The sequence below is a fragment of the Grampus griseus genome, assembly GCF_964374135.1.
Source record: "Grampus griseus genome assembly, chromosome: 11".
In the NCBI taxonomy this organism is placed as follows: Eukaryota; Metazoa; Chordata; class Mammalia; order Artiodactyla; family Delphinidae; genus Grampus; species Grampus griseus.
The window spans coordinates 91,826,010-91,897,279 of record NC_139005.1 but is presented as its reverse complement, the minus strand read 5'-3'; the positions used below and the strand labels follow the sequence as shown (position 1 = coordinate 91,897,279).

The 71,270-nt window shown below is 48.2% G+C and overlaps 2 protein-coding genes across 2 annotated transcripts in view; both read right to left on the bottom strand.

Moving 5' to 3' along the window:
• Positions 1-15,596: 15,596 nt before the first annotated feature.
• On the bottom strand, positions 15,597-39,123 carry CSF2RB (colony stimulating factor 2 receptor subunit beta). Its single transcript, XM_082666415.1, has 14 exons — positions 39,080-39,123; positions 31,499-31,748; positions 30,403-30,526; positions 28,412-28,602; positions 25,028-25,179; positions 24,777-24,945; positions 24,088-24,223; positions 23,770-23,927; positions 22,481-22,620; positions 21,372-21,534; positions 20,211-20,301; positions 19,933-19,990; positions 18,987-19,090; positions 15,597-18,322 (listed from the first exon to the last, which is right to left on the bottom strand). Exons 2-14 carry the CDS (start codon positions 31,647-31,649, stop codon positions 17,194-17,196), a joined length of 2,766 nt encoding a protein of 921 aa, XP_082522541.1. The 5' UTR covers positions 31,650-31,748; positions 39,080-39,123; the 3' UTR covers positions 15,597-17,193.
• A 31,204-nt stretch (positions 39,124-70,327) lies between these two features.
• Positions 70,328-71,270, bottom strand: part of NCF4 (neutrophil cytosolic factor 4) — an 18,541-nt gene continuing 17,598 nt past the window's right edge. Inside the window, exon 10 of the mRNA XM_082666846.1 lies at positions 70,328-71,096. Within this exon, the coding sequence (XP_082522972.1) occupies positions 70,901-71,096 (196 nt within the window). The 3' untranslated portion in view covers positions 70,328-70,900. The remainder of the gene's footprint in view (positions 71,097-71,270) is intronic.

The following is a 71,270-nucleotide window of genomic DNA, read 5'->3' as shown; positions in this document are numbered from 1 at the left end:
ATATTCCCTAGGTTTTTGCTTTCCTTTCAGTTCTGTCTATTTACCCCTTTGCCCAGGGTAACTCCCCACTCCTCAACCTCCTTGGAAAAGTCTACCACAGAAAAGATGAGTCACTGGGGAGAGCCTGTATGTCTTCGAACTTAAGGGACTAGAAACCCAGGGTGACCCCATTTAGAAAATAGCACTGAGAGCTTTACGTGCATCAAGTCAATCACAACACCCCTACCAGGTAGGTTCCTTATTGTCCCCATTTTACAGATCTGGAAATGGAGGCACAGAGAGGTCCAGTGACTTGTCCAAGGTCACACAGCTGGTAAGTGATGGAGCTGGGATTTGAATTCCAAGGGTCCAACTCTGCAGTCCTCACCCTTAACCACAGGTTACATTGCTCTGAGGAAATGTAAACGGTGGTTTTCTCAGGAATTAGTGAGGACAGGAGTGAGGCTTCTGGAATGTTCGTATCAGAGTCCAGAGGAGGAAGTTCACACAGAGATTTTTGTGTTTGCTGCTAGTCCTTAAATTCTTCCTGATAATGTAATGCCAGTGATCTTTTAAAGCTGGATGAAGGAGGAGGAGAGCTATAAAGTATTTGATCTGAATAAGAGCCAGACGACATCCACAAAGAAAATTAACCTGGGTTATGTTTACAGGCTACCAGGCAGGCAGGGCATCTTGGACTGTGGCCTGAGGTCATCAGACCATGTGCTCCATCCCTAAAAAGGAGCATGAGGGCAAAGACTGGAGGGACTTTAGGTAACCCTTGGACCCCCTTAATTAACAGATGGGGAAACTGAGGCATACAAAATCAAGTGAAGCGATGACCTCTCGGTGACCTTCCTTACCTTTGCTAACTCAGCTCACGGTGGTGGGCAGAGCTGGGACTTGGGTCTCAGGATTCTTCCTCGGGATGCCCAGCTCAGCCGCCAAACAGGTGTGAGCCCCTGGGCAGGTTACTTAAGGCTGCTCTGAGCCCCGGGGTCCTCATCTGTAACAGGAAAGTCAGAGAACAAACCTCCTAGGGCAGCTGTTGCAGGGGAGGGGGGCGTCAAAGATAAACAGAGCCTGACATTAGTTAAAGGGGTGAAAACAGATTTTACGCAGTGACTACTGACAGTAGGGAAAGAGCTGATTTCTGCAGAGGCAACTGGGCGTTTTAAGGAAGAATGAGGGGGTGCGGAGGGGGGATATGGAGCTCAAGTGAAAAGTTGCAAAGGTTTGGGTCAGGTAAATGGGATGAGACGGGGGTGTCTGGAGGTGGGCAGTCGTACAGGCTGAGATTCTGTCCTCCTACAGATACTGGGAGACAGGGCTAGCCTCCCTGGTGATTGCTTTTCAAAGGGATGGTTTTCATTCCGGTCCTTGAGGAAGATACTCCTGGGCTGTAGGAGAAGAGACATCTCAAAGGGACAGAGGAGGGATTTGTCATGGTGAGCGCTTTCCAGCAACCTCTCTAAGAAACAGAGGACAGGGACCTACGGTTGGGTGTTGGCTGCAAAGGACAGTACATTCTCCGGGCAGCATGAACTTTCTCAGGCAGGCCTTTCAATGGGAGGCCTGGGGTCATCCTAGGGGCACAGCCTTACTCTGCCAGAAGCCATGGTAGAGTTTGGTCAGCTCTCTTAGTGCAGGGGTTTGCACAAGTCTTTATGCGCTAAGAGTTCTGCAGTTTTGAGCGGCAGCCCGGCTGCCCCTGTTGTGTGTGGTACCCAAGAAGCCAACCACCCCATTTACCGTTCCCCAGCAGCCCGAGTCAGAGACCTGAGGCTCTCGTGTCCTGGAATACAGAAACCTGCTCTCTCTCACGCACAAACACACACAAATACACCATCATGGACATACACAGTCACTGGAGCAAATGTGTATTCACAGATGGCTGAACATGGTCACGACGCTTACACACATATACACGTGTTTGTACACACGTACACATATGCGAGGCATAGAAAGGCATCGCAGACACGCACACATCCAGACTCAAGTGTGCAAGCAGGGATGGCTTCATGCAGTCGCACAGGGCGTCACGCTCACAGGGACCCCACCCTCGGTTTAATGATCTACTGTCGTGCTTTTGAAATGCTTCATAATGTTTGAACACACGCACACACACAGGTGTTCTCTATCTCATTCTGCCTTGCTCTTTCCTCCCGTCTTCTCTTCACACTGGAAGTTCCCACAAGTCTCCATCTTCAGCTCTGAAACCTAAGGACTTGGAATGAAAACTGCCGGCTGGAGGGGCTGCCCCTAGATAGCGGTTGAAGTTATGCCTGACGCTGACCTCCAGGTGGCAGCACTAAGCCGAGCCAAGCCTCAGCTCAGGCCGGGAAGGAAGAAGGGCGGGGCAGGCGGAGGAAGTGGGTGACCTGAGAGCCACCAGGCATCTACCCTATTCCAGAAAGTTTGGAGATTTCCCAAAGCAACAGATCTTCCAAGGGTTTATCTCTTCCATTCTTCTGTGCCTATATTTTCATCCAATTCATTTTTTCCTGTTCACTTTTTTTTTAATAAAGAGATTTAAAAAAAAATTATTTATTTATTTAGGTTACGTTGAGTCTTCGTTGCTGCACCTGGGCTTTCTTTCGTTGCCTCGAGCGGGGGCTACTCTTCGTTGGGTGCGCGGGCTTTTCATTGCAGTGGCTTCTCTTGGTGCGGAGCACGGGCTGTAGGCACGTGGGCTTCAGTAGTTGTGGCTCGTGGGCTCAGAGGTTGTGGTGCATGGGCTTAGTTGCTCCGCGGCATGTGGGATCTTCCCGGACCAGGGCTCGAACCCGTGTCTCCTGCATGGCAGACAGATTCTTAACCAGTGCACCACCAGGGAAGTCCTCCCGTTCACTTTTAATATTTTTCTTCTTTTGTTTCTTAAAATTTTCTGATTACAAATTCAACACATTTTATTATAGAAAATCACATGCAAAAGAAAGTAAAAATCATCCATAACTTGACACTTTTTTTTTTTAGCCGCGCTGCGAAGCATGCGAGATCTTACTTCCCCGACCAGGGATGGAACCTGTGCCCCCTGCAATGGAAGCACGGAGTCTTAAACACTGGACCGCCAGGGAAGTCCTTGGCATTTTTTTTAAGGCTGTAAAAGAAAGTGACAGTATCTCCCCTCCCCCAATGACATACTCCTGCAGACATTTTTATCTACTCCAACACAATTTCTTCTGTATACATGTAAACACACATACAAGTGTTTTATTCCACCCCCCAAATACACTCATATTCTACACACATTCTCCAACTTACTTTTTCACTTAATATGACTTCGTCCTGTTTTCAAGTCATCATGTATAGATAGATCTGCCTCAGCTTTTAAACATTCAGAATCTAATATTCCTAAGTCTGATTTTTGCATAAGTTAGGTATGAAAAGGCCACCTACAAAACGGAGAAAATATTTGCAAACCATATATCTGATGAGGGGTTAGTATCTGAAATATATAAGGAAATCTTACAACTCAACAGCAAAAAAACAAATGGCCTGATTAAAAAGTGGGCAAAGGACCTGAACAGACATTTTTCCAAAGAAGACATACAAATGGCCAACAAGTACCTAAAAAGGTGCTCAACATCACTAATCATCAGAGAAATGCAAATCAAAACCACAGTGAGATATTACTTCACACCTGTCAGGATAACTTTTCTCAAAAGGACAAGAGCTAACGAGGGTTAATGAGGGTATGGGCTAAAGGGACCCCTTGTGCACTGTTGGTGAGAATGTAAATTGCTGCAGCCACTATGGAAAATAGTATGGAGGTTCCTCAAATTAAAAGTAGAGGCACCATATGATCTAGCAAGCCCACTGCTGGGTATATATCCAAAGGAAACGAAATCAGTATTTTGAAGAGATAATTGCCCTTCCGCGTTCATTGTAGCATTATTCACAATAGCAAAGATATGGAAACGACCCAAGCACCCATCAGTGGATGAATGGATAAAGAAAATGTAGTATATATACATAGTGAAACATTATTCAGCTATAGAAAGAAAGAAGTCCTGCTATCTGTGGCAACATGGATGAATCTGGAGGACATTATGCTAAGTGACATAAACCAGACACAGAAAGACAAATAACGTATGATCTCACTTATACGTGGGATCTAAAAAGTAGGTCTCATAGAAATGAAGAGTAGAGTAGTGGTTGCCAGGAACTGGGGGTGGGGGAAATGGGGAGAGGCTGGTCAAAGGGTACAAATTTTCAGTTTTAAGATGAATAGGTTCTCAGGTGTAATGTACAGCATGGTGACTGTAGTGACTAATACTTTATTGTATGCTTGAAACTTGCTAAGAGAGTAGATCTCAAAAAATGGTCACCATGGGAGCTGATGGATGTATTAATTAACTTGATCGTGGTGATCATTTCACAATGTATATGTATATTAAATCATCACGTTGTATGAGAAAAGCACACTGTACCACCTAAATATGTACAATTTTTATCTGTCAATCATAGGTCAATAAAGCTGAGGAAAAATGCTTTGGGGTGGTAAGATGTGGCAAAGCCTACTGAGGATGGGGAAGCCTCATTCCCATCAGTCATCCAGGGACACGGAGCTGCACCGCAGTACAGATGTTCAGCCGCACGAGACAAAAATATCCAATGAGCGTGTAGAGCGTCTGCTCAGAATGCTTCGTTGTTAGGACAAGTTCATAGCAGGACATAATTCGTGATGTGCAAGCACTTGGTAACTGATCAGACTAGCTGGATCTTTCAGGTGTGATCTCCCCACTCCCTGCAACCTCTGTAGCGACACTAAGGGAAGGTGTAACTTACTGTTGGACGATAGGAGAAACCAAATGCTTGACTGAAGGATGTTAGCATCACCGTAACACCTTTTTCTCTTTAGTCTCTTTGCTTCACTTTCTATCAAACAAACCACATGCTCCTAGAGACCTTTGGAAGTGTAATAATCGCTGCTTCAGTGGTGAGAGGAACACAAGCCTTCTTAAAAGGCTCTGCAGTGGTTTTCTTTGCAGACCAGGGACAATGGTGGGAGATGCCACCTTTGCAATGGGCTCCCGGAATTCAGTGGGGCTTGATGGGATCCAGGTGGAGTGGAGTCTAGGAGGAAGTACTTGAAAGGTGGGTGTGCTTGGCATCATGGGAAGCAGAGCTGAAATAGTCAAAGGATAGTACGACCTGAGAGGGCTTTAGCAGAAGTTAATTGGTCACGGGGTACTTAGGACTGATGTAGTGGGGCAGCCTATGAAAGTCTTAATCTGTACAAGTGAAAACACTCTTAATGGACAGAGATGTGATTTGAATCACCACACTAGGGAGATTTACCCCCTCGTCTGGGCCAGTTCACATACCCGGAGCCCCTTGATTGAAGGGAAGGGTGGGTCCCCTCAAGGAAGGACCCTGCTACACTGCCAAATATGTATATAGCAAATGTTCTAGCCTTCTCCAAAGGGACTGTGCATCGGGGAAAGGAGAAGATCCAGACTTTTGGAAAATACTGGTCCAGGAACAAGGGCCAGAACTGGGACTGGCCTTTCTTAATGGTCCACTGGCAAAAATTTTGTTCCTGTCTCTGCCACGTTGGGTTTTAGTGGTTTAGAGATCTTACTTCCCAAGGGAGAAATGCTTCTAACAGGGGACATCACACAAGTGTTCTGGAAGCTGGGGCTGCCACCTAGCCAGTGAGGGTTTCTCACATCACTAAACCAACAGGCAAGAAGGGAGTCACCGTCCTGTAGGGGTGATTAGTTTTGACTCTCAAGGGAGAAGAGGATTGTTATTTCACAAAGTAGAAGGAAGAGAGCCTCTGGAGCCCAGGGCCTTTGTGCAATGCCTCTTAATATTACATGGTCAATGGTAAAAGTTAGAACAAAACTACAGCAACCCAAGAGAGGCAGAACCACCTTCAAGGATGCTGTGAGTTGCCCCACCGGGTAAAGAACCAGGAGCGTGGGAGTGCTGGCGGAGGGCAAGGAAAACACAGAATGGGTGGTGGAAGGAAAGTTATTAACACTAGTTATGTCCACGTGGCCAGTTGCAGAAATGAGCACTGTGTAAGTGCTATTCAGTTTTTTCTCCCCCTTTTTTTTTAAAGAAAAAACTCTATACTTCATTTTATTATTTATTGACTGAATTGCTAAGTGTATCCTGAAGCTTCAACATCCACAAACTAAAGTCAGTTTTATCTGTGCTCTGATACTTGACTGATGTAAATGTCTTTTAAGAAATTCCTCAGAGACATCTTTGGTTTCAAATACATTTTCAGTAAGTTCGTACGCATCATTTTTTAGATTCTGCATATAAGCAATATCACGTCATGTGTGTCTTTCTCTGTCTGACTTCCTTCACTTAGTATGATAATCTCTAGGTCCATCCATGTTGCTGCAAGTGGCATTATTTCATTCTTTTTTATGGCTGAGTAATATTCCATTGTGTGTGTGTGTGTATGTATATATATATACATACCACAGCTTCCTTACCCATTCATCTGTCAGTGGACATTTAGGTTGCTTCCATGTCTTGGCTGCTGTAAATAGTGCAATGAACATTGGGGTGCATGTATCTTTTCGAATTATAGTCTTCTTCAGATATACGCCCAGCAGTGGGATGGCTGGATCATGTGGCATCTCTATTTTTAGTTTTTTAAGGAACTTCCATACTGCTTTCCATAGTGACTGCATATGGTTTTGTTTTTGACTTTACTTTTAGTGTTCACCACCACATACACCTTTAAAAATTGTATATAGTCAAATCTGTCAGTGTTTTCTGTTAGGGCTTTTGGGTTTCATGCCTTCAGTCATTTTTCAAGTATTACTTAAGCATTTGTAACATGCCAAGTACAGTTTCTAGTCCTGGGAATACAACAATCAGAACAACACCAGGGAGCTTCTTTCTCTCATGAATTGTTCCCACTAATCAGGTTTAGAGGACATTCTTATCTGCAGATCATAAAAACCGTTGCCTGTATTTTCTTCTACTATTTTTATGGTATTCTATTGTTTTATTTTTCATAAATTTATTTATTTATTTATTTTTGGGTGTGTTGGGTCTTCGTTGCTGCGTGCAGGCTTTCTCTAGTTGCGGCGAGCGGGGGCTACTCTTCATTGCGGTGCGCGGGCTTCTCATTGCGGTGGCTTCTCTTGTTGCGGAGCATGGGCTCTAGGTGTATGGGCTTCAGTAGTTGTGGCACGTGGGCTCAGTAGTTGTGGCTCGTGGGCTCTAGAGCACAGGCTCAGTAGTTGTAGTGCACAGGCTTAGTTGCTCCGCGGCATGTGGGATCTTCCCGGTCCAGGGCTCGAACCCGTGTCCCCTGCATTGGCAGGTGGATTCTTGACCACTGCGCCACCAGGGAAGTCCCTATTGTTTTATTTTTAGATTTTTAGTCCATTTGGAAATTATATTTGTGAATAGTATGAGGTAGGGAACCTAACTTCCAAACGAGAGTTGATTATCTCAACTATTTTGGGGTGAGTCATCCACCCTTTCACCAGGATGTGAAATGATACCTTGTCTGATAGTGAATTCCCACACGTATGTGGTTTTGTTTCAGACTCCTGTGGTTGGCAGCCTTCTCAAACGATTCCCAATGATCCCAGCCTTCTGGAAGTCATGCCCTTATGTCTCCTCCCCGGGAGTATGGGATGGACCTAGTGACTTGCTTCTAATCAGCAGAGCACCACACAAGCAATGGGACCTCACTTCTGAGATTAGGTTGTAAAAGGCCGTGGCTTCCTCCTCCTGGTACTCTCTTGGTCTGTCCTGCTAACTTTGGTGAAGCCAGCTGCCATGGTGCAAATTGCTTGAGGAACAGCTCACGTGTTACGAAACCGAGCACGTCAGGCTCTGGTCAATAGTCAGAAAGGAGGGCTTCCCTGGTGGCGCGGTGGTTGGGAGTCCGCCTGCCGATGCAGGGAACACGGGTTCGTGCCGCGGAGTGGCTGGGTCCGTGAGCCATGGTCGCTGAGCCTGCGCGTCCGGAGCTGTGCTCCGCAACGGGAGAGGCCACAGCAGTGAGAGGCCCGCGTACCGCAAAAAAAAAAAAAAGTCAGAAAGGAACCGAGGCTCCTATTCCTTCAGTACACGAGACACTGAATCCCTCCAACAATCACTGAGTGAACTTGGCAGCAAATCCTGGCTCAGTCAAACCTTGAGATGACTGTGGCCCCAGCTGACACCTTGACTGTGCCCTTGCCAGAGACCCTGAGCTGGACCATCCAGCTAAGCCACATCTGGTCTGACCCAGAGACCATGAGATAATGCGTGGTGTTGCTTTAAGCCAGGCACCCTGGCCCTGTTCCCAGCCCTCTGCTCGAAGGCGGGGTTCTTCAACCTCTGGGGCAGTCTTAGAATCTGGCTTTCTACCAGTTTTCTTTCCAATGGTGGCAACACCAGTGGGGTTTGCCTGTGGCCAAGAGACCCCCTGCAATGGCCAGATGAAGTTACCAGGGCCCATGTGACATTCAATCACACGTTCCTTTCATCTCATTTGGGATAATGATGCAATCACGCACTTTTCTCTAATTTTTAAGAGAAGCATATACGTACAGAGACAGCGAGCAAGTGGAATTCCAACCGCAACTCTGAATTATTTTTAAACATAATTTTGAGAAGGCAATTTAGAATGAAGAATTTGCAGACATGGTGTAATTCCTTCTTTTTAGAGATAAGCTAACTTTACCTGGAGGGCCATGAGGCCCTTGGCATAGCCACTTAAGAAAAAGAGGCAAGAGCTAACAAGAAGGCAGGATGGAAGGAAGGAAGGAAAGAAGGGAGGGAGAGATGAAAGGAGGAAGAAGGAAGAATAATTCCCCTCTTTCTTCCCACCAGAAAAAGAAAGTCCTGATGTTTTGGTATCGTGAGGTCTTAGGTTCCATGTAAAGAATTTTCTTGAAGGAACCTGATAACGACCCGTCGAAGGTGAAATGTTAATACTGATGAAGTTGTCACTAGGACTTTTTCTGCTTCTGGGTTAGAAAACATTTTGCACTGAGGGCATTAATGATCTTATCTAGCATATGTAGATTATATCACTAATTTTATTCTGAGTATTTGAGAAGACTTAATGCTGCCCTGGCCTAGATCTAATTTTTAAAAGAGAAAACAAAAGCATGTAATGTTTAAATGAGAAAAGTAGATATTGTCATAGAGATAGAGAAAATTAATAGAAGTATAGGAAAATATTATGTGCAACTTTGTGTCGATAATTTGGAAGAGCTGGATGAAATGCCCAATTATCCTGTAAACTATAATACACCAAAACCAATTCAAAAAGAAGCAGAAACACTAATGAGAGAAAAAAAAGATGAGAATCTTTCTGATGTTGGTTTTAATCTGATGCTCAGTTTAATAATATGCCACATTGCCATGGGGGAGGGGTGGGGGGAGAGGGAAGGACTGGGAGTTTGGGATTAGCCGATGCGAACTATTATATATAGGATGGATAAAAAACAAGGCTCTACTGTGTAGCACAGAGAACTGTACTCAATACCCTGTGATAAACCATAACGGAAAAGAATATGAAAAAATATATATGTATAACTGAGTCACTTTGCTGTACAGCAGAAATTAAACACAACATTGTAAATCAACTATACTTCAATACTTCAATAAAAGTTTTAAAAAGTTGGGCTTCCCTGGTGGTGCAGTGGTTGAGAGTCCGCCTGCCGATGCAGGGGACATGGGTTCGTGCCCCGGTCCGGGAAGATCCCACATGCCGCGGAGCGGCTGGGCCCGTGAGCCATGGCCGCTAAGGCTGTGCGTCTGGAGCCTGTGCTCCGCAACGGGAGAGGCCACAACAGTGAGAGGCCCGCGTACTGCTAAAAAAAAAAAAAAAAAAAAGTAAGTATGCCACAGAAGCATATTAAATTAATACTATGCTACAAAAGACAGACATAGCTCTTACAGGGGCTTCTGCTTTGGACACAGATCCTTGAGAGGTGAATGTAGAGTGTTTTTCAGACACCAAGTCTCCTTTTAAGTTTTAAAATACCAAAAAACAATAATCATAGAAACAAATGGAAAAGCATATTTAATAATTAAACACTTATAAATGTATCAGGTCTAGACAGTTTAACAAGCAAGTTCTTTTAAATTTTTAAATTCATTTAAGTTTTTAAGTTCTTTTAAGACAAGTTACTTTTTAGCAACAGATAGTCCTTGTGTTATTTAAATGATCCCAGAGGAAAGGTAAAGATGGAAAGAAAACTTCCTAATTAGTTCAATGCAGCTGTCACATCCCTAAACTGTGGGGAGAAAGCACATAAGCCCCTCTTTATTTATTTATTTTTTTTTTTTTTGCGGTTCGCGGGCCTCTCACTGTTGCGGCCTCTCCCATTGCGGAGCACAGGCTCTGGATGCGCAGGCTCAGCGGCCATGGCTCACGGGCCCAGCCGCTCCGCAACATGTGGGATCTTCCCGGACCGGGGCACGAACCCGTGTCCCCTGCATCGGCAGGCGGACTCTCAACCACTGTGCCACCAGGGAAGCCCCATAAGTCCCTCTTTAGAAAGAAAACCTAAGATCAGGAAAACGAATGGAGGTCGGCCAGCTGCTAAGCAGAAACAGGCTTGCAGGCTAGAGTTTAAAACTAAAGAAAAAGCCTCCAAAGCAATGCAGTTCTGCTTTACCTGCTTTTCCTAAACTCGAACTCACCTCCCAGAGAAAAATGAATTCCTCTGATGCTAATAAACGTGTTCATTTACTTTTTATTGCTCATATTAAGAATCTTTGAATAATTCAGTTGTTTCAAAGGCTTCTGAAACATTGTTCAGGGTAAATTATATCATTCATGAAAACTGATGATGGTTCAAAAATTATGTCAGAATACATAAATGACGCAACAGCAAGCTTAGTAAATTTCTTAAAGCAACGTGATATTCAGAGAACATGCTACCTCAATGCATATTGCAGCGTTAAGAGAGACAGCCTTCTGTTTTCTTTTTTACTGTAACAGAATTTTAAAATACTTGAGATTTGACAGTTTTTTTCTCCTGAAATCCAGACGTGAAAGCAATGTTTTTTAACTTATCGTACTTCTTAACTTTTTCTTTCATGTTCCCAAAATTTGCTAAAGCTAACGTAAAAAGAGATCTATAGATTAACCTGACTTACAAATGCAGGTGCAAAATCATCAATAAAATATTGGCAAATCAGATCCAGCAGTGTTTTAAAGGGATATCTGACTGAATAGAATTCGATCCCACAAGGCAGTGATAGTGCCAACTTAGGAAATCAATCAGCACAATAAATTAAAGGAGGGACCCTACCAGTAGGTCCCATAACATTAGAAATCTCTCCATAAGCCATAATCCCTGGTGGGTTTGGGACTCCAAGGGACTGTCCCACCGCTGTGGCTTCCATTGCCAAAGCGAACTGTACCCGGCAAAATAAAACAAGGAAGACTTTATTTAAGATCACTGCAACAGTAGAGAAAGATTAGAACCAAGTTTAAACTCAACTTTCCTGAAACAGAAAGAGCAGGGTTTTTTTTAAGAGCTTACCAGAGAGGAAGCTCACGGGCTGTCTGTGTTTGCCAACTGGCTTTAGCCAAAGAAGAAGTAAACTTCATCTTATCTCATGTCAGGAGGTAGTTTTACAACTTGGAGTGAGGTACCCACCGGGGTTAGGCACCTACCTCTGTGCAGTAACCGGGAGAGAGAGACACATATTCTTTGCTGATGAGACTTCAAAGGGATGGAAGCCAGGTCCTTGAGAAAGACAGTTCTGGGTTGTAAAACTGGAAAGGGGCTTTTAAAAATGATGTGATATCTCAAAGGGGCAGAGAAAGAGTTTACAAGTTTTCTAAAGAAAAGGCTCTAAGAAAAGGGACGTCAGAGCCTAGGGTCAAGAAGCTGGTCTAAGGTTTAGTAAATGATGGTTTCTTTCTTCTTTTCTTTTTCCTTTTTTTTTTTTTTTTTAAAGGGAACGCTATTTATTTATTTATTTTCGGCTGTGTTGGGTCTTCGTTTCTGTGCGAGGGCTTTCTTTAGTTGCGGTGAGCGGGAGCCACTCTTCATCGCGGTGCGCGGGCTTCTCACTATCGCGGTCTCTCTTGTTGCGGAGCACAAGCTCCAGATGTGCAGGCTCAGTAGTTGTGGCTCACGGGCCTAGTTGCTCCGCGGCATGTGGCATCTTCCCAGACCAGGACTTGAACCCATGTCCCCTGCATTGGCAGGCAGATTCTCAACCACAGCGCCACCAGGGAAGCCCTTCTTCTTCCTTTTTCTTTGCACGGCATGTGGGATCTTAGTTCCCCAACTAGGGATGGAACCCTCGCCCCCTGCAGTGGAAGCACAGAGTTTTAACCACTGGACAGCCAGGGAAGTCCCAAACGATGGTTTCTTTCTTTCTTTCTTTTTTTTTAATATTTATTTATTTGGTTGTGCCAGGTCTTAGTTACAGCAGGCGGGCTCCTCAGTTGTGGCATGCATGTGGGATCTAGTTCCCTGACCAGGGATCGAACCCGGGCCCCCTGCATTGGGAGTGCGGAGTCTTATCCACTGCGCCACCAGGGAGGTCCCTGATGGTTTCTTTTTAATTGGTCTGATTAAAAAAAATAAAAGTTGGGGGCTTCCAACTTCCAACATGGGAAGCCTGTGGCTGTGGGCCTGGTCACGGGGAGCTGGCTCGTTTCCTGTCCTGGGAATCTCCCACGTCACCAATCACCACTGGCAGGCACCTGCCCAGGTTTCAGGGGTGCCCAGGTCTGCATCCCAAGTTCCTAGCTTCAAACGCACAGACCTTGGGGGTCAGCGTTCGAGCCTGCCTTTCTCTGGACTACGGTTATTCCAGACCTTTCCATTGCTCCCTCTCCAATGTATAATTTAATTCTTTTGAAGTAATAGCTTTGAATGAGACAGAGGAAGTGGTCAGCTTGTGCCTTGAGAGATTAGGACAGAGGTCGCGTAGACACAGGGCTGACTCACACAAGAAGGGTCCCAAGGAGATAAGGGGTCGGGGCTTGGGGGTGACTTGGGGAGTCAAGTGGATCTAGGCTGCATGAGACCATCAGGTCCTGGACTGTCCCTTCTCCACAATCAAGGTAATGAACATACCCATCACCCCATCCTGATGGAAGGACTGCCAGGCCTCCTCAAGGTACCCCAAGGTGGCAGGGGCTCGGGTTGGGGGCTGTGGCTGATACGCAGTAAAAAGCATCAGTCTGACTCTGGGACCACTTCCTCGGGTGGGATCGACTTGCAGGGCCTTTGCCTCCGTGCTACAGATGACATTTTTGTTTTCCCGCCTCTGATCCTCCACTGAATGTTGATGAATCTTAAAGGAGGACAAAATCCTGCAGATTTAAAATTAACACAAGTTAAAGATTTCATTTAATTCATTATTAACGAGAAGACCAAGTAGACATTACATCCAGTTCAAAGGAGAGTCCAAAGAACAGACATATTTACACTTACAGATTGAGAACGTTGAAATAAACCAAGTGTGTGTGTGTGTGTGTGTGTGTTGAGGTTGGGTGTCCCTCTGCTGAACAGAATTTATTTGCATGTCTATAGGCAAGGATTATTTTATATTGCTTTCGGTTATGTACCATTTATAGAGTTTAAAATAGCTCAAAGTCAGTAAAAGGCTAGGATCATATCTCCCCTCTTCCTACGCGGGTGTGCTCTAGACAAGGTGTCATTTTCCCTTGGAGAAAACTTTTTTTTGTTTATTCCAACTTTCCTTAAGAGACAAGAGGAAATTTTAAGTATCTGGTTAAAGGTGATGTGAGTTTCTAGCCAGCCAGGGGCAAGATACAAATTTACTGCAGCCATTATTCATAAGTCAGATGTGTCATGGTGTTCAATTTACCTCATGGGCACTCTTTATCTTTGACTTTAGTGATTATACAAATATGTGTCTAAGGACTTTCAGAGCCTTCCTGGCAATCTCTACCACCCAACGCTGTTTAAAGATTTTGCAGAAGTGGTGGTGTGGCTCTCTCCCCTCTATTCCCAGCTCAGGATAGAGGGGACTTGGAGAGGGGCACCTCTACCTGGCCCATAGGGTGGGTGCTGCTGGTCGATTTGGAGCTTATACATATCCTGAGTGTTGTAGGGAGGCAGTGATCCCACTTGGGAACTGAACCATCACCGTGGAAGCTTCCAGGCACAGGTGGCATGTGGAGCCCTCTCAGCTCAGGCTGAGCTCCCAGGGTCCTGGGAGGCCTGCCCCTTGGAGGGTTCTGGAGTGGTCCCTGACCCAGCATGGCTCCTGGGCGCTGGCCCAAGGGAAGTATAATCACCCACCTCCAGCCCCTGGCACCCTTCAAATCATCACATTCAAGGTGTGAAATAAAATTCATATTTTATGGCAAGAGAAGAAAATGTAAACATAAACTTTTTCCTCTGCCCTTCGGCCTCCTCTCTCCCCCGCACTGTGCACTGTATACCTGCATTGTGTGTCCATCAGCAGCGATACCTGCTCAACTACAAAGCGCAACGTTCTCCCAGCATTGACAAGACAACAAAAGATAACATTCCTTCTTGATCTTGTAAGGACGCTTAACTCTAGATTGTGTAAACTGTCAATGATACGTCATTCTGTAACAGGGAAGAGCCAATTCTGACTCCATGTTGGATCTGTTTCTTTTACTTTAACCCTTGCTTTTTGCTGCTTTTGTTATTACAATCATTGTCTATAGCTGTTAGCATACATAATGGCCTGCCACAGGGAACCCTGCCTCTCTGCCTGACTGTTAAAGTGCCTTTGTTCAACTCACAGAGAGACACTCTTTTTGTTTCTTTTTTAGATTTTTTTCCTATGTATTTATTTATTTTTGGCTGCGTTGGGTCTTCATTGCTGCAGGCCGGCTTTCTCTAGTTGCAGCGAGAGGGGATTACTCTTCATTGTGATGCACGGGCTTCTCATCGTAGTCGCTTCTCTTGCTGCAGAGCACGTGCTCTAGGTGCGCGGGCTTCAGTAGTTGTGGCACACGGGCTCAGTAGTTGTGGCTTGCGGCCTCTAGATCGCAGGCTCAGTAGTTGTGGTGCACGGGCTTAGTTGCTCTGTGGCACGTGGGATCTTCCCGGACCAGGGCTCGAACCCGTATCCTCTGCATTGGCAGGTGGATTCTTAACCACTGCACCACCAGGGAAGTCCCCCACCTCATTCATTTTGAACACAGGATTCCACCTTAGAATGGACTCAAATGTTGTGATTAATTTCACTATTGGTGAGGATTTAAATTATTTATCATTTTCTTCGACCACAGACAATGCTGTAATGAACAGGGATTTGTGGACAAAAGGAACAAGAACATTTGCTCTGCCACCTATTAAAACATATTATAAAGCTAGAACAGTTAGAATGGTGGGGTGCCATGGAGGGGACAACTTAATAAAAAGGAAAGCCTAGAAAATGACAATACACATGGATTTTCTATATCATAAATGTGACCTTTCAGATACATGGACGAAGAATGGGCAATTCAATCCATGATGCCGGAACACCCAGGTGACTCGTTTAGGGGAAACATAAAACCGGCTTTCCGTTTCACGTGCATATATTCCAAAATCACTATAACTTCACATGAAAAGCTTGAAACACAAAAAGAACCAGAAAAAAATATAACTTTGGACAAATGCAATTTTGAAGCGGGGAAGGGCTTTGTCAATTTGACACCCAAAGTGGAAGCGTGAAGAAGTTCACCCGTAGATCTATCCGATCACTCAGACAAGTCTACGTTGAATACATCCGAAAGCGTCACATACAAAATTAAGAGACAAACCACAAACGAGGAAAACAAATTTACACCATCTATGAAAGGCAGGAGCTAAATAGCTTTTAAAGCTTAATCAGAAAAAAGTGGACATCCAACACAATGAAGACCTTAACGGGCTTAGATCAGTAAAAAAAATACACACGCCCAAGAACTATGAAAATATGTGCAAACATGATCGTTCTCAAATAATGCAAATTAAAACAATTTAATGCTATTTTTTTTTGCATATCAGAAAGGCAAAGATTTAAAAGAACCATGATTCCCAGCGTAAGTCAGGCCATAGACCAAAAGCCCCTTGTACATGGCCGGTGGACATGGCATTTGTAAGGTCTTTCTGGAGGAAGGGAAACTGGGAGATTTGGACTATAAGCCCAAGTGTACATGCCCTTGGGTCATTTTCCTTTTTCCCTTGTTGAGCAGTTCTCTCCAACTTTTCTGCAGTCGATGTGGGTTCTGGACTCCCCTCCCCTCCTGAATTTCTCCAGGCCCCACCAGCCTGGGTGTAGGAAGGACATCACTTCAACCAGGAGCTGGCAACTGTCCACTGCTCAGGTCAGTGGCCTGTACAGGATGCAGGGCCTGGGGTCCCTGAGGCTCCCCAGTCACCTCTGTGAGACTAGCAGGGCTTCCTATGAGCTCAGAACAGTGATTCTCACACCATGCCCATTTCTTGGAGTGACAATGGAGGCTGCTGCTTTGCTACCACGTCTGGGGCTGCAGCGCCCGACAGAAGCATGCTGAGTCCAGGGCTGCTCTTCCAAGCCTGAAACCCCCAAGCCCTCACCCCACGCCTTCTGCCTCCTGCCTCAGGGCTGGAATCTCTTCCCCTCCCTGCACTGGGCCACACCACAGGGTATGGCATGTGGGATCTTTGTTCCCTGAGCAGAGATCGAACCTGCGCCCCCTGCATTGGAAGGGCGGAGTCTTAATCACTGGACCGCCGGGGAAGTCCCTGGGCTGGAATCTTGTCGTGTGCGTTCATGCCCGCCAGGGACAGACAGAAGTCCTCCATGAAACCAGACATGTCAGAATCTGAATAGGCTCTGACTGAGACATGGCATCTCAGAATAGGCTTAGCCCAGACCTCAAACTCACTCTAATGATAAATCAGTGGAAAGAGAAGACAATAGGAAAAGCAGGGAAACTGGGAAAAAAGGAAAATGGGGGCAAATGAAATGAGTATGTGTATAAATCTCTAATAATTCAGAACCTAAAAGAAGTGAATTTGAAAGAACAGTGTGTGTGTGTGTGTGTGTGTGTGCGCGCGCGCGCGCGCGTGCGCCTGTGTGTCAGAGAGGGAGGGAGAGAAAGAGGAGGTTGACCTTGCTGAAGGTCAAGGGAGGAGGTAGATGGTTGACTTGTTTTTCTGGTCTCCACGTTACAACATGGAAACTTCTCCTTGGCTTTGCGGAAAGGACCATGGAAGGGACCAGGGGCTGGCAGGAGGGAAAGGCAGGGCGGGAGGAAAGGCAGACCCTGTCCTTCTATGCCCCTCCCTCAACGTCTACAGGGTCTCAGCGCACCTCCCCAGGCCTGCTGACATCCCAAGGGGGCAGTGACAAGTAATCCTGCTGCTTCAGGGCTTTGAAGAGCTGAATGGCCGGCACCTGGGGAGTGGCCTGAGACGGGGGCTTCTTGGCCTGGAACACCTGGTTGAGGTCCTTGATCTCAGGACAGGGTCCTGGGGAGGTGGGCTTACTCTGGGGTGAGAGAGGGCCAGACCCTGGGCCAGGGAGGAAACAGTAGTCACCCACCTGCTGCAGCACGAGGAGCCCCTCAGGGGTTGGGGAGACTGAGAACACATCTGCCCGGGGCGGTCCTGGGCCCAGGACAGGACTGCTGGCTGCAGGAGGGGCAGGGCTGGCCAGAGGGGACTGGGGAAACTGGCCTGCGGTTGGAGGGAGATCCACATAGCCCTCGAACTCTGGCTTCAGTGGGGCTAGGGGTCCAGGGGGACCATCAGCCAGTCCAGGACAGAGGCTGGGGTTCCGGTCTGAGGGGAGGCTCAGAGGGGGAGCCTGGGAAGGAGATGGGGCCCCCGTGGGTGGGGTGAATGTCAGCTCTGCAGTGGTGACGTAACCAGTGGCCACAGTGCCTTCCTCAGGACCCCGAGAGCCAGTGGGCAGACCTGGGGGGGCCCTGTCCTTCGGACCTTGACCGCCCACCATCACCCCAGGCTCAGGAGGGGCAGGGCCTGCCCCTGGCTCCAGGGAAGGGCTCCCTTCGGTGCCTGGGCTGGACCTCAGGTCCGCATCCCTGGCTTTGCCCGGCCCCATCACCTGGGCCAGTGGGACCAGCTGCACCTGCCCCCCTGTGGGCAGACACAGGTACTCCAGGGGCCCCGGGGGCTGCGGCTTCCTGCTCGTGCCTGTCCGTAGGGGCCCCTGCTGGCCCACGATGTCCGGCAGGGAGCGGCTGTCAAGCGGCCCCAGGTAGGGGCCATTGAAATCGAAGCCGGAAGCCTGGCTCTCAGGCCTGCTTGCGGGGGTGGCCAGCTCTGGCGGGGGCCCGGGCGGCTGCTCCGTGCGGAGGTCCGAGGTGACCAGAGTCATGTCAGGCTCAGATGACGAGTCACAGGCATCTTTAGGGTCCTCTGTGGTGAGAGGTGACACCTCACTGTGCCCGAAGTCTACAGGGGACGCCCTGTGGGGAGAACAAGGCCAGGGACACTGACACCACCCTTGACAGACGCCTCAGCTCCCGCACAGGGAGCCAGGGAGTGGGATGGAGGCCGGGCTCCACCCAGAGCTCACGGAAACGCAGAGCAGGGCGAGGTGAGGGAGCCGGCCGGGAACAGGAGACCGGGCGCCCCTCCAGCCTCCCTGTGGGTCCCCCTCCAGCCCCCGCGCTCTCCTTCAAGGTCACGCTCTGCCAGCTGTGGTCCCTCCCACCTCCCTCTCCTTGCCAGCACGCAGCGTCAGCGCCCAGCCTGGGCTCGGCCATGCCCTCGGCCTTCACCTGCCCCACCTGAGGCTTAGTGGTGAGCTGGCCGCTCAGCTGCTGAGGCCATGAGGTTTCGCAGATCCTCTGCCACCCAGCGGGACCAAGGCAGCGTGGCGACCCCCTGGGCAGCAGGGCCGAGGGAGGTCATCTGCTCCAGTCTCCGGCTTCTGGCCATGACCCTCCCTAAGCTGGGAATCGGGAAGCTCTTCCCGCCCCGTCCAGCCGGGACATCTCTTGCTTTAGAGCAGTCAGCCTCCAGGGCCCTGTTCCCACTGAGCCCCAGTCCCAGGCCACCTCCCCTGAGCCCCGACGTGCAGGAGGGAGCCACCGTCCCACCTCCTAGGGATCCCGCGCCGACACTCACCCCTCCGGCTGAGCGAAGCTGGCGCCCCAGAGCCCCCTGTGTGCGTGGCTCCCGCTGCCGACGGCGCGCGTGCCCTGTGGGAGCCGGAGCCCGGCGCGCCCGTTCTGGGGGGAGAGAGGGCGTTTGTGCCTGTGGGGTGGGGGCACCCCAGGAGGTGAGGTGGGGGGAGGGCCTTGAGGGTGGAGAGGGTTCAGGAGCCCCCAGACGTGGCGGCATCTCAGCATGGGCAGCAGCGACCACACCCTCCTGACCCCAGGAACACAAGGCCAGAGAGGGGCTGGGACTTGGCCCGGGGCCCTGGGCAGCAAGGACGGGCAGCCTGTGCCCACGAGGACGCCCATCTGGGCTGTCCCTGTCTCCATGCTCACCCCTAGTCTCCTCCGCACTGGCCATGAGACCCTCCCAAGGCCGTCCTGGCCCCACCTGCCTGACCAAAGGGCTCCCGCCCCCCACGTGCCGGCGCCCTCCCCGGTGTCCTCTCAGCCTCCCGTGCTGCGCCCCAGACTCACCGCCCACGCCCCTCAGGTTCCCTCTCCAAGGAGTCTTGTCTCCACCCTCCACTCGTCTTCTGCCAGCAGTGGCCTCTCCCACCTGCCACCACCCTCGATCCTTCAGAGCTCAGCGCTGCTGCCCTGTCCTGGGGAAGCCACACTGCTTCCCACCACCCCTCCCGCCCCCGATGTGACTAAGGCTCTCCTTGCGCCCCCCAGGTCCTGGCATCCCCACGCCAGCCCTCTCTGCTGTTCCACGTGAGTCCCCCCGGGCGGGGTACCCTGTGCATCGGGGGGGCCCAGGGAATCGCAGTGCTGGGCTTGCAGGGGCCGGCCCGGCTCTTAGAGCTTCCCAGCCCCTGGCCTGGCCACATACCACCCCTACTCAAGGCCCACCGGAAGGGAGGAGGACACGGGTGTGGGGACGTGGGCGCAGGAGCACAGCCAGCCCCTACCTGGAACAGGTGGCTCTTGCTTGGGTTGGGGATTTTCTCCTCCCACTTCTGGTTCAGCCTGGAAAGACAGCAGGGAGGTGACCGCTGCCCAAGACCTCAGGGCAGCTGCCTCGTGCTCATGTACCGAGGTGAAAGTAAAGCCCAGGGAACGGGCAGCTTTGACCAAGGCCCCACAGGGTGTGAGTTGCAGAGCAGAAACTAGAGAAAGTCAGCTGTGGGGTCCCTGGCATCGTCTGGGGCCCTGGGTAGCGCCCTCCTCCATCTTGGAGTCACCTTACCTGTACCCGTAGATGCCACAGAAGCGCAGGGACACGAGCAGGATCAAGGTGCTGATGACCAGGGTGAGCGCCAGGACCCACGTGGGCAGCACTTCCAGGCAGCCAGGAGGAAACAGGAGCGTTAGCTTTTGGGGAGGGAAAGGGCTGGGGGCTCAGGAGATGAGGTGAAGTTGCTGCTTTGGCATGCAGAGGGGAAGAAGAGGCCAGAAACAGACTAAGAAGAAGAGGACATTTGTCTGAGCCACCCACAGTGCTGGATTGCTGGCAGGACACAGAGGGTTAGATCCTGTCCAGTAGCTGGTGCTGCTGTAGGTGGGCAGTGACTGCAGCCAGAGGCAATCATAGGGCACTTCCTGAAGGAGGCAGCATAGAAGGTGGTCATCAAGAACAGGGAGGCCTGGAGAGGCCGAGACGGGGAAAGGGGTGATGGTGGAGGAACCAGAAGGTGCAAAGGCCCATCAGGGGCCCTCACAACTCTCCACTTGGCCTCAAGCCCCTCAGAGGCTGGGCGCCTCCAGGACTCCCCTGGTCTCCTTCCCTTAGGTCCAGGGGCCCAGCCCTTCTTTCTGCTTGGTTGGGGTCCTCTTCCTCGCGCTCTTTCCCTGCTATGGCTGGCTGGGGGACCTTGCTGCCAACACTTTTTTTTTTTTATTTTTTTGCTGCCAACACTTTTTCCTCTCTCTGCCATCACCTCCCGGACCTTGTTCTGTACTTGTCTCCTGGTGGCCGCTATGGCGATGGTGACAGATAAATGAAATTAGCAAGTGCAGATTGAGGGAAGGTTGAGAAATCAGACCAAAGCTTTCCAATCCCAGGCCCCAGTCTGTAGCTCTTTATGGTAACAGAAAACTCAGGCTGAGTGGTCCCTGGGTAGTAGCTGCCACAAAAGCTAATGGAAGCATGGGAAGCATGGGCCATATTAACAGAGGGCTAAGGTCCAGGCTTAGGGAGACCTGTTGGTGAGACGTGCTCTCCTCTGCCCTCTCGAGACCTCACCTGCAGTCCGTGTTGCACACCAGGTGTCACTTTCTCATCCCTAATGACACCTGGCAGGGAAGGATGCTAGCCTGGGGTGGGGTTACATCTCATGCCCCTATCATCCCCGTCCTCTGTCCAGTGGGGCTGTGCCTGGAGGGGTGAGTGGGGGCCGGGAGGACATACCCCACTCAGTGTCCCAGGAGCTCTCCTCACTCCACTCGCTCCAGATCCCGTTGTAGCCTCGGGGGTCAGGTTTGACTCTCACTCTGGCCTGGTACCTGGTGGCAGGCTCCAGAGGTGGCAGGCACATGCTGTGGGCGTTCTGGAAGTCCTCTGTCTTGGTCTCCTGTGGGTGCAGGTGTGTGAGCAGGTGTGCTGAGGTCTGGTGCACGTGGGCACAGCTATGAAGCCCTCCCGCCTCAACACCCCAGATTTTCTGCTACCCATCAGTCCCCAGCTTGTAGTCGCATCAGATCTGAGGCAGCATCACTCTCACCACAGAGGACCATACTCCAGTGCCCACAGGGGCACAGCACCTATTGCAATGCACCCCGTGACATATGACAACACCGAGGCCCAGAAACCCTGAGGAGTCGGTCACCATGTCCCCACTCAGCCTCCCAGCTCCTCCTGGGACAGCCTGGACCCTAATTATGGCCTTCCCAGGGGTGCACTGCACGATGACTGGACTCTGGACCCTTAGACAGATGTTCAGGAGCCCAGGGACCACTTCCTGCTCCACCACGGACACACCCCCTTCTGGCCTCAATTTCCCCATTTCCAGCCTGAAGGTCTGGGGCTGGCTCCGAGGTTTCTGAACTGGCCTCTGTGGAGCCCCAGGCTCTGCCCACAGGCCCTGATGGATACCTGGGGGCGGGGCCCAGACACTGAGTCCCAGGCTGGAGCCCCGCGCACCTCGCAGGGAGCAGCTCTCCTCTTAGCAGCTGCACATTTGCATTCTGGATGAGATTCTCGCGAAGAAATGCCCCCTTTATGAGTTTTGAAAACCCTTCCTCCACCTGTCTCTGGTCCTGAAGTCTACAGCTCCTTTGAGATTCAGGGTCACGCGTTCATTTTGGTCAAGTTCACATCAGCTCTGTGAGTCTCGGTTCCTTCACCAAGGGAAGGGACAATGACCTGCTGACTGCACAGGGGCACGACCACCAACTCCCAGTGGCTCCCTCTGACTGAGCACCTGCTGGGAGCCAGGAACCTGGCAGGTGGCACTCTCCCTGGTCTTTCTCGTTTCCCCCTTCCCCCATCCAGGCCACTCCTCGGGCACAGGCCCTCACCTCCCATGAGGCTGCTTCTTTCTTGTACTGGACCTGGAAGATGCAAGCTATGTGTTCATAGTTCATTTTTCCTTCTTTCCAGTGCAGGATGTAGCCGTCTCTGCCCTTGGTCAAGTTGAGGGTTGGAGAAGCCATCTGGACTGGAGGGAGGGAAACTTTTAGAGAACATCATTTCTAACATTCCTCCAGTGGAATATCCCTTGTGTTCCATGCTGGTCACAGGTGCTCTCTCCACTGACCCAGGACCCCAGGTTTCACCATCTCAGGGTCTTTGCAGCCCCACTTCACCATCTCATCTATTTTGACCTGAGCCACCCTTCACTTGGGAGATGCTGAGATACACTTGTTTTGTAATGAAGTGACCAACAGTATGGGTTACCCCTAGTATTTAAGTAGAAATAAAGTTACTATGAATTTTTTCTAATCTACAGTATTGACAGTGTCCTAAGCATTATTATGAATGCTCAATCTACATGAATTATTTCTCTCAATTCTCACAGCAGCCCTATGTAGTAAATACACAATTTGTCCACTTCTCGGGCAGAGAACTGAGCCCCAGAATGATCAGGTAACTTGCTAAGGACAAGCAGCTAACAAGTGTTAGAGACAAAGACTGCAACCTGGAGGATCCCAAAGAGGAAGTAGTGGGTTCAAACCCAGGTGACTAGGACAAACTGGCTGCTTGTCTCCGACACACACTAAAGACTGGGCAGAAGAACTTGATCATCGTGAAGCAATGCAGGAGATTCCTTTGCATGAGGTCCTTGCTATGTACCAGGAATCAGGAAAATTAACCTGTAAGGAATTACAGTCCATTTGCATACGCGCTATGAAGAAGTAAATCATAGATCAATTATCTTGAAGACTGAAAATATCCATCAGGGGAGGACTTTGGAAACCTGAAAGAGAAAAATCAAACAGGGAAAGAAAGGGAAAATTTGGTGGGACGACCAAGAGGCCACGGGCAACAGTAGGAACTTCAGAGCAGCTGCAAAGCTGGAAGGGAAAATAGAGTTAAAAGAATGAGGTCAAGGTTTTAATATTGATATTCTTGAGAAGATCAATTGCATCTTCCTTCATGTTATTGACCATCGTCACTGTTGCATTATTGCCACTTGAGAACTTCCAGGACCCATGGGAATCATGTTTGTTCAATTTGCTCCCTGGACTTTTCACTGAAAGTGACAAACATGAAGACTGGGCCCTGGGGAACCCTGAGTTTATACGGGTTACAAAGGAAACAGTGCTGTCACAAGACTCTCTGTGCAGAAGGCTGGGGGCAAACTCACTGTTATCTGAGCTCTTTATAAGTTTCTCTTCCGCTTTCGGTCGAACAGAGACAATGTACTGGCTGTGGTTCCTGGGGTCAGGCACGGGAATCTGGCAGCAGTGCCGGATGTAAGGGCTGCTGGTTTCCTCCGTCTGCACTGGGGAACATTCTTCCTCCCTGAGGATCACGGCAAAGGGGAGGTAGGGGGAGGCAGGGCCACATGAGGAATGAGACCTCCGGATGAACTGTGGCTTCTGCTGGGCCTCCAGGGGCAGGAGGAGGCCAGGAGATGGTTAGGCCTAGAGGAGCAGAGGGGACAGAGGCAGGGGACACTCACCTTGCACTGGGGCCGGACTTGTAGAAGAGGGTGAAGAAGACCGAGCTGGTCACCTCGGACCTCACTTCCCAGGAGCAGCGGAGCAGGGCAGCCCCGTCGAAGAAGCACTGGAGGTTCTGGGGCTGGGACTCATTCCCTGGGAGGGAGACAGTCCCTCATTCAGTCCTCATTCATTCATTCCCTAGCCCTCAGTGGGCCCACCATGAGGCTCATCACAGAGAGATTATGGGCATTGGGGCCAAAAAGACCAGGGGGTTGAACTCAGCCCAAAGGGCCAGCTGTGTAAACACAGGTCAGAGAGTGAATTCTGTGAGCCTTCACACCCCCCTGTGCAAAGCTGGGAGGGCGTGTCAGCCTCAGGGTTTGGGAATTTAACGCAATCACGTTGGTATGTCTGTGTAAGGTGCAGCTCTCACGAAAACACAGATGCTCATATGCCTTTGTGATTAAATTGTAATTGTTCCTCCACGGAAAGTGGGCAACAAACTGGGGCCCAGAAGTGAGTAAGATGCAGCCACTGCCTCTGCAGAGTCACAGTAGGGACGGGGTGGGCCAGGGAAGTCACTGTGAACACATGGCTCAGAGCCTCTGTGGTTCCCATGGGGCGGACCCCTGGACGCCTTCTGTCCAGGAGCTGTAATGAGCTGCCCTCCCCATAGGGGGGCAGTGTCCCATTCCGACTCTGTTACCTGGCGGGGAGGCCCAGCGAACCTCTGTGCTCCACTGGCTGGGCCGTCCCGAGAGCCCCGAGCCCGGGGCCAGCCTGGTGCGCACTCGGGCCACATAGGTGCTGCTGGGCATGAGGTGCTCTGGCCCCAGGATGGCCCGGGAGGCGCTGGAGTAGATGGTGGAGGCGTCCTGGGGGAGAGAGGGGTTGCTGGAGCAGGAACGGCTGGGCCAGGTCCCCGTGGGCGCAGGGCACAGCTGGTGGGGTCCCTACCTCCCAGGAGTCCTGAAGCCGCCTGTAGACCACCTCAAACTCCAGGCTGGACAGCCAGTGGCTCTGGGAACCCCCACGGGCCACACTCCAGGACAGCAGGACACTGTCCCCGGCAACACTGACGTTGAGGTCCCTGGGTGCGGGGGGCTGCACTGGAGAGAGAGGAAGGAAAGCGTCCCTAAGGGGCTGGACGACTGTGTGGGAGGTTCAGGGCCTGCATGGCCCATGTGTGGACAGACCTGGGTTCCAGGCCAAGCACTGCCGCCACGGACTGAGCGACCTTGGAGAGACCCCTCACCTCTGTGGGCCTCAGACCTTCATCTGCTGAACTGTGAGGATCCAATGTGCATGTGAATGAAGATGTGCAGATTGCTGGGCGCCCAGAACATAAGCTCCATGCAAAGGGCTGCCAGTCACTCCAAGTGGACCTTCCTCCTGCCCCCACTGCCCATGAGGAGGTGTGTGTGGCCTCCCTCCCAGCAGAGGACGCTGTGGCTCATGTTACTCCCTCTCCTGTCCACACTTTCTTATTTCAGTGTCCAGTGTCATCCTGCACTTCTCAGTGCCCAACAGACATGTCTCCTCCTCTAGAACATTCTTGGACCCCTCCCCCAGCAGAATCCCTTGCTCCTTTTCCTGCCCCACCATAGCCCTTTGTATGATCCTTATAGCCCTGGAGGATATAGATGCTTCCACATCTGCCCCCTCAAGTAGTCCAGGAGCTTGTGGATGTCAGGGGTGGGGTCCTTACCCCCTTGCCTCTCCCCAGGGCCTGAGATGAGTGGTTCATTGCATATGGGGACAAAGTGAATGAATTAACGAAGGAATAAATGAATGAGTACATGTAGGTCCACCTTCAGAGACTTTTCACGAAATCATTCCATCACCAACAGCAGGCAGACACCTGCTGGGACCTACAGGGTTGGGTGAGCAGAGTCATCCATGAATGGCATGGCTGCAGACTTCCTGAAGCTTCTATATCTGAATGCTGAGAGATGACTTTCCAACACAAAAAATTCCGTAAGGGACAAACGAGATGTCAATATTCTATGCCGGACAGGGGACAGGGCATGAAAGAGCGTGTCAGAGCTGGAGCCTCAGAAAATTTTCAGCCCAGAATGGCAGATCCAGAGCACCGCTGCCCCAGCCCCAGCCCCAGAAGGCATCACTAATCAATCATGTACTCCTAGCCTCTGAGCCTGTCATGCAGTGGGACTCCTTGTCAGCCTGGAGCCGTAGGAAGCTGCTCCCAACTGAACAGACTGGGAAACCAATGGAAAACCTATTCATCCAACCTGAGGGATGTAGTCCATGAGCTCATTTCACAGGTGGAGGTGACAGAGGAAGTGAAATATTCCGATCCCTACATGTGTAACCTCAGAGCAGATCAGATGCACATCTCTCTGTTCCCCAGCACCTCAAGGCCTCCCTGATTCATTGCCTAAATGGTTTGGGCTAAAACTGAACTTCCCACTCAACATATGCTCCGGCAGGCAAATGCCACACTGCCCTCGCCATTTCTAAGTGGTCCCCATCTCAACCATGACACCTGTCATCACTCCTAAGCTTCACAGGGCCAGGGACACTGATGGCTTGTTCACTGCTTTCCTGTATGTGCAAGTGTTCTATTGAAGAGCAGATTAATGAATGAATTGCTTGTATAGCCTAACTTTGATTTGTATCCCTCCAATTTCCCATCCCTTGGCCGTACGGCAGTTGAATCCCTATCATTTCTCTCTGGGATGAGTACCTTAGGTCACATTCTGTTCTCCGTCCTCCCACCACCTCCTGTCGCCTGCCATCTACACTGTACATCACCCACCTCTGACATCATCACACCCACATCTGATCATGACATGCCCTTTCAGTGGCTCTCCATCGTCTAGATGTTGACCCCTAAACAACTCCTTTGCAGAGCACAGAAGCCTGTCCAGGTCAGGCCCCTGCCTTCCCTGCCCCCCTCCTTACCACTGCCCAGTCCTCTCGAAGTTGATGCTTCTGAGACACAATTACTTGCGGTTTTCCTAACCTGCCTCATCCTCCCGAGTCGCCCAGCCTTTGCACACACTCCTTGCTCTGCCAAGGATGCTCTTCCCACTCTCCTCCCTCCCACCCTTCAGATCTCCCTGCAAAGCTCCCTCCTTGGGGAAGCCTGTCCTGACCTCCCAGGGGCCCCTTGTCCACTGCCCCTCGGCACGTGGCACGCACCCGCCTTCAGTAAGTGATCACACCCGACAACATCTGGTGTGTCCCGCCCTGTACGCTCTGAGCTCCACCGGGACGGGACTCCTTCTCATCCATCAGACACATGTTTTGAGACATTGTTTGGAGTGAATTCATCACAGCCTAACTCATCCCCTCCTCCAGGCAACAGCTCTGTGCTGCTGTGATGAACAGAGGCGGGAAGCAAAGCCTGGAGCCCCTTCCCCATCCGACACTTGCAAGGAGCAGCAGGTGGCCCAGGGTTTGGGATCCAGGACAATAAATTCAGACACTAGCATCTGAGTACCTAACCTTGGGCAAATTCCTGCTCTCTCAGCCTGTTTCATCACGGCGGCCATGGCTCACGGGCCCAGCCGCTCCGCGGCATGTGGGATCTTCCCGGACCGGGGCACGAACCCGTGTCCCCTGCATCGGCAGGCGGACTCTCAACCACTGCGCCACCAGGGAAGCCCAATACTAACTTTTAAAAATGACCCCATGTTTATTTCAGAATCATTCTAAGCACAAATATAATTGAATTAATGTAATGAAAGTGCTGGTTGTATTTCTGTCTGAGGTACAGTTAAATGAAGCCCGACTATTCATATAAAATGGTCATCGACTCCCACCCAAGACCATTGACTTTCTTAGGCTCTGTGGACACGCAGCGCACACACCGGGGGCCGCGCGGCGAGGGCAGTAAGGGGATGACCTTCATCTCCAACATGCAGAGAGCACCCGGCAAGTCCGGCCCATCACTATCGTCATGGTTCATTGTGGCACTTTGGAAAAGTTACGTAGTTGCTCTGGGTCTCAAATGCCTCATCTATTAAATGGGCTGTCACAGACGTTCCATGAGACCAAATCGGTGAAAGAATAAAGTTTGTATCTGACTAGGAAGGACTGTTCTTCTAGACGGGAAGCCTCAGGTCTGGAAGGCAATAACGTGGCAGGTGCTGGAGCATCTGGGAGGGGTGGGTACCTTAGGCTGGGGCTCCTCACCTTGAACCTGACCCAATGCCTCCATCTAAGGAGACTGTATCCTCTTCCCCCAAGAACCAAACCCAACTCAAGCCGCTGTCTACACCCCTTGAAGGATCTCCCTCCCTGGCCCATCTCTTGCAGCCTGGACACCCCTGTCCACACAGGGGACCACCCTTGGCCAGGGCCCCCAGGCCTCACCATGCTGACTCAGAGTAACGGTGAGCTGGGCACCCAGAGGCTGGTCTGGTCGGAATGAGAAGTAGTCATGGTCAGCAATGACAAAAACTTCGTAGGGAATGACACACATTCTGGGCACACAGCCGGGACAATGGCCATTGAACCAGGGCATGCCATCACTGAGATCGCAGGACACTGGCTGCGGAAGGCCCCTGTCAGGAGAGGATGCAGGTTAGCCCAGAGAGAAGAAGAATCACTCCTTCACAAACATTATTGAGTGGTTCCCATGTGTAAGGCTTTGTTTAGGATCAGGGGGCCTGGCGGGGAACAAAACACACACAAATTCCTGTCAACAGAGCTGACATCCTAATAGAGGAAGACACACACGAAACAACTGAAGGAACTAGGTCGTGTGTCAAATGGAGAACACTGTGCATAGACAAGTCAAGAAGGAAAGAGGTATGAAGAGGCCAGAAGGGCTGGGTTGGGGATACAATTTGAAATAAGGGAGGCAGGAAAGGTCTCTTAGAAAAGGTGACATCTGAGCAGAAACTTGAAGGAGATGAGAGAGGACTCCATGCGGATTCTGAAAGGGGATTTCGGGGAAAGGGGATTTCAGTGAAAGGGAACAGCAAGTGCAAAGGCCCTGGGGTAGGCACAGGTTTGGAGCGCTGTATAACTAGGCAGTTAACCAGTGTGCACAGAGTAGAGATGTAAGTGTGGGAGGTCTAGAAGCCTAGTTGTGGGAGGTGATGGGAGGCCAGTGCTCAAAAGGAATTTAAGGAAATATGATTATTTTGATTTCACTGGAACTGGGGAAAATTCAGAGTTATGAGCAAAGGAGTGACATTTTGGCATGCTTTGAAAGGATTCCTCTGGCTCCTGGGCTGGGGATACACTGGGTCGCAGGGGGTGGCAATATTGGAAGGGGAGGGACCAGTTAGGAGGCTTTTGGACTATCTCAGTGATAGGAGGTGTTTGGAACCATGGCGTTAGCCAGATTCACATTCTATTTGCAGATAAAGTTGGCAGCATTTGCTGATGGATTGAATGCTGTGGTGGAGAAGGAAAGGAGGGAAAGGCGACTGAAAAACAAAACAGTCGGGACTGTGGTGGCAGTGATGTCCTTGAGCAGCAAGACCAGGTGGGACCCCGGCTGTAGCCTCAGGCAGCCCTGGGACAGGGCAGATCCTGCAGGGTGGGGCCAGGAAGGCGGCAGATGTGTGAGGTGGGGGGCTAGGGGTCGGGGTGGGAGGAGCAGAAGGAAGTGGGTCACAGCTAAGGGTGGGAGGTGGGGTGGGGGCTGAGGACAGCGGACAAGGAAGACTGAGGCTCCTGGGAGGGCAGGAGAGAGAACGGACGGGCAGTGACGCTGTGGGGTGGGAGCGGCTCCTTCCCAGGGGCGGCCTCCAGGGCACACCCCAGACCCTGTGATGCCAGCTCTTTCATTTCTATTATGGTGAGTCAGACTCTCACCAAATCCCAGAATGGTGGGAGCACCTTCCCAAATGGGGTAGGCCCGGGAGATGCTGTGAGGAGAGAGGAGAAACCGCCACTCTGGAGGTGGCAGGGCCCGGGGGGCACGTGGAGCCCAGCCGTGCAGGCTGGATGCAGGACACTGGTCCCACTCAGGCCACTTCCCCACCGTGTGGCCTGGGGGAGGGACCTCACCTCCACGGCCTCGGTTTCCTCATCTGTGAATTGGGCATCATATCCCTGCCCGCCTCACAGGGAGGATGAACCGAGATCAATTTCTGCCTGGTGATCTTGTCCAATTGTGACAAAACAAGAGAAGATTATCATCACCATCATAACAACGATATTAACACAGGAGGCTCTTCCCCCAAACCTGATGTCAGACACCAGCCCACGGGCGTGGCAGGCCGCCTGATGGGGCAGCAGCTCCTGGGCAGGGGCCTCCCCGCCCCGACCCCCGTCCAGCCCCGACCCCGGCACAGTCCCCACAGCAGAGGCCCTTCCTGCCCTCCGGCCCCAGGCCCGGCCTCACTCGCCTGTTCAGCCTGCGGTGGAGGGTCACGTTGACCAGCCGCTGGGCGTCCTGGGTGTCCGCCCACCTGCAGACGATGCGGCTGGTGTAGTCGTTATGGCAGCGCAGGGTCTGCAGGGGGAAGGTCCCTGACAGGGGGAGGCAGAAAGGGGGTCACACCTCTCCCCTCCAGATGTCCCTTGTCACCGCCCCTCCCAGCCCCTCCTGGTGTGTGGCACTGGGGAGGAGTCTCCCAGAGTCTCGTAGAGGCTCCTGGAGGCCAGACAGAGGTCCCCAGGAGCCCTGGGCGGGGCTGGGGGCTCTGCAGCTGTGAGGGTGCCAGCCGCGGACCCTCCTGTCTGCACAGAAACACATAGTCCAGTTGATTCACAGTATATGTCCTGAGCCCCCACCTTGCCCTGCTCCTGGAACAGGGTCCCTCCCACCCCAGGGTGGGGACAGGCATCAGGCACATGCCCTGCCCCTGGGCCCCTGGGTGCTGCGGCCTGGGAGCAGAGGCGCAAACCCACCCCTAAGGGGCAGTGTGGCAGGGCCTTACTCTGGGATGTCCCCACCCTGCTCTCGTGGTCAGCTGCTGGGAAAGGGAGCGTGGTCTCCGGGGTTATCAGGGGAGCCAAGCTCTCAGTGAATCCTTGGGGAGGGGGGTTCATGGGCCTGAAGAGCCCGGGGAGCATCTCAGCAGGGCCTCCAGGCAGGAGGAGAGACCCCCAGGCTGAGAGTCCCCGGGAGCAAAGGTGCCGTGGTGGGAACTGGTTGAGGCCGTCTAGGTGCCGATGTCTGGGGGCGAGGGAGGGTCAGAGAAAGGACTGGAATGGCCAGCCAGGAGGTCAGAGGCCTCAGATGCCGCAGTGACAAATGTGGGCAGAGAAGCCACACAACCAGAGAGGCCTTCACAGGAGGCCAGAGAAGAATGAGCGGGAACGTGGGAGGAGGGAAGAGGGGACTCCAGGGATGACCGGGAGAGAAAAGAAATAGCAGGGGTCGCGGGGGGCAAGGAAGGAAGGGAGGGAAGGCTGGGGCGTAGGGTCTGGAGCTTCCTCAGGGATGGGGCGCAGCAGTGAGAAGGCGGAGGGAGAGGGGGAGGGAGCGATCGGGCTCACCTTGGGCCCCTGCCATGCAGGGCCCCCAGCAGAGCAGCAGCAGGGCCAGGGGGACCAGCCCCCGGGGCAGCGCCATCTCTGGAGTCAGCTCTGGAAGAGCAGGTGGCTGGCTCAGGTGGGTCCAGGTCTGGGTAGGGTCTGGACTCCTCATTGTTCTAGAATCTTGTGTTGCTGCCCAGCTGGGGGCCAGGCCAGACCCATGTCCTCGCCTCTTGGAGATCCTCTCTCCAGGACCCTGCCTCTTCTAGGCCTGCGGAAGGAAGCGTCAGCCCTTGGGACTCGGCCCACGTGGTGGGGCGGACCCAGGAGTGGCTCTGATGCCTGGGCTCCAGCTCCCACCGCTGCCTCAGCCTGGCACCTGGGACAGTCCCTTCTCCTCAGCCTCAGTGCCTGGGACACGACCGTGAGGGAGATGCACTTAACGGCCTCTGAAGATGTGGGTTCCCACTGGATCGCACATTGGGTACCCAGTGCACCGGTGTTGAGAAAAATCTAAGAGGGAGGCCTGGTGTTTGATTTGTCCCCAGGTCCGCCTGGTACTGACCCACATCTGCCTGGGGGAGTCGCTGGGTGTTGGGAGTGTGGTCCTCTGGATGTGAGCACATGCACGCTCACACACACACGCAGGGGCCTGGGACTCTCCCTGCCCTTTTCCATTTACCTCATTCCTCCCACACCACCCCCTGAAACGCCAGTTCCCTTTTCTCTGCAGAAGCCTGGGGATCTCCTTTTTTCATTTCATCCAGCCCTGGGAAGTACCAGGAGAGTAGAACAGAGAGGACTGTGACTCCTTTTCTGCCCCTAAGATTGTCTAAAACTTCACTCAAGCTGTACACATGGACCCCAGAAGCTGCCTTGCTGGGAAAAGCATGGCCCTGGGCTCAGTCAAACTGACTTTCAACACAGGCTGTGCCCCTCCTGTGCACTGGCTGACTCACCAGTGCTCCCTGAACCTTGCTCTCTGCATCTGTAACATCAGCACAACCCAACGTATCTCACATGGTGGTCATGAGGAGAACCAAACTCAATGATGTTTACAGGGTGGTTAGTCCAGGAAATGCTCAGGAAGGAAGCGTGGGTTTGTCTGTAGCTGAGGGACGGTATTGTCCACTTCAGGTCCTGCAGGGGGCAATGCCATGGCAGGCTTGGGAGAGTCTGCGTGAGCTGGGGCAGCTTCCTCTGCCTATCTGTAACTTGCCTAAAAACTCAGAGCTTCTCTTTGGGTCTTAGCACAAATGTAAATACTGCACGTGTAAAGAGGTCAATTCATCTGAAAGTCAGTTATAGGTTTAACATAATTCTAATCAAAAATTAACAAGATTTTTTTTTTTTGCGGGAACTCAGAAGAAAAAAAATATATATGTGAGGACAGTTAATGAGACTTTTTTTAAATAAGGAGTCTCATAGAAAACAAACTTATGGTTACCAAAGGGCAAGTGGGGGAGGGATAAACTGGGAGTATGGGATTAACAGATATACACTACCATATATAAAATAGATAAACAACAAGGGTTTACTGTAGAGCACAGGGAACTATATTCAATATCTTGTAATAAACTATAATGGAAAAGAATCAAAAGTAAAAAAAAAATAGATATATATATATACATGTGCCCCAAATCACTTTGCTCTATACCTGAAGCCTACAAAATATTATAAATCAACTGTACTTCAATAAAAATAAGGAGTCTCTACCTAATGGCAAAATCTACTGCAAAGGTCTAAGTAAAGAAATGTGTTTTCACACACACACACACACACACACACACACACACACACATGATAAATCAATGGATGCACTGACCAGACAAACTCTATTTCACCAGAGAATGTACTCTGTGATGAAGAAGCAACCACAAATCAGTGTGAAGTGATGGAATAATAAAAAGTGTTTAGACAATTGAATAACAACATAAAACATATCAACCTAAATCCCTACCTCACACCATTCTCCACATATCAGGTCAATGAAATGTATGTAGTTACATCGTATGAAACTTGCAAACCATAGAAGTGAATCTTCAAAGTGCTAGAAGAAATCAGAGAGACAAAGGCTGACAGAAGTGCATAAAAGTGAACGCTTCTGTATTTTATACAAATAACTGAACCATAAAGCAGAGGACAAATTGCAAAATAAATGTGTTAGAAGTATGGAGAACAGGTGACTACCCTTACACTGTAACTAGTTCAAGCAAATTAATGACATCAAAGGACACAAGTCTAAAAGACACATACATGCAGCGAATACATATTAGTGGCTAACAATTATAAAGTGCTTACCATTAGCCAGGCACTGTACTAAGGGCTTTACAGATGTTAATACATCAACGTGTAGGTTAAAATCTCCACTTTGTAGTTGAGGAAATCGGTATAGGGTCCATGATCATACAGCTAGTAAGGAACAGGCTGACATTGAAATCCACAGCAGGTTGGCTTTAAAGTTTATGTTCTTAACCACTATGCCAATAGTGGTTGTATTTCCCAATTATTGGTATCATATGTGTCTATTCTGACATACACTGACCCAGTAGACATTCTACAGACATGCACAGATACAGCAAAGACAACACAAAACTTTAAAACATCTTAATTAACATCCTCAGGGAAATTTGAGAAATCATAGGCATTTAAGAACAGACTGCTCTGCAAAGAACAAACAGAGTTCTTGGAATCTGAAGGTATGAGATCATAAAAAACAAATGAACAAACAAGGAAACAAGCACCACAACTCAACAATGGGCTAAATCACAGAATTAACACTATAAACCGTCATGTTACAAAAGTAGTTATTGAAGACAGCAAATAAGCAAGGAGATGGAAAGTCTTAGAGAAAAGTTGAGACCTAGAAAAGAAATCCAGGAGTTCCAACATCTAGAAGCAGAAGACAGAGAGAATTGAGGGCAGGTATGGCAGACAGTGGCAGCTACCTAGCTGTCCCTTTCCTCCTTGGTAACAGAAGCTCAGATTTTAGCTAGGTTTATTGCTGCACAGAATAAAAGATTATATTTCCTACACTCTTCTATTGCTAAGTGTGGTCATGTGACAAAATGTTGTCCAAGAAGATGTGAGTGGAATCATTGGGTGTGCCTTCTGAGAAAGGCTGCTTAAAGGAACTTGGCTCAGGTAAGAGGAATCCATTTTTGTCCTCCTGCTTTTTTCCTTTCCTCCAGTCTGCAATTTGGAAGTGATGACTGGAGCTCCAGCAGCCATTTTGGATTATAAGGTTATCTTGAGAGTGGAGGTCATATGCAACAGAAAAAGAGGAACCTCAATCCCTCTGCTCACTGTGAAACAACCATACCAGTCTGAGACTGCCTACTTCTGAACATCTTCTATGTGAGGGAAAAAATAAACTTCTATATTATTATGCCACTGTTATTTGGGGATTTCCACGTGCAACCAAAGAGATACACTTGGAAACAGAAGAAAAATTCACAGGGCTTTAAAGGAGATGATAATCTACTAAGTGAAAAGCAAGATTCATTTTTTTTTAATAGCACCAAACTGAGTCACATGCTAATGAGCTTTCTGTCATCAAAGAGTAAAAGGGTAATCCTAGAAGCTTCCAGAAGGAAAAAGACGAGCAAACGAGTTATTTTCAATGAAAAAAGATCAGGTTGGCAAGATTCTGTCACAGGTGACCTGGAACTCTAAATAGATAGTAATGTCTTGAAAATACTGAGAGGAAAATATGTTTGAACCTAGAATCTTAAAAAGTCAAGCTTATTTTGAAGTTCAAGGGCAAAAACCCACAACATTTTGGAAATGTAAGGACAATGAAAGCTTTTCAGATGTTTTCTAAGAAAATGAGTCCAGTGTGGATTTCAGAAAATATAAAAGGTCCAGGAAAGAAAGAGAGCATGTGATACTGGAACCAGTGTTGAGAGAAGAAACCAATAAGACTTATAGTTAAGTAAATAAGAATAGTTACTGTATAAAGTGAAAAGAAATAAACATGGAAACAATATTGAAGTAAAACTAAGATGATTTTAACATGGCAGCTGGCTGTGAGGTTAGGGGTGAAAAGAAGAGGAGAACTGAAAACTTGTTAAGGATCTTGTCTGGTTCTGGAGGAGCGTATATATTCTAAGTAAGCCCAAATGCTGACGGAAAATATAAGTTAAATATGTGTGTTTAAAATGTAAGGGTTAAAAATCACTAAGAGTGAGGGGTAAACATGGGAGCAAGAGGATGACAGGGAGGGGCAAAGGAGGAGGAGGGAGAGGGAGAAAGAGGTGAGAAAAGCCAAAAGCTTTCTCACTCCAAATAAAATAAACATGTACACAAAAATTCCCAAACTCATGAAGAAATTTAATGATAAAAGTAAAAACTGGAAAAGGAAAATAAAAATCAAAGCACAAATTCACTCCAGACAAAAACAATTTCATAGTACAATCTGACAAAGACTTTAAGAATGCATCAACTCTATACATGATTAAAAGAAATAGATCAGGGCTTCCCTGGTGGCGCAGTGGTTGGAAGTCCGCCTGCCGATGCAGGGGACACGGGTTCGTGCCCCGGTCCGGGAAGATCCCACATGCCGCGGAGCGGCTGGGCCCGTGAGCCATGGCCACTGAGCCTGCGCGTCCGGAGCCTGTGCTCCGCAACGGCAGAGGCCACAACAGTGAGAGGCCCGCGTACCGCAAAAAAAAAAAAAAAAAAAAAAAAAAAGAAATAGATCAGCCGATTAAAAAGAAAAAAAGGATAAGTTTATCTTGACAGTTGCTCCTAAATTTTTGGTAATACAAAAGCCATTCCTGATTAAACAAAGAAATAAACCTTGGCAAATGAGGAATTGAAGGGAACATTGGCATTTCTGGGTATGTACTAGAAACCTGGGGCAATATCAGAGTCAAAGGGAAATGTTAGTGCCCTCCCAGTTACAGGGACGAAAAGGAGAAGGCTGCCTGCTGTTGTCATGACCACTATTTTGGGGTCAAGGGGTCAATCCTTCCCAAAATAATCCTTCCCTTAGTTTAGATTAAGACTAAATTAAGAGTAAATTAAGACTCCAAAAGGATTTTCGATTGGCTTAACAAACTGATTCTAGATTACAACAAATCAAACATGAGGGACTTGCTCTATTAGCTAGAAAAATAATGAGTGTAATAGTAGACAGATGGTTATTTAAGGAAAATAACCAAGTAGGAAGTTGGGAAGGAATAATGGAATTTCAAATCACAGAGCAAAGCACGGGTTGCATACTCATATTTCATGATATTGAGACAATCAGCTGATCTTTTTTTAAAAGTTAGATTACTACTTTACATATTACTCACCTCTCCAAATTCTAGATGGATTAAAGATTTAAAAGTCAAAACTAAAATGATAAAAGCATTAAAAATATTTCTTTAATCTTAGCGGTTGAATAAGACGCCGAATCCAGAAAGCATGAAATAAAAAATAATGACAGATTTGACTTAAGAGCAATGACCACGTTTGCATACAATGCAAGACATCTTCAACATGTCAGATAAAAAAGACAAATGATAATATGGAAGAATATATTTTCAACGTATATAAATAAATGGTTGCTATACATAATAAATGAAGCACTCCTAAAATTAATACATAAATACAATGAACCCATCAAGAAATGGAAAAAGGACATTTCCATGCACGTCATACATGGAATCCAAATGGCCATTAAACACATGGAAGACACACAGCTTCACCCACCACCAGGGAAAGGATGTATCCAAGCAAGAACCAGATACTTTTCATCCATTACATTGGACACAATTAAAAGATTGTTTCCTGGGCTTCCCTGGTGGCGCAGTGGTTGAGAGTCCGCCTGCCGATGCAGGGGACGTGGGTTCGTGCCCCGGTCCGGGAAGATCCCACATGCTGCGGAGCGGCTGGGCCCGTGAGCCATGGCCGCTGAGCCTGCGCGTCCGGAGCCTGTGCTCCGCAACGGGAGAGGCCACAGCAGTGAGTAGGCCCGCGTATCGCAAAAAAAAAAAAAAAAAAAAAGATTGTTTCCCTAAAGAGAAATCAGCTTTTTTATGCACGACTGTGAGGTGTATGTTAGTTCAGCTACTTTGAGGATGGTTTGACAATACCTATTACTAGTTTGAACGTGCAATCACTTGCCCTGCAATTCTGCTTCTAGGAATCTGAGCTGCAGAAATAGTTTCACAGGTGTGGAAAAATTGGAAATCACGTAAGGGTCTAGCAACACGGGATTGGGTAAATTGTGGGGTGTCTATACTAATAAATGCTATGTACCCCTTGGGGCTAATTTATGAGTTAAATCTCCATGTATTATTCTGGAACGTTGTCCAAAATGTAATATTAAGTGGAAAACTAAGTCATAGGACAATATGTATGTTATTATCTCATTTATGTACCCCCAATTTTTAACAAAGAAGGTATCCATATATTTACTTGGTTAGTGTTAAACACGTTCATTAAAGAACTCGTGAAGTATCCTGTAGTATTAGTGGATATAGGACAACATAAGTAAAACTAATGAATGAAAAAAAGGGTGACCAAAAATTAATAGGAAAGGTTTTACTCATTATAAAACCATTAGAAAACAGGGAAGATGATAAGTAGAGAAAATTAGAATCTGTTTATACAAAAGTGTAACAGTGGGGCCTTTGAAGACTTAACATCACACATTTGCAACTTGTCACTGGAGCCTGTCTGGCAAGTGTCCACAGGCTTGTACCCCCCTGGGGACCCACAGAAACACCTGCCCTCCCGTCCACAGGGCAAGTGCACACACCTGCACACATCCGGATGCAGACACCCCCAGACGCTCCCCACTCAGCCGGCACACGTCAGTACAGGGCATCCACATCTGGGCCCAAACCCAATTAAGCAACAGTGTGTCAGGGAGGAGTGCGACCGTAAAGAAAACATTCTTGGACGGGGGAAGACAAGTCTCTAAGTAAGTAAGGGACTGGGCGTCTTATCTTCCAAAGTGAGTTTCTCAACCCGCACCAAGCTCTGGGCCTGGCCACAGCAAGGCTCCCGGCTTCATCCTCTGTCTCCCAGTATCTCTCCATCTTTGTGGACATCCACATATGTATATGCGTATGCTCGCACACACACACACACACACACACACTCCCTCTCTCTCTCTCTCTCTCTCTTTCTCTCTCCCTCTCTCTCTTTGAACCAGGATGTCAGGAACTATCAGTGCTCTCCCCTTTCCAGACATGAGACACAAGCCCAGGGCAGGATATTCTCACTGCCACCAACACCTTTGTGACAACTTAGTGACAAAGCAAAGACAACGGTACACAGGGGTCTGACTCCCAGGCCTGAGCTCTCCACCGCCCCAGGTATCTTCTCTGCTGCCAGGACAGCAGGATCCTCCAGGGAGGCCTGGGCCCCCCAAAGCCCTTCATACAACACCCAGGCAGGTCGGCCCTCACTGTCTCCTCGTCCACTGGCTGCCTAGGAGTCTGGGTTCAGGACTTCCCAAGAGACCAAGCCCTGACCTCCCAAGTCCTCAGAGCACACCTGTACACTCAGCACCCCCGGGTTCTCCCTGTCCTTTCCATCCCAGGCTCCTACACTCCCCCTGCTCCCCACCCTGCCCTTTAGCCTACCCTCAAAGCCGGGCTGTACCTCTTTGTGCTGGGACAGACGGACCTTCTGCTGGAGTCTCCAGCCGGCAGCCAGCCAGCTTCTCAGTCTTCCTACTTATGCTGACGTCATTAGGAAACAGAGAAGCTGAAAGAGGAAGCGGTGCTGGCCTGGCCTCTTTCCGTACAAGTGACTCTTCAGGAGACTGCCCAGCTTCTCAGAATTGTGGACACCAAGATATCAATTTTTTTTTCTGAGCTTTACTGACTTTGCAAACGTTGTTCCTTCGGCCAGAAGTACTTCTACCTTCTATCCTTGGTCTTCCTGTAAACCTCCACGCATCCTCTCTCAGCTCAATGCAAAGTTCCTCCACGCCGCCTTCCTTGACACCCCCAGGGGGACACAGGGGGAAGTCGCTGCAATACCCAGAGCAGGCGAGAGCCCAGAGCCACAGGGACCTGGACTCCCACCGCCACCTACTCAGAGTGTGACCTTTTGCAAATTACCTGCATGTAACTTCACCAGGGTCCCGGAACCACCTCTGTGACTTACAGGCATCTGCAAACATCGAAGGGCCATGGAAACGTCCCAGAGCAAGACTTTAGCTCAGAGCCTGGGGCACGATAACCCTAAGTGTTAGCTGCTATGATTTTGATTCCCCTGGGGTCCCTTTGCCTTGCACCTCCCTCCCCCACTGTCCCACAATCCTCGGGGCTCACAGCTGTCTTTCCCCAACACTGTCTTGTGGGGCTCCCTTTCTCTCCCCAGTACCCAGCTTGTGCCCTGGCACTATGGGGCCCTTAGCGACTGTGTGTGGAACGGATGAATGAATGAACGAATGACTCCCTGAGCACAGCAGGGCTGGGGTTAAGGCCAAGTGAGTGTGGCATCCCCGTGGGCGCAAAATTTCAGGAGACACCCAAATACTCAGTAATCAAGATAATATTTTAATACAATATTGTAAAACAATTTTTTAAATCCATGATGAACAAAATATAAAATTTTAAACGAAGACAGGCTTGGTGACAGTTCACGTTGAGCCATACTGGAGTCTGGCTGTAGGAGGAAGCAGTATCTTTTCTCCTGAGCAGAGACACAGTGACAGGAGAGAAGAGAAGCGAAGGAAGAGGGTACAGGGCAGGGGTGGGGACCAGGGGTGGGGAGTGCCCAGAACCTGTGGCCACTGGATTTCTGGCCTGATTGTTCTTTGCTTTTCTTCTTCCAGGAAAGGCCTGGCTGGGAAGCGCCTGGAATTCCCCACGGGGCAGAGGAAGCGTGGACTGTGCTCCTCCGTTGTGGTCTGGGGGGTGGGAACCCCACCCAGCAGGGGCCACCCCAGGCCTGGTCACTAGTGGGAGGAGCTAGGCCCTTCCAGAAATCGAAGTGGTGTGGGCTCACTGGACCGAGCTTTGTGACCTGGGATCAACGCGTGCTGGGCTCTCCAGGGAGCATGAGGGGCTCCATCGTGTCACCTCGGGGAGGGCCTAACACCTCCCCGCCCTGTTTCCCCCACCTAGAGAGGGCAACAGACCCACGCTGCTGAGAAGATTGGCTCCCGGTTAAAACGCTGTGCGCGCTTTGCAGTCCTGACCACACGCAAGCCCTCCACCTCAGACGGGGTCCACGCAGTGCAGGCCCGGCTCTGGGGGAGCTGAGGTCGAGGACTCAGGCGCCTGCCTCTTTTGCATCTTTGCATTCCTAGGCCTCTTAGGTGGAGGCCTTGGGTGGAGGCCTCCTTATGGGGGGAGGGGAGGACACTTCCCCCTTCTGACTCAGAATCCTGTGCTTTTCCACTCCAAGCCCTAGCCCTGGTCCTCCCCCAAACCCAAGGTCCATGAAAGGGCTGGAGCCTTGTGTTCTGGCTCCTTCAACAATGAGAGCATCTATCCGACCCTATGGGGGAAGGGGAGTCGGCTCTCTCACCAGTTTTACAATCTTGCTTATACCATCTTATAGCATCTTACACCATCGCAGTAAGTGATGAAGGGTAACTCTCTCAGTTGTTGGCTTGTTACTGTAATCAGCTCTCCGATACCTGGTAGCCCAGGTCCCTCTCCCCGCTCAGCTGAGCTCCCAACGAAGGTCACACTCCTTCCTCAGTGGGCAGAGGTACCCCTTAGCCTCGGGGCTCCCTGTGTGATGAGGACTCACTGATGGGAATGTGTGACCAGGACCCAGCAGGGAGGTGGCCTGAGCATGGAACATCAGAGGTTAACAATGGTCCACTTCTAAAAATAAAGTTGCCAATCATATAAAAACCAATAAGCAACAAAAAGAAGTTACGCAAAAATAAACCAACAGGAGCTCAATTAGGCTGCTGAAGCGTGGCTATGATGTGAGTGCGAGCTCCCAGAGGGCAGGATGGGGCGGGTGTTTGCTCAGCACTGTTCTGATGGGAGGGTGGAGGATGCCTGCATCCCACCCAGTTCAAGGCAGGCTGGCTTTTCTCAACTCTGTGATTCTTTTCTCAACTGCCACGAATGCCATGGAGCCCAGCTCCTCTCTGGCTGGGACTTAAGAAGTTTCGCTTGGAGAATTAAAAAAAAAAATTCTCTACCGTATTTGCATTTTTGTTTGTTTTCATTTTTTAATTTTATTTATTTATGGCTGCGTTGGGTCTTCGTTGCTGCACGTGGGCTTTCTCTAGTTGCGGCGAGCGAGGCTACTCTTCGTTGCAGTGCGCGGTCTTCTCGTTGCGGTGGCATCTCTTGTTGCGGAGCACGGACTCTAGGTGCCACGGCTTCAGTAGTTGTTGCACTTGGGCTCAGTAGTGGCTTGCGGGCTCTAGAGCGCAGGCTCAGTAGTTGTGGCGCACGGGCTTAGTTGCTCCACAACATGTGGGATCTTCCCGGACCAGGGCTCGAACCCGTGTCCCCTGCATTGGCAGGCGGATTCTTAACCACTGCACCACCAGGGAAGTCCCTGAATTTAAAATATTTTAAAGTTCCATACTCTAAAATGCAGAAATCCTGAACGTGCGGTTTAGGGATTATTAATACATCTATACACTCTTATAACCATCACTAGATCAAATACAGGACATTCCCAGACCCCAGAAGGCTCCTCTGTGCCTCCACCCTGTCACTCTCTCTCAAAGATAACCACGACTCTGATTTCTCTCACTGTAAATTAGTTGTCTTTTTTTTCTTAATTGGAGTGAAATATACATAGCATAAAATTTGCCATTTTGGGCTTCCCTTGTGGCGCACTGGTTGAGAGTCCGCCTGCCAATGCAGGGGACACGGGTTCGTGCCCCAGTCCGGGAAGATCCCACATGCCGCGGAGCGGCTGGGCCTGTGAGCCATGGCCGTTGAGCCTGCGCGTCCGGAGCCTGTGCTCCGCAATGGGAGAGGCCACAACAGTGAGAGGCCCGCGTACCGCAAAAAAAAAAAAAATTGCCATTTTTACCACTTTGCACAGTTCAGTGGTATTAAGTACATTCACATGGCTGGGCAACCATCACCACCATGCATCTCCAGAACTTTTTCATCATCCCGAATTGAAAGTCTGTCCCCATTAATCAATAACTCCCCATTCCCACCTCCCCCTAGTCCCTGGCAACCATCATTCTACTTTCTGTCTCTATGAAATTGACCATTCTTGGTACCTCATATAAGTGGAATCATAAAATATTTATCCTTTTGTGACAGGCTTATTTCACTTACCATAATGTCTTCATGGTTCATCTATGTTGTAGCATGTGTCAGAATTCCTTTTTTTTGTTTTGTTTCTAATCTTTTTTTTTTTAACATCTTTATTGGAGTATAATTGCTTTACAGTGGTGTGTTAGTTTCTGCTTTATAACAAAGTGAATCAGTTATACATATACATATGTCCCCAGATCTCTTCTCTCTTGCGTCTCCCTCCCTCTCATCCTCCCTATCCCACCCCTCCAGGCGGTCACAAAGCACCGAGCTGATCTCCCTGTGCTATGCGGTTGCTTCCCACTAGCTGTCTACCTTACGTTAGAATTCCTTTTTTTTTTTAAGGCTGAATAACTTTCCATAGTATGAATAGGCTATGTTTTGTTTATCTAATCATCTGTCAGTGGACATCTGGGTTGTTTCTACCTTTCAGATTATTGTGAATAATGTTGCTATGAACACTGATGCATGCATACCTGTTCAAGTCCCTGCTTTCACCTCTTTCGAGAATATTCCCAGAAGTGGAATTGATGAGCGTATAGTACTTTTGTTTAAATGACTGAGGAGCTACCATTCTGAATTGTGCCTGTTTTTGAACTTCACTTGTATGGGATCACTTTATACTTAGTTGCATCTTACTCGCTTCAATTAAACAAAGTGATAGGCAAAAGCTTTCTGACTCCAGACTCGTCCACAGCCTGCTCTGTTCTGTTATTCATTCTAACTCACTCATGCCATGGGTAACCCCTGACTCTCAAATTCTGGTCTAAAGACCACCTGCAACTTCTGAGGTGCTGTGAAAAATGTAGATATCAGACCTCCAGATGAAATGAGAGTGAAGCAAAATCACAGATTATATCTCCTAGATACTAATCAAAATGAACACGAAAATCAGACAGAAATGTACCAGTAGCAACCAGTCGAGGATGTGGAAGTGACCTTCTGCTCTCGATTTTGTGACGCAGAAGCAAGGAAATCTCGAAGAGGCCAGCAACCCAGCACAGGAAGCTCCTCTGGCCCTTCAGTCAGAAACAATACTGAGAAAGAGGGTGAATCAGCAAATCTGAACAGAAAAGCCCTTCAAAGCGGAGAGGAGCTGGTCAAGGGACAAAGTAGACACCCTGCAAAAATCTGGGGAACGGCCCCCAAGGCTCCTGCATACCACCTGCACGGGATCAGAAACAGTCAGGCCAGCCTCTGCTGCTCCCCTGTGGCATTCCACAGTGAATCAAGCAGCAAAGACAGCACAAGATCTATGACTTCAGTGGTGTGATGCTCTAGATATGACGAGGGTCCCTTTCATGACGAAACCCCTAGATCCTGGGTCCACTTAGTCTTTAAGCGCACTGCTGGACTCCTGAGGGGAGAAGGAATTCTCTAAGGCACCCCTTCTTTTCAAACAAAAACCAAAACAGCAACAAAAATAGTGAGCTGAAACCCGAGTATTAAGCAAACTGGAAATGTGGTGTCGAATTTGCGATCAGTGCAAATGCTGATTAACTGCTCTGACCATTCGGAATGGATGCCTTGGGCTCCCAACAACAGGGGAGGCTGAACTCAAGATTCTCACCTTGAACTCAGAGCCCAGGAGGAGACCACAGTCGATTCTAGGGTAGGTTAGCCTCTGCCTCCTGGCGGGAACAAATGCAAATCTCTCTGGAGGAAAGCATTCTTGGTTTCCCATCTATAAGCTCGCAATCAACAATCACCAAACTCATCAAAAGAAGCTGCAGAAACAACAGCAGTAGATATAGACCCCGTGAGAAACAAAGGCTTTGGAATAATCAGCTATTGGACATAAAATATATGTGTAAGAAAGACAGTGTGTAGTCCCACACTCTCTCTCCTAACTCCCCTCCCTCTCTCTTTTCTTTCTTTTTTCATTATCCTTATTTGCTCACCGGCTCACGTGTAGCCCACCTCTGTGCTGGGCTGTTACCCTGCTCTGACGTCCACTGATACAGGGTAGAATTGGGCCCTTCAAAAAAAATATGTTGCTGTCTTAACCCCTAGTACTTCAGAATGTGACCTTCGTTGGAAATAGGGTCTTTACAGAAGTAGTCAAGTGAAAACGAAATCATTAGGGTGGACTCTCATCCAATATGACTGGCTTGCTTATAAAAGGGAAATGTGGAGACAGAGATACGCACAGAGGGAAGATGTATAGACACACGGGGAGCAGAAGGCCGTGAGCCTGTAGTGATGCACCTTCAAGCAAAGGAACGTCAAGGATTGTCAGCCAACACTGGAAATTTGGACGAGGCAAGGAAGCGTTCTCCCCTAGAGCCGTCTGAGTAAGCTCCGCCCCGCTGACACCTTGATTTTGGACTTCAAGTCTCCAGAACCGTGAGACAATGAATGTCTGTTGTTTTGAGCTACCCAGTTTTGGTACTCCGTTACTACAGCCCTAAGAAAGGAATTCACCCTCCTTGCACGAGTCCTGGCTGCCTTCCCGCCCTCATCAGGCCACCTAGTAACTCTGACTGAGAAGGAAGGAAGGGAGGGAGGGAGTCTGGAATCCGAATTTGAATACAGGCCCATCTGTCTCCAGAGGCCACGTTCTTAATTATTCCACTCTTTTTGTGTTCCAGTAGGAAACCTAAGTAGTTGAAACAAAGATTGTGTGTCCTGTAAAGCCATATTTACTATCTGGTCCTTTCTAAAAATAAAAAACGTTGCCAGCCCCTGTTCCGTAGTAGATAATCAAAGAGCATCTGATGAGAGTAGGAGGAATGGAGGGGTGACTACTGCCCAGCGAGGCAAGGGAAGGCTTCAAATAGCACTGAGCACCTGCCATGTGCTAGGTATTGAACCTCCGATGCCCTGTGAGGACCCCCCACTCGCAGTGGAAGCACGTGGAAACCAGAGATGCATCTCCTAGGAGATCAGAAAAGGCTCCACAGAGGAGAAGTCCGCAGAGCTAGACCTTGGGGTTCATGGAGGCTCTTGCCAGACAGGCTTCTTGGAGGTGAAGGCTTTTACTGATCGTCTCTGGGGTCTACTCCCTGACCTGGCTCACTGAGGAGGGCACCAAGCGGTCAGAAGGGCTCCCACACAGGACTGTGTCCACACCCGCACTTCCAGGCTCCCCGGCAATGAGTGGCACCCCAAGGTCAGAGCTAGTTAGAGGTTGAGTGGAGGCCAACACTACCTCCGATGACTTTGAGGAGAGTCAGGGATCCCAGGAGCAAATGTGAAATCCTGAACCTTCTCTACCCTTTCCTCCCACTGCACACTCCAGCTCCTGGGGCCTCGGGAAGAAAGATGACCGAGGAAAACTCAACATCGCCCCATCTCTTCACTAGGAAACTCAGTGAGAGGAGGAACCGTAGTGGTCCCGACCTTCTCCTGCCTCTGCCCTCCCCAATCCCTGCAGAGTTTTCATTTTAGCATATTGTCCACGGTCTACCGCAGTTGCTTGCATTTCTGTCTTCCTTGGAAGCCTGACAACCCGTCAGGAGCAGGGACCATACCGTTTATTTCTTATCATTTATTTCTTATTCTGATGCCAAGGATAGGTCGATACCCAATTAACGTCTATTGAATGGGCTAGAATGTAGTTAAATCAAACAGAGGGGACAGGATGGGATGGAATCAAATAAGCGTGGGAAAAGCATAAAAGACGAGCTCAGTAGCTCATAGGTGGCCTCCCTACATCAGTCTCAAAGGTCACAGGCTCTTCCAATCGTCCTTTTTTGGGTAAGTTCTAAATTCTCTTTGTGGGTTTTGACTGGGAATTTATCTACCATCATACTTTTAACAAAACATTTTATGGTATCTAAGTGACTTCCTTCTTCTTTCTTCAGCAACTGCCACCACCCGAACCTCAGCTCATTATCTCCTCGGCCCAGCCAGCCCCTGTCCTGAAGGTCTTTCCATAAACCATTTACATTCAGTACCTCTGACCCTCTTGCCTTCCCACCTGCTAATAGAGCTGAATTTGTGTTGATTCTGCTCTGGCAAAAACTCAGCCTTCTAGAACTTTCTACCTGCCTCTCTGCCACACCCTAGTCAGGCCTTATTATGTCTCCAAGAGTTTCCCATCAGACAGTCCTGCCTTGCGCCACTCTCGGTGCCAGCCCTTCCTCAGAGGGCTGCCGTGTTGCACAACTCCAGAAGACACCATTCACTTGTGCTGTATGGGATTTGGAATGGTATGTCCCGAGACATTGCAACACTGTGACCCCGAGTGGTCACCAGAGTGATCTGTCAACCTCCTTGCTAAAAAAAAGCATCAGCCCCGGGATTTTCATTACCCAGGGCATTAACTCTGAGTCCATCGGAGTAATTTAAAACACTCCATAGATCTACCCTTCCAGACTTACATGTCACCGCTTGCAACTTCCCCCCAACCAGACCGTCCTCTCTAAGTGTTCTCTGAAACTCATCATTTCTAAGACCTTGAGTCATTATTTTCCACTTCTCTCTTTTGTGTTTTCAAACTGTCCTCTCAGCCATAAACATAAACAGGCTGCTGTCAGCTTTAAAAACAACCCCCTCCTTTGCCCCAGCATTCCTCTCAGTCACCATCCTCCTCCTCCTCATTCACTTAACCAATATTTTTGAACACCCACTGGGTGCCAACCCTTTGTTCTAGGCGCTTAGGATATATCAGTGAACACAGCTGACAAGGGTCTCTGTCTTCGGGACCATTTTGGTCTCACGAGGGAGAGACACACTCACCAAAGATCATAGTTAGTGAAGGATAAATGCACGTTATATTTTTGAAGGGGATAAATGCTACCATGGGAAAAACAGGTGGAGTAGGGTAAGGGGATTGGGTGGGTGAGGGAAGAGCAGTTTGCAGCATTAAATGGGATGGTCGGGTCCACCTCCTTGGGCAGAAGAGACGCTTGCCACTTCTAAAAATCTTGTCTACAGTCACTACCATCACTTCTCACCTCCCACTTACTCCTCAGCCCAGGGAAGTCTGCTCCGTCTACACTGCCTCTGACAAGGCCAGCAAGGCCCTCCACGCTGCCAAATCCATGGTCACCTCACTGTGGAAATAGAGCTCAGACGCTGTTGAACACTCGGTACCTGATGCATGTTTGTGCCTTGGCCTTGGAACACTACGCTTTCCTATTTTCTTCAATTTCTCCTTCATCATCTCTTCTTTCTCTGCCCACCCCTTAAGTGATAGCGTTTCCAAGGCCCATCCGTGCCCTCGGCTCAGCTCAAGTTGCTTTCCCAAGAAAGTTTCATGCATATAACATGCTGAGAAACCCAGATCTGTTTTATCCCCGAACCCTGGAGAACTCTACAGGATCCTTTCTGCTTAGGAAAGGTGAAACCCTTGCTCTCTAGCCAGAAACTTGCTCCGCATAACTAAGTTGCAGGAATCTGAAGGGTCCCTGGCAGAGCAGGAAGAAGGAAGTGGAGGATTTAGGTTAGAGCCCATGGTCTAAGGTAAGAGGAGTAATAGGAGAAGGCTTGTGGTGGGCTGCAGAGACCCTGTAAATACGGTCACGAGTGAAGCCCAAGTAGAGAGACCACCAGTGAGAGCTCCTTGGGGTCTGAATGGCCATTTCCGGTGGTGTGTTCTGTTCCAGCCCTGCAGTCATGGTAAAGGCAGGTTGCCTAGATTGCTGTGAACCCCAGCACAGGGTGTTAGAAGAGAGAATGTCCTTCTCTGTCTGCGCCGGGTCTTTGCTTTCTGTGGTTTCCCTCCAGGCGGCCATAATGAAAGAGGGAGCAGGTGTGTCAATGTGGCTACGGAACCGTGTGACTTATTACAATACCAGCTTGACCAGAAGGAGCAATGGGCCAGCTGAACCCCAATGCCTCTCGGGCACTAAGATCTAGTTGTCTTCTAGTAGAAGACACCATTTTCTTGGCCAAACCACGTTGACTTTCCACCCAGCCACACAAGCCTGTGATGAACGATCACCATATTCACAAGGAAATGAGCCAGAAACATCAAACAATAGATACTGACCCTCAAGAACCAAAGATATTGGAATAATCAGATCTTGGATATGATATATTCTTGTCCCAAGTCCCAAGGAGGCAGAACTTGATCAGTCTGAGCTATGTATGGTCATTCTCCTCTTGCCGGGGATTGGCTTAAGGAAGAGGCATGTGCACTCAATCTGGCCAAAGAGTCATGAAGGGTAACCTTGCTTTCCAAGGGAAGACATCATTCCTACCTCCTGACATTGTCCTCTGCCTGTGACGTCTGGAGCCATGCCAGCCATCATCCCCCACATTCTGAGCTGTTAGAGCAGAAGGAGGGAAAGCACGTGGGCTCCTGATGAGGTCGAGACCCTGCACTGACTCACACGGTACTGTTCCCCCTCCAGGCACCATGTCTTACTGTTCAGCTACTTTCAGTGGTTTTCTGGTCGCTTGCAGCCCTCTTTGCTGCACCCTTTTATATACTATAGATTCTTCCCCCATTCATGGCATCCTTCTTTGCTCCACAAACCCTCCCAGATCTTCCCCCAAAGTGATGCCAGCCGAGTCCTTGTGACTCCAAGCGTGGCCCCTCGATCACCAGCAGCAGCATCACCTGGCATCTTATCAGAAAAGCAGAATCTGAAGGCTCACTGCAGATCCAGTGAACCAGAATCCATATTTTAACAAGATTCTCCGGGTGATGTGTAAGCGCGTCAAAGCTTGAGGAGTGAAGAAAGACTCCAGATGGTGCCTCACCTCGACTACTTGTCTCTTTCGTGTATATTAAACTCTTCTCGTTGTAATGCCGTTGTTACCGATGGCAGGGCAGTCAGAGTGGAGCATGTGCAGGGTGGCCCTGAGTTCCTCGACTCTACCAGGCTAGGCTGGAGCTCTGCTCCAGGGCCCCTCACTCCTGAGGGTCGAAGTACGTAAGCTGATCCTCAGTGATTGCTTGCTTTCTGGCCTCATTTTGGGTTTTTTTTTCCACACAAGATCTGACTGCAGAGCAAAGGCATGACTTAAACTCCTTAACTGAAAGCTGCTTAACTTACACTGAATTTACCTATTTAACTTGATGCTTTTCCTTGCTTTCTATCATAGACAGCTCCATTTGATCAATACCCCATGCATCCCCCTAACATTTTGGTATTTCGTGTCTGGTGCTCAGATGCAACCCCATCTGTGAGCCTCAGACCTCCAGCAACTCAGCCTCCCACACAGCCTTGTGCAAAGGTGCCGTGGGGCATGACTACAGGCCAGTGTCTACCCAAGGGACACCATTTTTTAAAACTCCCTTGTTTTGAAAATGTTCCCCTGAAATTCTGTGTATTCATTTGATATTCCTGAAGAGATTCTGGTATCTGAAGTTTCTCATGCATTCAGCTCTTTTGCATGATGCCTGAGCTGATCGGTAATAAACATTGCCGTGAAGTAGCAGTTATGATCATAATTTCCTTACAATCTGAAAACAACCGGAGGGACCTCCCAGGCGGTCCAGTGGTCAGGACTCCGTGCTTCCACTGCAGGGGGCATGGGTTCAATTCCTGGTCGGGGAACTAAGATCCTGCATGCCTCAAGGTGTGGCCAGAAAATATAAAAAACAAAAGAAAACAGAACAAAAGAAAAGAAAATAACAGGAAATTTTGCTTCTGTACAGGCAGCCAAGAAGTTATGAGGAAGTAACTGTGTGTCTGCAAGGAATTGGGGGTATCTTCCTTGATCACTTAGTATGTCCAGCCGAGAAACTTTGACAGGACTGCACAAGATGGGCAGCGTCATAAGCCTGCCATTCACTTTGCTATGATCCCAGATATCCACTCTTTTCCATGCATTCTTCCCCTGAAGGACAAAGCGCTACATTGCAAATTGGCTTTCCGAAACTTAGGACCCAGCATGGCCTCGTGACCGTGGCAGTGTCGTGTGGAGGCATGGACAGTGGTCCTGGGTTCCCACGTCTCCAGAGAAGAAACAAACTCTCTCTTCCCTCCAAGGAGAAATGGAATGGGGAGGTACGTAGACAGGTAGAAAGATATACACTAGATGGACTTTTCCAAATTTTTCTGTGGGGATATACTACTGTTATAATCATTTAAAAATTACAATAAAACTCAATTTTTAAATATCACCTTGGGTGGGAAGGAGATTGTTATGAGATCAAGTGAGAACCTTCACTGAATATAATTTTAATTTTTGATTGTATTACCTATTCAAAATATTTGCAAAAAATATAAATTCTATTCATCCTTAAAGCTCATTTCAAACCCATTTCAAACTCATTCCGTTTCTCCATGAAACTTTCCTTAATTCCCCACCCAGACAGGTTTCCCCATCTTTAACCCTCACAGAAACATGGATTCTTTGTTTGTTTGGGTTTTTTTATTGAAGTATAGTTGATTCACAATGTTGTGTTAATTTCTGCTGTACAGCAAAGTGATTCAGTTATACATATATATACATTCTTTTAAAAATTATTTTCCATTATGGTGTATTACAGGATATTGAATATAGTTCCCTGTGCTATACAGTAGGACCTTGTTGCTTATCCATTCTATGTATAATGGTTTGCATCTGCTAACCCCAAACTCCCAATCCATCCCTCCCTCTTGGCAATCACAAGTCTGTTCTCTAAGGACATGGATTCCTTGAATAAGATGTTGTCAGACCCTTGACATCTGCCCTACCTTGTGCTCTACCTCAGATGTCTCAGACTTTGCAAAGTTACACACCGGTAAAGCTTCCCATCCCAGTTTTCCCCAAATTATTATAGTGACCACCGTAGGGTTGCCAGTATTTGGGTGGAAGGGCGGTGCTAGGTACGGACATTTTCAAAAGCAACCACGGGTCAGTCAGTTCCCTTTTTGTTCGAGGCTGCTTGTGTAGCTTGCTATCAATTCCTGATTCTTACATTGGGGATGTTCATCTTTTTTCTAGTTCCCTTCCTGGAATGTTAGGTAAATTAAAGGAACTATGGAATTAAAAAAGTCAAAACCAGGGCTTCCCTGGTGGCACAATGGTTGAGAGTCCACCTGCCGATGCAGGGGACGTGGGTTCATGCCCCGGTCCGGGAAGATCCCACATGCCGCGGAGCGGCTGGGCCCGTGAGCCATGGCCGCTGAGCCTGCGCGTCCGGAGCCTGTGCTCCGCAACGGGAGAGACCACAGCAGTGAGAGGCCCATGTACCGTAAAAAAAAAAAGTCAAAACCAGTCACCACACCACCTACCACTGTTGATTTCACTAGAGAAAGAATGTTTTCCTTTTTTTTTTTTTTAATTTTTTTTAAGGAAAGGATATAATCTCAGAATAAATAGTCATAAATTTTAAATACAATTGTTTTAATTTTCCCCATTACACTTCAGACAGGTGAAAGCTTGATCTGGGCCACAAATTTGGGAACAGTTTGTTTGTTGCTCTTCCTGTGAGGGTATCTCTGCAGGTAAGTTTTGTTCTATTCCTGGATTCTAAGTTTCTCAAAGCTGCCTCATCTGGTAGAAACAGAGCTTGGGAGAGGCACACAGAAGTATGCTTCTGCTTACTCCCACAGATGGGGCTTTGTCTCATGGCCACACTCAGCTGCAAGGGAAACTGGGAAACTCGGTCTTTATTCATGGCAACTATGTATGTTAGTTTCCTAGGGTGTGGTTACAAATGAGCACAAACTCTGTGGCTTACAATAACAGAAATCTTTTCTCTTTCAATTTCAGAGGCCAAAGGTCCAAAATTGTTGTGTCATAGGGCTGTGCTCCATCTGGAGGCTCTAGGGAGGAGCCATCCTTGCCTCTTCCAGCTCCAGGCGTTCCATGGCTTGTGGCTGCAAAACTCCAATCTCTGCCTCTGTCTTCGTATGGTCTTCCCTTCTCTCTGTGTCTATCCTCTGCCTTCTTCTTATAAAGACACTTGTCATTGGATTTAGTGGCAACTTGGATATTCCAGGATGGTCTCGTCTTAAGATCTTTAACTTAATTACATTTGCAAAGACTCCTTTTCCAAATAAGTTCACATTCACGTGTTTTGGGGGTTGGGATGCAGACATATCTTTTGGGGAACCCACTACACTCTGTATCCAGCACAAATTATTTTATTAGGAAAATAAATGGGGAGCAATGAGCAGTCTGTGCCCTCTGCAGGATGATGGGAATCCTCGGGAGCCCATAGAGCCAAGCTTTGCAGAACTGGGAGAGTAGATGGGGACTTGCGTGTGGCTGAGAATTTGAGACAGCTCTAGGGACTGGTTACACTGTCAGCTGTTCAGCAGTAGCACCTGCCACCACTGTGACCACTCCCCTCTATTTCTGCCCCCTCCCTCCTGTCCCTGCCTGTTTGCACCCTCAGCCCGACTCCCTGTATTACTCATGGCTCCCACGGGCTCTTCCATCGCAGGGTCTCGCTCACCTGCTTTCTCTCTCTGTGTCCTAGGCTGGGATCCTGTTAGGCAGACTCTGAGCTGGTGTTTAGCGTGTTGTGGGGTGTTTATTAAGATGTGTCCTTGGGATCAAAACCTGTAAGAGGGAAGGACAGGAAGCAAGACTAACAGCAGAAGTTGAGCTCTGCTGCTGACACAACCACAGCCTACACATGAGTCTATATTTACTCTAACTCTGGGCCACTTCTCTCTCCATACTAAGTAGATAGCCAAATGCTCTGCTCAAAAATGCCCATTGGGAGGATTTTTCATTGGTTTTTCAAGACCACTCCTCAATGGGACTGCAGTGCAACTGCCACGCCCTTTCTGCTGGTACCCTCCTGCATCAGAGTGGGACTTTAGTCACTAGTGATGAACCTACGCTGACACATCATTATCACCCAAAGTCCATGGTGTTGTACATTCTGGGTTTGGACAAATGTCTAAAGATGTGTATCCATCACTACAGTATCACACAGAGCGGCTGCACCGCCCGAAAGATCGTCTGAGCTCCACCCATTCATCCCTCTCCTAACCCCTGGCCATCACTGATCTTTTGACCGGCTCCATAGTTTTTCCTTTTCCAATATGTCGTATAGTTGGAATCACACAGTATGTAGCCTTTCAGATTGGCTTCTTTCATTTAGTAATATGCATTTAAGTTTCTTCCATGTCTTTTCACATCCTGATAGCTCCTTTTTTCTTTTAGTACTGAATGATACTCCATTGTCTGGATGAATCCCAGTTTACTTATTCATTCACTTACTGGAGAGCATCTTGATCGCTTTCAAGTTTTGGCAGCTCGAAATGAAGCTGCTATAAACATCTATATGCAGGTTTCTGTGTAAACGTAAGGTTTCAACTCCTTTGGAAGAAGCCGCCAAACTGGCTCCCTAAGTGACTGTACCATTTTGCACTCCCGTTAGCAATGAATAAGCATTCTTACTGTTCCGCATCTTCACCAGCATTTGGTGTTGTCAGTGTTCTGGATTCTGGCCATTCTAAGAGGTGTGTAATAATGTCTCATTGTTGTTTTGGTTTTTTTTTGCGGTACGCGGGCCTCTCACTGTTGTGGCCTCTCCCGTTGCGGAGCACAGGCTCCAGACGCGCAGGCTCAGTGGCCATGGCTCACAGGCCCAGCCGCTCCGCGGCATGTGGGATCTTCCCGGACCGGGGCATGAACCCGTGTCCCCTGCATCAGCAGGCGGACTCTCAACTACTGCGCCACCAGGGAAGCCCTCTCATTGTTTTTTAAATTTGCATTTCCCTGACGACGTATTATTCGATGTCTGTATATCTTCTTTGATGAGGCGTCTGTTAAGGTCTTTGACCCATTTTTTAATCAGGTTGTTCATTTCCTTATTGTTGAGTTTGAAGAGTTCTTTGTGTATTTTGTATAATAGTCCTTTATCAGGTGTGTCTTTTGCAAATACTCTCTCCCACTCTGTGGCTTGTCTTTTCATCCTCTTGACACTGTCTTTCCCAGAGCAGATTTTTAAAAATTTTTCAGCTTATCAATTTTTTCGTTTATGGATTGTGCCTTTGGTGGCATCACCAAACCCAAGGTCATCTAGAATTTCTCCTGTGTTACCTTCCAGGAATTTTATAGTTTTGCATTTTATATTTAGGTTTATGATCCACTTTGAGTCAATTTTTGTGAAGGATGTAAGGTCTGTGTCTAGATTCAATTTGTGCAGCACCATTTGTGAAAAGACTATCTTTGCTCCATTGTATTGCATTTACTCCTTTGTCAGAGGTCAATTGACTATATTTCCGTGGATCTATTTCTATGCTCTCTATTCTGTTGCATTAATCTATTTGTCTGTTCTTTCAGCAGTGCTGTGCTGTCTTGATTACTGTAGTTTTTACAGTGATTTGAAGTGGGTAGTGTCAATCCTCCAATTTGTTCTTCCCCTTCAATATTGTGCTGATTATTCTGGGTCTTTTGCTTCTCCATATTAGCTTTAGAATCAGTTTGTTGATATCCACAAAATAACTTCCTGGAATTTTGATTGGGATTGCATTGACTCTATAGATCAAGTTGGGAAGAATTGACATCTTGACAATATTGAGTCTTTCTATCCATGAGCATCTCTCTGTTTACTTTGTTCTTTGATTTTATTAATCAGAGTTTTCCTCATATAGATCTTGTACATATTTTGTTAGATTTGTATCTAAGTATTTCATTTTGGGGGTGCTAATGTAAACGATATTGTGTTTTTAATTTCAAAGTCCACATTTTCATTGCTGATATACAGGAGAGTGATTGACTTTTGACTTTTGTATATTAACCTTGTATCTTGCAACCTTGTTGTAATTGCTTATTATTTTCAGGAGATTTTTTTTGGTCAGTTCTTTTGATTTTCTACATAGACGATAATGCCATTTGCGAACAAAGACAGTTTTCTTTCTTCCTTCCCAAGCTGTATACCTTTCTATTTCCTTTTCTTGTCTTATTGTATAACCTAGAACTTCCAGTGCAATGTTGGAAAGAAGTAGTGAGAGGATATATCCTTTCCTTGTACCTGATCTTAGTGGGAAAGCTTTGAATTTGTCACCATTAGTGTGATGCTAGTGGTAGGCTTTTGGTAGATATTCTTTATCAAGTTGAGGATCATCTTGAGCTTTTTAGGTTAGAGACTCTGTTATGGGGAGGAACGTAGGAATTCAGCTGTCAGGCATAAGAGAGCTCCGGCTTTCAGAAACAAGACTGGACCCAGAGGTGAGAACAGAGCCTCAAGGTGGGGTGGGGAAGAGCTGTGACCCTGTTCATTCCTCCTCTTGTGGGTTAGGAATGGTTCTAGGGCTGAGGATGGATCTGAACCTCCAGCTGGGGAGTGAGGAGGTTCAGCCTTGGGGAAAGGAGGAACTGGGACTATCTCTGAGACCTGTGAGGTTAAAGGCCATGCTCCAGGTGAGAATGCAGGGACCCCTGGGAGGCATCTTGGGGAGAGGCCTAGACAAACAGATCCTGTGAGTGTGACACGAGGCATGAAGCTGCCTCTGATCAAGGGCATTCTGAAGGCAGAAGTCTGATAGAACAGTCAGGAGAGGTGGGTGTGGACTGCTGGGCTCAGAGATGGCAGCCTAGGCTGGGATCCCGCACAGCCTTGGGGAACATGGGGCACTGGCACTGGTTGAGGGAGCCAACAGAGAGATGGGAGGGAGTTCAAGGCTCACATGGCCTCCTTTTCCCATCCTGGGGACCGCCATCCAACCCCACCATTGGCAGGGACCTGCCCAAGACTCAGGGAGTGCTTAGACTCTGTTCCTAGATTCAGACACATCTTCCCCGGGGTTCTGCATGAGATTCTGCTTCTCTCTAGACTGTGGTTTTAGTCTTATCTCTAGACTGCTCTCTCTGTTGCATAATTTGATTCTGTTGAATTGATGGTTTCTTGAGTATGACAGAGGAAATGGCAAGCATGTGTTTTGGGGTGATTAGCATGGGAATGGGGGAGCTGGCGGGACACATGGGTCCTCTCACACCAGGCTGTCTCAGGTAATGGGAGAGCTTTGGAGTTTGGTGGGAAGGCAGATGAGGAGAGCTGAGTAGATTCAGACTGCATGGGCTCATCAGCCCTGGGGTACAAGGCCATCAGGGCCTCTCCCATCTGGGTGCTTCCCCAAGACCTGACCCCCAGCTCTGATCCTTCCTCCCAGCCTGGCCGACGGGGTGGCTTTCCATGCAGTTAGTTCTCCTGTAGGTTTCAGAGATTCTCTGCCTCACTGTCTCTCTTCAAGGGGCCACTCCCTCTGCAGCCTCCTTCTCCCTCAACACCCACTAAGGCAGGAGGCCTCAAAACTGCCATAAGGGCGTTCCACATTCTTAGGATTTTGTTTCCCTGCTGATTACAAGATAAAACTTGACAGGGGTAATGAATCTGGCTCATTGAGAGAAGTCACAAAGGTTCTGGAAATTCCACGGACATTCCTCTGCACAGAATTGTCAGTGGTGCTCAGTGATGTTATCTCGACTTTGATGGCCTTGCGGAAGGTCCCTTGTCCTTTTGTTTTTAGGAGGAGAAACTACACCCAGCCTCAACGCTGCCTGAGAGAGGGCCCTGAGGAGGCCTTCATTCCCAACTTGGCCCTGAACTATCAAGAATGGAAAAGAGGTCAGCTGTCTGGTGGCCCCAGGCCAGCTGGAACTGGTTACCATCTTCCCCAAGAGACCATCAGGGCCAGACCCAGCACATTGACTTTCTGATTCATCCCAGTCACTGCCAGAATTCCAGGCTCCCAAGGCTTTCCCCTGTGACCCAGAAATTCATTCCCAAGTTCTCTGTGTGCTTCCTAATTGGACCCCTCGTCTGATCCCTCAGCCTTTCCAAACCCTACCCTGCACTCCTGGGAACTCCTGGTCTAGCAACAGCTCAGGCTCTCTTCTCTGACTGTTCCCTTAATTCCTGTTAAGGGTTGAATTGCAACCCCACCCCCACCCCATTCATATGCTGAAGTCCTAACCACCAGGACCTCAGAATGTGCCCTTATTGGGAGATAGAGTCTTTACAGAGGTAATCAAGTTAAAATGAGGTCATTAGGGGTCAAATGAGGTCAAAATGGACCCCTAAGGCAATAGAACTGGTATCCTCATAAAAAGAGGAAATTTGGAAACAGGCATGCATACAGAAAGAACAGTCTGTGAATATAAACACTGCCATCTGCAAGCCAAGGAGAGAGGCCCGGGACAGATCCTTCCTTCACAGTCCTTAGAAGGAACCAGCCCTGCCAATAACTTGACTTCAGGCTTCTGGCCTCCAGAGCTAAGACAGATTTTGTTGGTTGAGCCAGTCTATGCTACTGTGTTAAGGCAGTCCCGAAAACTATGATACCCATCCAGCTCTGAATCAAGCCTGCCCTCCCCTGAGGACATTTGCTTCCTCTACAGCTCTCTCCAGCAGAGGATTTTTTCTCCCATTCCTGTCTTCTAAAATCCCCAGCTCATTTGAAGTTCACGGCATCAGACTCTACCCAGCTTCCTTCCATGTTGCTGGCATCTGCTGATGCTACAGTCGACCCCTGTCAATCACTGATGGCTTGAGGACCTGGTTTGCTGTCTCCCTCCCTCCACTCCTTAGGGCATCATTTCCAAGATCCAATCCATCCAGTACCTCAGCCTCTTGGTCACTCATCACATGAGTGGCAGAGCTGTGGTTCAGAGACTGTTTCTTTCTACAATCCCACAACCAACAGGTGAAGTACCTGGATTCTGGAGTCCATCTACCTGGGTTGATTTCCGTCCCTGCCACCTAGAGCTGTGAGTCCTTGGGCACTGCCATCTTCTTACCTCACTGTGTATCAATGTCTTTGTTTCTAAAGTAAAGATAAGACTAGTGTCTTCTTTATGAAGCTGTTTTGAGGACTAAATTAGAACATTCAACTAAGAAACTATGTGCACATAAAAAACTCATAATAAATGAGTAGTATTAGTATTAGTATTAATATAGCCTGGAAATAAGAGCAGTCTAGTAGGTAGAACTTTGTATCCCAAGAGGATGACAGCAGAGTGAGAGGATAAGCTGAGGAATTGTTTACTTAATTACTTTATATGCTATATACTTTATATACTAGCTACTTTATATACTAATGGTAGAATCAGGTCTGGAATACAGACTTTCTAAGTCCCAGAAAATGACAATGCAATAAATAAAATTAATTTATATTTATTGTATAAGTCAAGGTCCGATCCAGAGATTACATATTTAACTTTGCTGTGTAGTAGAAACGAACACAACATTGTAAATCAACTATACATCGATAAAATAAACTTTATTTTGATTCATTTGTCTTACTTTTTAATTAATTTTTATTGGAGTATAGTTGCTTTACAATGTTTAAAATAAATTTTAAAAAAAGAAATCACACGATTTATTTGACCAGGGAGAATCTGACATAAATAATTGTTAAGTATAAAGTTGTTAACTTGGTAACTAAAAGGGTAAAAAGAGAGAGCGGGCACTTTAAGGTATCATGGAGGCAGCAACTGCAGAATGTAGCTACCAGCCCAAGTGCTGGGGGAAAAAAGGGAAGAGCTTGGAATTATAAAAACGTAGAAATTGGGAGAAGGGACCAGGTGAAGCTTCAGGTGAAGCTCAGATGCCTGAAGAAGGGACATTGTTCAGCTGGTGCCAGTGTCTTGGGAGGTCGGGGGCAGAGTTGCCCAATGAAGCTGGTCCTGCCAGTGCTGGAAAAACCACAAAATGGAGAGGAAAGTATTGTCACGGCTGGGGTGAGGTAGAGTTCCCAGAGTGAGGCCCATGAGAACAGCTAGGAGGCAGGAAGGGGCAAGTCCTTTCTTCCTCCTCCAGCCTCAAAGCATCTCTCTTGGGTCCCCGTTAACAGACGCTAAGAGGGTACCAGCTGAAAAAGCAGAAATGTGGTTGGGGAGTCCCAGGCTCAAAATGGCAACAAAGCAGAGGACAGAAGGACCGATTTGGAGCTGAGAGACAATAGCTTAATAACCAGCACAGGCAGGTTATCGATATGGGAGGAAAATAAGGAAATGTGTGTGGCAGGGTGGCTTGGGAAGGGGATGGGTTGTCCAATCAAAACATGAATTTCATATTAATGTCAATAAATTGTGCACTTATAATGGCAAGTTATATCCTATATATTTTATATATTTATTGTATATTTGAAGGAGATGCAATTTTTAAAAATCTTCCCTACCTGCCCGCCCCCCCCCCAAAAAAAACCCATCTCTGAATTCTTATGGCTAAGTTGATCAGGGAATCCCTTGTTTTTTTATTTTTAAAAAAATTTTTTTAAATTTTATTTATTTTAAGTGAAAATGCTGGTTGAAAAATAATACTTTTTGTCCTCAAATTATAAATCATGTATTTTTGCAAATATAAGAGGAAATATAAATATAAAAATATAAAAGGAAAAGACTGGAAGGGCATACATCGAAAAATGTCAAAAGTTTTTTTCTCTGGCTAGGACTATGGGTGATTTTTGTTTACTTCTTTTCCTTAGCTGTAGTTTCTATTTTTTTTTTTTTTTTTTTTTTGCGGTACGCGGGCCTCACTGTTGTGGCCTCTCCCGTTGCGGAGCACAGGCTCCGGACGCACAGGCTCAGAGGCCATGGCTCACGGGCCCAGCCACTCTGTGGCATGTGGGATCTTCCCGGACCGGCGCACGACCCTGTGTCCCCTGCATCAGCAGGCGGACTCTCAACCACTGCGCCACCAGGGAAGCCCCTGTAGTTTCTAAGTTTTCAATATGTATTTTTTTTAAAATTATTTATTTTTGGCTGCGTTGGGTCTTTGCTGCTGCACACGGGCTTTCTCTAGTTGCGGCGAGCGGGGGCCACCCTTCCTTGCAGTGCACGGGATTCTCATTGCGGTGGCTTCTCTTGTTGCAGAGCACGGGCTCTAGGCAGGCGGGCTTCAGTGGTTGTGGCTCGAGGGCTCTAGAGCGCAGGCTCTGCCTTTGTGGCACACTGGCTTAGTTGCCCTGCAGCATGAGGGATCTTCCCTGACCAGGGCTCGAACCCATGTCCCCTGCATTGGCAGGCAGATTCTTAACCACTGCGCCACCAGGGAAGCCCTCAACATGTATTATTTATGAACAGGGCAAGAAAAGAGAACCAAAAGCTTACTGGTCACTGAAACTGCTAATGTATCTAAAGACAGCTGGGCCCATCAGGAAGGAGGCGTAGAGCCCTTGGCAGGGCAGACAGACAAGGGCAGCTACGGAGTCCAAAGCCATTCAAGTCCTATTCAGAGGATGGGACCCTGGGGAAACTAAGGCACAGATCTCTCCTGTGAGATGAACACCATCCGCTAAATAATTAAACATGCTAATCACCCACTTATCTCCCCATCCCAGGCCTTGAGGATTAGAATTCATCTCCCCAGGATGGCTCGGAGAGAATACTGGATAGAGACCGCAAGTGTTCCGTGTCCCTGCAATTATATTTCTTGCTGTAAATTGATAAGCCGAGGTGACGAGGAGGGGGAAGGGGGCGTGGTCTGGCCTGGAGCTTCTGGTTCTCAGGGCCACTGCTCTCTGCCCTGACCCGTGAGGTCACCACTTGGGCTAGTTAATGGAAGACCTTGGGCCCCTAGGAAGCAGCGAGTTCCAGCCACTGCCTGGAGTTGTCATCAAAGACAAGTTTATTCCCCAAGGTAATGTAACCTCATCCTCTATGCAAAAGAACAAATTCTCAGAACTCTGAGACAGAAAGAAACACTGGATCACAAAGGAGAAATGTTCTTCCCCTGGAGCCATTTGTTCCCCAGCTTGAGACTGGGGGCAAAACTCCTAAGAGCCCCCTATATCTCCAATTCTTGAACTTCATGGGGTGTCACAAAGAGGGAAGGTGCTGATGGATGGTAAGCGCTTAGATCAATGTCAGGCACATGATAAAAGTTGAAGAAATGCTCATCGTGATCATTATTTCTCCAGTTTATTTCTGTTCCTACAACAGACCCGTGTGCCACCAGAAGGGCCACCCGGCTTCTGGGTGTCTGCATGCAGAGATCAGGATAAGTATTTGGAGGTAAGTTTATTCTCTGACACGCTACTGAAAGCCCAAGGGTCGAGATATTCTTTAAATTTCATGATCTTCAAATGCAACAACTCCAAGGAACAGTTGGAGGAAGCCCTTTTGCGATGCCATTCCCCACGAGAGCACATTTGGTGTGGATTTGAAGCCAGTAGCCTCCTCTGCCTAACCAAGGAGATTCTGACACTAGACCAGAGGTAAAAATAAGATCTCGAACTTGTTCCAAACATGGCAAGCATCCACAACTCAACGTTAGAGGAATTACAGTGGACCTCTCTCTAACCCCATCACCATGTCAAGAAACCCAGGAATGGTGCAGTCCTTGAATTTGACAGGAGAAAATATGATGTTTCAAAAATTAAGGGAAAATATTGGAAGGAACTGAAGCATTCAAAGAATTGGGTTCCAAAAATAAAGGCAGATGCTCTCGTGGTACGATCGGGAGTGTTTAAAAGAATGAGACAGACTGCCTGGGTCCAAATGCTACTGTCAGCGGGACTCCAGACAACTTCCTCAGTCTCTCCATACCTCCGTTTCCTCATTTGCAAACTGGGGATGCTACTCTCCTTTTTACAGGGGACCACTTGGAAAATTCAGTGCGGTGATCCATGGAAGTGCTTAGAGCTGGCCCTGGGCAGAAGGACGTGCTCAGTATATGATCCTGGATGTTTTTGTTTTGGTTTTATTTTATTTTTTGTTTTTCTGTCTTTTTTCTTCCTTCCTTTTCTGTAGGTCACATTCTAGAATTTTCTCTAATTTAATTTTGATTTGTTTTTGAGTGTATATCTTAGTACAGCCTTTTAAAAATTGATAGTTGATCTACAACGTTGTTTTAGTTTCTGGTGTACAGTCAAGTGATTCAGTTACATATATATATATATATATATATATACACACACATATATATATTCTTTCTCATATTCTTTTCCATTGTGGTTTATTACAGGATACTGAATATAGTTCCCTGTGCTATACAGTAGGACCTTGTTGTTTATCTATTTTATATACAGTAGTCTGTATCTGCTAGTCCAAAACTCCTAATTTATCTCTCCCCCACTCCCTTTCCCCTTTGGTAACCATAAATTTGTTTTCTATGTCTGTGAGTCTGTTTTGTAAGTAAGTTCATATTTTAGATTCCACATATACATGATATCAAATGGTATTTGTCTTTCTCTGTCTGATTTACTTCACTTTAGTGTGATCATCTCTAGGTCCATATCCTGGATGTTTTTGACTGGGAGCAAATTTACCTCTTCCATTCGGTCAGATTAAGTCAAGCAAATCATTTGCTATTCCTCAAGTATATTTTAATCTTTGAACCATTCACCTGATAGAAGTGGATGCTTTCAGTGCATAGAAAAAATATTTTACTTATTACCAAAAAAAATTATATTTTTCCAAAAGAACTTTACTTTTCCCCTTTGGCAAGAGATCTTAACACTTTCCAGCTGTTGATATTTTCTGACTTGCAGACTTTCACTGACTTCCTTTACATCTTTCCTTAACTCTGCAGGACAGGTGCCAACAGCCTTGACGAGATATTCAGAGGAAAGTCTGGCTTCATCTGGCTTCATCGTCTGGCCACCCATTCGCAGAAGGCTGGCAGCAGTGGCCCCTACCAGATGACCTCTGCTTTCCCTGGGACAAGGGGGCAGGTAGCACCACTGTTGGGCCATCACCAGGTATCTTTTGGCTTCAGGTTGCGAAATGTTTTGTCCTTTTTGTACGACTTTCATCTCATCCGTCCCACGTTGGTTTGTTGTTTGGGAAGCCTCTGACCCACCCGCCTCTTCCAAACACCACCCTGATCTTCAGACGCTCTGTGACTCAGTCATGGGGATTCCAGGATTCCACTCGCCCAGGGTTCTGAGGTTATAAGACTTCAGTATCCACAGGAGCTAATGTTCCTTCTCAAAGGCCCCAATTTCCAAACAGGAAGGACATAAGCCCCGGACCAATGCCACCAAACATCCCAACGGGTGTTATTTGGGTCCAAGTGTACACTGTTTAATGTCAAATGGGTGAAAAAGTCAAACCAGCCTTACCGGAAACCTCCTGATGTATTCTGGACAGGCATGAGAGGAAAAGGGCATGGCTCATAAAAGTCCACTTAACAGTAATAACCGCGTCTCCAGCACAGTGCTTGGGCGGTTTCATGTTTATAAGGGCATTTCTTCCTTGAGGGAATTGTCATGGGATGGGGTGGGTGGATTGGGGTGGGAAAATCTGATCGCAGTGTCTGCGATTCCCTCCAGACTCCAGCCAGCCTGCACTGCACCCCATCCCCCGCTGGACCGTGGGCCCCAGCTCAAATGCTCAGAGCTTGTGTTAAGGCTTAGTGACTTCTTTTTAGGTGGTCTTCTTTTTATTAAGTCTGCATTTTTTGGGGTATGCCAGGGAATACAAGATATATTTCCTTATTTTCACAAACCCTATGACAAAGGGAGGTACTATTATCATGAGCCCATTTTATACAGGAGGAAACTGAGTCTTTTACCCAAGTTACCCAGCTAGGAAGTGATGGAGACAGGAGCCATGTTTTCACTCACTGAGCCAGGCGCCTTCCCTGCTTTCACTCTCTTCACAGCCTCCCCCCACCGCTGTCAGCTGCTTCACTTTCCTCCCCCTCCCCCTCTTCCCTTCCTGGTTGGCCCCCCTTCCTTCCTTTTGTCCATTCCTTGTTGCTCCTAAAGACAGACTTCCAAACCAGGGCTATTGTGTGGGTTTACTGCACCAGCTTCTGGGGAAATGGAACATTAGGCAGAATTTCAAAGGAGGAAAGTCCCAAAGTTTACAGGTTGGGAAGAGGGTTCCAATTCTCTCGCCACAACAGCGCTTACTTGGATCCCTGCCTTGGTCTTTCTTCTCCAAGGCCAGGCTCACCAATCCACAACCTCATCCCGGAAAACCCCATTTCTATCACGTCCGTCAGCCAGAAGAGTTGAGAAAACATATTAAGGTCACATTCACGGACTGCAGCCTTGGGCACTGCAAAGCATAGAAGTCACTCCCTCTCAGAAAATCATCCTCCTCCAATTATTATAGAGACAGGAAATGTCAGCCCTCAGTCCTGCCATGGCCATTCTGGAGCCGGGAGAGTAAGAATTGATCTGTCTCTCTTCATGTCCAAAAATGTACAAATTGACCCAAGGGAGGGAGCCAATGCTCTCTTAGCATAATAGATCAAATAATTAATTACTACAAAATGAACGCAAAGTTCTGAAGACTGAGGAATATGAATCTCCCATGGAAACTGACTTTTAAACTTTTTAAAATTGAAGTATAGTTGGTTTACAATGTTGTGTGAGTTTCAGGTGTACAGCAAAGTTTCAGGTGAATATATATATTCTTTTTCAGATTTGTTTCCCTTAGAGGTTATTACAAAATATTGAGTATTGTTCCCTGTCCTGTACAGTAGGTCCTTGTTGGTTCCCTATCTTATACATAGTAGTGTGTATATGTTACTCCCAACCTCCTAATTTATCCCTCCCCCTCTTACATTTTTAACCTCTAATATACCCTTAATGTCTTAGTGGTACATAGAAAAGAACATGTGTAACATGTATGTAAGCTACAAAGTATAACAAACAGCTGTGAACCTACCACTCACACCTTGAGTACTGCTACACATTACCCACCATCTGTATCCAACTGTCTTCCTCCCCTATGTGTTTCCTGCCTCCCTCCCGGAAGCAACTTCTATCCTGAATTTTGTGTTTGCTATTTTTTCTTCATAGTTTTTGAGCTTTATAGAAATAGAATCCTATCTTCTGAGACTTGATGTTTTTCATTCAGTTATGTTTCTAAACATCATTTGTGTTGCTGCGTGTTTCACCATTGTGCTCTAATCAACGAATGAAACTACTATTCTCTGGACGAGAGTTTTGGATGGATAACCTCTGTTGGCGGTTATTGCAAAGAGAGCTGCCGTCTCCTGGTCCCATGCAAGAGTTCACTCTTGGATCATAAAATACACAAATGTTCAACTCTCCAAAATAATGGAAGATGGTTTTCCAAAGAAACTGAATTAATTTACATTCCTCTTATTATTACTGAGCATCTTTTCATATATTAATTCGCCCTTTATTTTCTCCTCCCTGGTGGAATACATATTCATGTTTGTTGCTCACTTTAAATATTATAGAATTGTTTGTATTTTTCTTTTCTAGATGTGGGAATTCTTTAATATTTTAGATACTAATCTTTTGTCATTTATATATCTTGCAAATATCTTTTAGTTTTTGCCTTATCTTTTCCCATGCATCTTTTGATGAACAGAACTTTGTTTGTTTGACAGAACGTAGTCAAATGTATTAATATTTATTTTTCTTTTATTGAAGAATGTCTTCCCTACTCCAAGATTAGATAGGTAGTATTCTATATATCTTCTCAAAGCATTGCTTTTCTTTCCTACAATCTAATATATCTAAAACTGCCTTTGGGAATTGTTTGACTTAGGGATTCAGTCTCATTTGTTTGGGATTCCGTACAGTTGAGCAATTTACCCAAGTACCATTCTTTGATTTTCTTCCTCCTTTCCCCTACAGATCTGCAAAGCTACTTCTATCACTATCGAAAATCATGTACGCATGGTATTCCTGGGCTGTCTGTTTTGCTCCGTTGCTATATTGTCAATCCCTGTCCCAATATCACACCATTTTCTTTTCCATTGCTTTACAATGTCTTTTTTTTTGCGGTACGCGGGCCTCTCACCGTTGTGGCCTCTCCCGTTGCGGAGCACAGGCTCCGGACGCGCAGTCTCAGCAGCCATGGCTCACGGGCCCAGCCGCTCCGCGGCATGTGGGATCTTCCCGGACCGGGGCCCGAACCCGTGTCCCCTGCATCGGCAGGCGGACTCTCAACCACCGCCCCACCAGGGAAGCCCTCATTGTAGTTTTGATTTGCATTTCTCTAATGATTAATAATGTTGAGCATTCTTTCATGTGAAACACTGCTTTTCATTAGAAGGTCAGGAAGGGGGCATGCGTAGCATTTTTCCAGGAAGGATGGTAACATCTCACCAGTGTTTTTGTTTGTTTGTCTTCCGCCCGTCCCTGCACTGAACATGCACCTCTGGTACAAGCAGTTACTAATCAGTCAGGAGATACTTCTCGGTTACCCTTGCTGTCTGGTGTGTCTGGACAGCGTTTCTTATTTGAGCTGAAAAGGGCTGCTGCTTCACATGTGCCTTCTAAAAGTCTCTTGCAAAATGTCTCTTCTGGCCCACGTTAACCTGGGGGATATGCAGGGAAGGAAGTTCTTGGAAATATAGTTCCAGCTTAGCTAAGTCAACACAAGTCCAAAACTTATGTTCACCTTTTGGTTTATCATTTGTTCTTGCATGTCAGACTATCCCTCTAGGGCCATTCTCCCTCTTCTCGAAGCATGTACTTTAACGATACTTTTAGTTCAGGTATCTTTTCTTTTTTTTGTTGAAGTATAGTTGATTTGCAGTGTTGTGTTAACTTCTGACGTACAGCGTAGTTCAGGTATCTCGATGGCAGAGCCTCAGTTTGTATCCACACTTGACTTCATTTCACCTTCATTACTGAAAGAGAGTTTTACTGAGCATACAATTCTAGTTTGAAAGTTATTTTGTCTCAAAAATCTGAAGATACAATTATATTGGCTTTGGCTTCCATTGATGCTGTTGAAAAGTCCACTTCTCATTCTAATTGTTGTTATTTCGTAGCGATCGCCACTTTTCTCTGACTGCTTTTAAGATCTTCCCTTGCACTTCCATGTTCTGTAGTTTTGAAATATTGCAGCCAGTTGTGACCACTTTTAATTGATCCAGCTTATCCAGACATGCTTCATGTATCCATAGGTTTAAGTTTTTCATCAGTTTTGAAACAGTGCATCTGCCGTCTATTTAAATGTTGCCTCTTTGCCATTCTCTGTATTTTCTCTTTCTGAGACTCTGATTTTTTAAAAAACTCTCATTCTATTGTTCCTATCTCAACTCCATTTTCATACTCTCCAACTACTTGTCTCTCTGTGTTATATTCTGGGGAATTTCTGATTTTATCTTTCAATTCACTAATTTTCTCATCACCTGTGTGTAATATATAATACTATCCAACTCATCCATTGGGTTTTCTGTTTCAACAGATGTACACACACATACTCCTGTACATAGGTATATGTACAAGTTCAATATATATGCCATCTTTCTTTTGCAAATCTGCCTGGTCATTCACTTTAGCTCATTCATTTTTATGAGTTAATCCTTCATTTCTTTAAACATTTTAGTCACGCAGTTCAATAATCTGTAGACCCTGAGGGTCTAAAGCTATTATTTATTGTCACTGCCTATTGTCACTCACAGAGTCAGTGATCTTTGACTAGGAGCTTTTTGCTTCATCTTTTTTTTTAAAAATAAATTTATTTATTTATTTTTTTGGCTGTATTGGGCCTTCGTTTCTGCACACAGGTTTTCCCTAGTTGCGGCGAGCAGAGGCTACTCTTGCGGTGCACGGGCTTCTCATTGCAGTGGATTCTACTGTTGCGGAACACAGGCTCTAGGCACTCGGGCTTCAGTAGTTGTGGCACATGGACTCAGTAGTTGGGGCTCGTGGGGTCTAGAGCACAGGCTCAGTAGTTGTGGCGCACGGGCTTAGTTGCTCTGTGGCATGTGGGATCTTCCCTGACCAGAGTTTGAACCCATGTCCCCTGCATTGGCAGGCGGATTCTTAATCACTGCGCCACCAGGGAAGTTCCCATCTTTTTTTTAAAATTATTATTTACTTATATATTTATTTATTTTGGCTGTGCCAGGTCTTAATTGCAGCATGCAGGATCTTTAGTTGTGGTGCGCGGAATCCTCTGTAGTTGTGGTGCGGGGAATTCTTAGTTGCAGTATGCAGACTCTTAGTTGCGGCACACATGCAGGATCTAGTTCCCTGACCAGGGATCGAACCCGGGCCCCCTGCATTGGGAGCATGGAGTCTTACCCATTGGACCACCAGGGAAGTCCCCTTTTTGCTTCATGTTAATCTGAGTGACTCCTGTTAGCCTCAACTGGGGACACTTTACTCCAGAGGGGACTTTCTTCTGCTTCTGCTTGGAGACGGGGACACCACTCTCTCAGGGTCACTTCAGCCCTTATCCCCAGACCTTGACCAACCCCAAAGCCCCTGGTCCAGGCTCCCCATGTCACGGCCTCCCCTGGGGCTCAGCGTTCTAACAGCAGCACTGCCTTTGCATATTCCGGAACAACCTCCCAGATGCTGTGGGTTCTGGCCCCAGCTCTCATGGGAATTTTCTTCAGTGGGGGTGGGTGGTGGGGTGGGAGGGTCATTGGAGAGCCCCGCCACTTCTTATCGGGCTCATGATTCTTTGAAGAGTGTGTGCTCTCTAGGGTCTCGATGCTCTGCAGCAGCAGGGTCCCTCAGCGAGTCTGCTCAGGCAACATGTTAGAAGCCAAACAATTGAATTTGCCGGTACATAGTTTGCATGGTCTGTTTAAGGACTTTTTTTTTTTTTCTTTCCCGGTACGCGGGCCTCTCACTGTTGTGGCCTCTCCCGTTGCGGAGCACAGGCTCTGGACGCGCTGGCTCAGCGGCCATGGCTCACGGGCCCAGCCGCTCCGCGGCATATAGGATCTTCCCGGACTGCGGCACGAACCCGTGTCCCCTGCACCGGCAGGCGGACTCTCAACCACTGCGCCACCAGGGAAGCCCTGTTTAATGATTCTTAAACAGATGTTTCTAGTGCATTCTTACGGTTGAATTGTACTCCCCCAAAAGATATGAACCCCCAGTGACTCAGAATGTGACCTTACATGAAGATAGGGTCATTAAGTCAAAATAAAATGATCAGGGTAGGCTGTAATCCAATATGACTGGTGTCCTTATAAAAAGGGGAAATTTGGACACTGAGACAGACACTCACAGAGGGAAGAAAAATGCGAAGACACACATGAAGATGGAGGATTAGAGTGAGGTGTCTACACGCTAAGGGATGGCAAAGGACGCCAGAAAAGTACCAGCAGCTAAGAAGAGGCAAAGAAGGATTTCCCAGCAGGCTTCATTGGAAGCGTGGCCCTGCAGACACCTTGATTTCAGTCTTCTAGCCTCTAGAACTGTGAGACAATAAATTTCTGTTGTGAAAGCCACCAGTTTGTGGTTATTTATTTATTTATTTTTATTTTTGGCCTCGCTGGGCGGCATGTGGTATCTTAGTTCCCTGACCCGGGATCGAACCTGTGTCCCCTGCAGTGGAAGCGTGGAGTCTTAACCACTGGACTGCCAGGGACATCCCTGTGGTATTTTGTTATGGCGGCCCCAGCACACAGATGTAGGGGGCCGTGATGGCCTGGAATAGCGCTTCCACAACACAGGGCTGTGGGGATGAGAGGCACTGGCCGCCTGCCCTTTCTGGGGCTGAAATGGCAAACGGCGGGGAGCTGAGGGGAGAGGGGTCCCCCATCTTCTTGGCTGCATTCACTCAGGATAGCACATCTGGAGCAGTTTCCATCACATGGAGCAGGGGATGGGGAAGGGAGGGGAGCACATGGAGGTTCAAATGCCACAGACTCATTGTTCTTAGAGATTTAGTAGGCTTTTCTAGAATAAACGCTTCTCCACTTCCTGTATGCCCTCAGAACAATTTCCAGAAACCTTCAATGGTTGGCTTTTAGTATCTTTCATCAGTTAAGTGGTTGTGTCACTGGGGAGGGGCGTCCGCCAAGCTCCTCCTGCCGCCCTTCTGGAGGTGATAGCTATTGCCATTTTAGCTGCTTAGGAGAGAAAAAGCTTCAGCTCACAGAGGAAGATCCTGTCATTCTGCTTCCTCTTCCTCCCCAGTGGGGCCAGAGTCTTCCCTCCGCTCACCCCCTACTTACAATGGAGACCACCAACACCACGACCCAGGTCTCTGCCCCTCAGCAGAGCAGCAGCAATAAGGCAGAGGAAGCCCTTGACCCTGGTCATGCAGAGGGCTTGGTGTTGGCCTGACCCAGAGGGCTCCCGGGGGAGTATGACTTCCGTGAGGCAGGCGGCCACTCCTGGGAAAGGGCGTAAAAGGGAGTGACCAGAAGGGACACGAGTGTCGCTGGGTTTCACCACACATGGGGACAGGGCGAGGGAACAGGGCAGCTGGATTAGCGGCCCAAAGCCAGGGCCCCCTTCCGTATATAAATGGCCCCTCAGTGATGCTCATTAATGGGTATTTTCCTCTCTCTCCTCTCTCTCTTCAAAAGACACTATCTTCCTCAGTCTAGCACTTTGAGATGAAATGGTTTATTTAATTCAGAGACCAAATGTAGAGATGGTACAAGCCGAGGCCAGTAGGTCCATCTGGTGCAGAACCAGGAAGTGTGTCCCGTGCTCCCAGCCTTTCTTGGTCCTAATCCTCTCCGAGGGCTCTTTGCTAGGTGTCCCCTCACTGCCCCAGGGATGCCGCTGGCTCAGGGGACCGTGTTGTAGACCTTGTAGTTGTCCTCCTGGGTGATATGCAGCTTCCAGGGGAAGAGGTGCTTCTGGGAGGGGAGACCTTGGGTCCACTTCACCATGAGCCTCACATCCTCGTCTGATAGCAGCCGAACCAGATCCCCCTCGGCATCCTGATAATTGAGGGCGATGTCCTCCCTCTGGAACTCCCGCCTGGGTGGGAGAGATCAGGGTTCAGGAAAGGTCCAGCGGCCTTAGGCCTAAGCGTGGGGGTAGGGAGAGGGGACAGAGGGAGTTTTAGGGCCGGGATCTAAAAATCAGAAGAGGTCAGAGCTGGACACCAGCCCTGTCATCCGAGTGGTCCAACGTCCTACTATACAGATGGGG

Bases quoted from the DNA above. Each gene is read 5' to 3' on its own strand.
- CSF2RB (XM_082666415.1), bottom strand. From the start codon at position 31,649: ATGAGGAGTCCAGACCCTACCCAGACCTGGACCCACCTGAGCCAGCCA. The intron at 22,621-23,769 runs GTGAGTTTGCCC...CCCTCCCTCCAG, and splicing joins TATAAAGAGCTCAGATAACA to TCCAGATGGCTTCTCCAACC. The intron at 19,991-20,210 runs GTAAGGTGACTC...CTGTCTTTCCAG, and splicing joins TGTGGCATCTACGGGTACAG to GCTGAACCAGAAGTGGGAGG.